Source organism: Meriones unguiculatus, chromosome 6 (genome assembly GCF_030254825.1).
Source record: "Meriones unguiculatus strain TT.TT164.6M chromosome 6, Bangor_MerUng_6.1, whole genome shotgun sequence".
NCBI lineage: Eukaryota > Metazoa > Chordata > Mammalia > Rodentia > Muridae > Meriones > Meriones unguiculatus.
The window spans coordinates 96908353-96969379 of record NC_083354.1 but is presented as its reverse complement, the minus strand read 5'-3'; the positions used below and the strand labels follow the sequence as shown (position 1 = coordinate 96969379).

General features: G+C 40.0%; 1 protein-coding gene and 2 pseudogenes across 1 annotated transcript in view; all 3 read right to left on the bottom strand.

Annotated features, from left to right (window-relative positions):
- Nucleotides 1-353: 353 nt before the first annotated feature.
- Nucleotides 354-3269, bottom strand: LOC132654885 (kinesin-like protein KIF18B; annotated as a pseudogene).
- Nucleotides 3270-15128: 11859 nt separating this feature from the next.
- On the bottom strand, nt 15129-15469 carry LOC110563234 (large ribosomal subunit protein eL33-like; annotated as a pseudogene).
- A 32728-nt stretch (nt 15470-48197) lies between these two features.
- Nucleotides 48198-61027, bottom strand: part of LOC110563240 (carbonic anhydrase 1) — a 44254-nt gene continuing 31424 nt past the window's right edge. Inside the window, exons 2-8 of the mRNA XM_060384604.1 lie at nt 58034-58086; nt 57405-57602; nt 55692-55810; nt 52977-53072; nt 52334-52396; nt 49577-49732; nt 48198-48629 (exon numbers count right to left, since the gene is read on the bottom strand). Coding sequence (XP_060240587.1) covers nt 48513-48629; nt 49577-49732; nt 52334-52396; nt 52977-53072; nt 55692-55810; nt 57405-57602; nt 58034-58070 — 786 coding nt within the window. The 5' untranslated portion in view covers nt 58071-58086 and the 3' untranslated portion in view covers nt 48198-48512. The remainder of the gene's footprint in view (nt 48630-49576; nt 49733-52333; nt 52397-52976; nt 53073-55691; nt 55811-57404; nt 57603-58033; nt 58087-61027) is intronic.

The window sequence follows — 61027 nt, the reverse complement described above, 5'->3', positions numbered from 1 at the left end:
TGAGCTAATGAACAGGTTCCTACATTTGCCCCTGTTGTAGCAAAGCAGGGAGCGACTCTATGTCTTCTTTCTGTCACTAGTGAGAAAGGTGAACCAGGTCTCACATGAATGCCTACGCCAACCAATACATCTTCCTGGCAGAGCTCATTTTCCACTTGTACATGTTACATGATTTTTTATAAGATACTGTTCGGTACTAATTTTCGGGGCTCTTGGGACCAGAGAAGCTCTAGGGACCAGAGAAGGCTGTTAGCCTAGAGGTGTTGGTGGGAAGGAGTCCCTCCTGGTCAGAACACTCAGTTAACGGCACTCTGTCACCTCAATCAGTCAGCCCCTTATGAATCCTCTGGTCACTAAGCAGTGGCACTCAAGGGTGGTTCTGGGACTGTGAAGGGTCTGTCTGGCTTCTTCAAGGTGCTGCTGGGGAGGTGGGTAATGCAGCCATGGGCTTGGCCTTGGGAGACTAACACCTCACAGTGCGCCTCTTCTTGTTGGCAGCGCTTGCAAGAGGAGAAGGCTTAAGGCCCTTTATGGTGAATAGGACAGGTACACTGGGAACAAAAGGGCTGGTCTGTGCTGCTCATCTCTGGGAGAACATTCTAGCAGGCAACAAGTTCATGGATGCTGGGTTTGGAGGGGGACTCCTCAGAGACATTGAAGGTGGTGCTGAAATCACAGGTGAGGAGGGCCAGACCAATAGAGCAGTTCTGTAAGGCAGAAGTGCCCAGGGGTACCTGGCTTTCAATGACTGTGGCTGGGCAGACTCGGGATGGGACAGGAAAGAGGAAGAGGCCCTTTCTCCTTTGGAGTTCTGGGCTCAGAGGAAGGCTGGGCCTTAGAGAGCTCAGGCATGGAAGGAAGGACTGGGGCTGCTAGGCTGCCTGACTCTGTGGGGTTCAGTTCCCTTTTCTTCTCCTTGATGTGATCTTGGCACATCTTGTCTGAGGCATAGTCAGGTGTGAGTGGGATCCCCAGAATGTGTGTGAGGCCGTTCAGTTGCTTTGCCGTGGTCCGGATAATCGGACCACAGTACCCTGAAGTCTTAGCCTCTGAACACAGCTCTTGAGCTAGAGAGTTTCCCCTGGCCAGACCAGGAGACCCAGGACTCTCCATCCCATGTTCAGTGTTTTCTGCATGCACCAAGTACTGCAGGGTTTCAAATTTGGGGATCATGTCAGGGGGTCAGGAGGTTGGCCACCAGCAGCAGGACGAATTGTCGCTGGGCCAGACACAGCACCAGGAGGGCTAGCTGCTTAGAATGGTCCCTGTGCAGTTTCTGTGGCGAGTGTTGGCTCATGTAGAACTGGACTAAGGGAACCTGGCAAGTTCCTGCTCTGGGGTCTGGGTTGGAAACTGCTTGTCTTGTAGGGACAGCTCCTGCTCTGAAGCATTTTCTTTACAACCCCCTGTCACTGGACATCTGCAACACCTTTCCTTGTTTGCTGGCCCTGATGTCCTTGGTTGCTCACATGCCTCCCCCCACCCCCAACACACACACCAACAGGGATCCCTCGGACCCAGGAGAGAGCTTCCCAACACCCTCTTCCACCGAATCAACCTCCCCCTCCCCCACCTCGGTGCTGTGCTTTCAAATTCCATTTGGAGTAAATTGTAGGATAATGCCTACTATTACATAAGATGAGAGCCCAAAGATTAGAACGGACACCTCAGCCATTATTTTCCCATGAAATGTCCCACTTAAGGCTTTGAGGAAGACTTGCATACCATAAATATTTAACGAATTGGGTATTTAAAGGGTTTATTTTATAAATTTGTTAACTGTCATTCTGAGGTGAAATGCAGCAAAGCTAATATAACAATTAAAAGAGGATATCTCTTGAGAGTTAAAAAAAAAGGCAGTATTAACCCACATTTTTATAACCAGAGGTCATTAAAATCATTTTTTAAGGTATCAGTGTTGGGTAGGGAGGCACTTCTTTAGTTTGGAGCAACGTGCTGGGAAGCATTATAGTCAGAGAAGGAGTCTGAATGTGTGAAGGTAGGGACTTGGATGACATGAGTGTCAACACAGTTAGTGACTCTTCTTCACTGCAGCATGCTGTCTGCTCTGTAACGTACATCACACTACAGTGGGCTAAAATAATTCACCTAGCACTGGTTTCCTTGGTGATCATCTGCTTATGTATATATATATATATCTTAGAGGCAGAAGGTCAGTGCTTTAATATTGCCACAGTGTTCTCTTTAAATAGAAGTTACTCATGGTGCCTCTCTTATTTCCCACAGTACCCACTGAATTTGTTAAGCATTTTGTATTATAGTTTGCGTTGGATTCAACCAAAATAAAGAAAATGAGAAAAACACTTGCCAGTAGCAAGGATTTGTATATGCAACAAGTAGAACTGATTATATATTTTACACTGCTTAAGAGGAAATAGTACCAATTTACAAAACATTTCAAATCCAATGCAAAGCAAAAACAAAACAAAAACAAACCAAAACATTTCCTCTGAATTGTTTTAAATCCATCCTGAGTACTCACAGTTTTGGTATATATATATCAGTATCCTCATGTTTTGCAAACTGAATAAAGAGTACAAAATTCTCAATGTTGGTAAATGAAAAATACTTTTCATTGCACTGGATTAAAAGGATGTTTCTCTGGGGTGGCTGAAAACTCATCTTTGACTCTCTGAAGATGACTGTACCAGCAATGGATCCTCCACTCCTGTCATTCGTTGAGAGAAGTCTTCTGACAGAGCCTCAGATTTCCTTCCTTTGCTCCTGTTAGAGCAAATCACCCAGTGGAAGTCTGTGGGTTCAATAAATATCCCTGTCAATGAGTTCGTTTTCAGTACAAGTTATTCTGGTGGGAACAGCAGTTGTTTCCTCTTAGCTGTGCTAACTGCACGAAAGTTGGAAAAAATCTTGGAGAGTGTATGTCTCCTGAAATCAGAAGGATTCAGCCCTAAGTTTCTGATGCAAAGTGTGACTTATTAAAAAAAAAAAAAAGCCAAGGTCTGTATTTCAATGAAAACTTCTGGAAATTGTTATAATAAATAAAAAATAAGTGTTGGGCTATATAATGAATGTTATTAGCTCTAAGATTATCCCGGTGTTATTATCTAACCCGCTATCACAAATAATAAGACATAGACATCTGTTGTTAGATTTTATAATTGCCTTATTGACTTTGATCCAGGAAGATATTTAACCCATGCTGTCTCAACAACCTAACCCCCCATCTCCCAGCCCTTATCCAGTGCTATCCACCTTAGTCATCTCTATCTGGTATACCTTCCATCCATAATTCCAATATACTTGCTTATAATTTTTATCTTGGTGTTTTCTTCATCCATGCCATCCTTGGAGTCCATCAACTCAGACCATATAGTTACTTCTCCAAATTAACCCATCTTGGCATCCTCCTTCCTCCTCTCTTCCCATCCATCTCTGTCCAGTGATTCTCTTGTATGCCAAAGTCTAGGAACTTTAGCCACACCTACCCTATTCAGCCCTGCCCAGGTATAGGCCTTTAATCAATGAATGCAGGTTTACAAAACAAGAATAGGTGTAACCAGATCTTGAGGGCAATAATTAGCATCAAAATAAAGCTTCAGAGCAATCCCCATAAAGAAATAACTACCTTTATGCAAGCAATTCTAGTCATTTATGGTAGACTGGTGATGGAATGAATTGGAGGTATAGGGAGCCTCTTGGGTCCTCTGCTACACACACACACACACACACACACACACACACACACACACACATACTAATTGCTAGCACTAAAATATGACATGGTGTCAATTTCCTCACAGGAATGCACAATTTACTCAATATTTCAAATAGAGTGTTTAAATGCTTGGAATTAATCCACAAGTAAAGGAAAGTACAAAACCCAACCCAAATCAACCAAATAATCAAAACTACAGGACAGGGAGACAATGATGGGATTAATAAGATCAGTAAGCTTTCACATTCCTTATGGAGAGTCAGTGTTCCCTATGGTAGTCTAGAGGCCATGGCCATGCAGCTGAAGTTAAGTAGGTTTGAAGATCATCATCATCACCATCATCACTATGCTCACCATCATTACAACCTTCATCATTATCTATCGAGAGTCCCAGCTCCTTTCTGGAACCTTTCTTGAGGCAGAGAAATATGGAGAACACTCTAGAACTTCCCAGTGGTGGTACCCATTATCCCCCTTTATGTGGGCCTCTCTTAGGCTGGGCTGGAAATCTCCAGACGTGGAAGTCTTTTGTCACCATCTGTCACCTCCTGGAAACTTATCAACCACTCAAAGGATATCTTATGTACCAATAACTATTAGATATAAAGATGAGAGAGACTATCCCTGATCTCAGGCAGCTCAAATCTCCCTAACTAGAAGAATAGATTTGATCAATATAAGATACTAAGTTTCTTTTTTTAATTTAATTTAATTTTTTATTATTAGTTACATTTTATTAACTCTGTATCCCAGCAGTAGCCCTCTCCCTCATTCCCTCCCAATCCCACCCTCCCTCCCTCATCTCCTCCCTGCCTCTTTTGAAGTCCACTGATTGGGGAGGACCTCCTCCCCTTTCATCTGACCCTGTTTTATCAGGTATCTTCAGGACTAGCTGCAAAGTCCTCCTCTGTGGCCTAGCAGGACTGCTCTTCCCTTGGGGGGTGGGGAGGTCAGATACTAAGTTTCTTAATTTGGTGTCTTTATGGAGTACCATGGCAACATGGGGAAGATGGATAAGTCAAAAGTCAGGAAGTTGTTTTTTTTTTTTTTTTTTTTTTCTTCAGGTGTGATGCATTTCAAATAATTTTTTTTCCTTTCTAGAGGGTTTTGCAACTGGTACACAGCAAGAGGAACAAATATCAAGACTATTTTGAGAATGACTGAAATTTCAAAGTAGCTGAGGAAAAATACAGAAGTTGGGGCTGGAGAGATGGCTCAGTGTTTAAGGGCACTTGTTGGTCTTGCAGATTAATGACCCGGATTCCATTCTAGCACCTTCAGGGTGGCTCACAACCATCTGCTATTCCAGTTCCAGGTCAGATGTTTTCTTTTAGACTCCAAGGGCGCAAGGTACACATGTACTACGCAGACTCGTGTAAGCAAAATATTTATACACATAAGATAAAAATAAATATGTTTTAAAATAAAAAAAAAACCCAGAAGTTAATCTGGCTTCTGTAATGGCAAAACAGAAGGCCAAGATCAATACTCACTGTATCCACACACTTGGGAGTTCTGATAACCATGAGATGTGTGCTTCTTTTCTGTGAGCCAAACTAGTGCCAAAGGACAGGTCTACACCCACAAATATTAAAAAAATATCTGGCCTGTAATTTCCTTGGCCAAGAACAAATCACCTTCCCAATGCTTAACCAAGTCATCCTACCCAAGGGAAGACATACAAAGGGAAGAATCTGTCTCTATTTAATCTTGTTTCACTCTTTCTTAGCTGCAAACAGCATGGATTATTATTCACAATAGTCTTTTCTTATATGTCACTCATAAAAACACCAGTGGAATCCCAGCAGACAATAAGCAGAGGCAGAGAATCATTGCACATTTTAAGGCAGTCTGGTCTACATGAGGAGTTCCCAGGCAGCCAACGTGATTCAGGGGGCAGGGGAGGAAGAAGGGGAAGAGGAAGAAAGAGGAGTAGGAGGAGAGGAACTGAAAGGAAAGGGAAGATGGAAAGCAGGAAGTCAGAAAGGAAGATAAGCAGGAAGGCAGGTAGGTTTGAAGATCATCATCATCACCATCATCACTATGCTCACCATCACTACAACCTTCATCATTATCTATCGAGAGTCCCAGCTCCTTTCTGGAACCTTTCTTGAGGCAGAGAAATATGGAGAACACTCTAGAACTTCCCAGTGGTGGTACCCATTATCCCCCTTTATGTGGGCCACTGTTAGGCTGGGCTAACAGTGGCAGGGAGGGGGGAAGGAGAGAGGAAGGGAAGGAGGGAGGGAGGGAGGGAGGAAGGAAGGAAGGAAGGAAGGAAGGAAGGAAGGAAGGAAGGAAGGAAAAAGGGAGGGAGGGAAGGTACAGAGAAACATATTTGTTGAATACTAGTGAATGAACACATGGATGAAAATAAATGCTGTTATTGCATTAAAGACTAGCACAGTTTGTAACGAAACTACCCCCCCCCGTGAAATAACAGATATTCTAAATTGTTCACTAAATTCAAGCAATTTGTTTGCTAAAGAAATGCATCCTTGGTGATTACGAAATTACTCCAAGACAAAGCAGAAAGGAGCTTTGCTCCAGCCAAGGCCGCCTATCTTGACGTCAAACCTACTGCCACCCTCCGGCCAAAGAAGAAAGTGCAATGGCCCAGTAGTTCTGAGTGGTTTTCTGACCTCAGGGAGAATTTCTGAGACACATTCAGTGAAGGCAACACTAAGTTATGACAACGCCAAAATGTTGTTTACTGTTTCGTTGTTTTGATGTGCATGCTTCTGGTTAAAAAACGTTGGCTAAGACTGATGATTTCTCAGTAGAAATCAATACTGAAGCAACAAACAGTTCTGTGTATTATTTTCTTCACCAGTATAAAGCCGGTCTCAAAACAATGGGTGTTCCTTTTTATGTTATAGTTATTATTTTTATACCAAAGTGAAATAATATTTACATTATGTTAAATGTATAACTGTAAATATTTTCAGAAAATAAAATACAATGGGAAATAGAAACATATGATTGCTTTTTCTAACTTATTCTAATTCTGTATTTAAGAAGACAAAGCCAAAAACCATGAAATGTTATTAAAATGAGAACTGAGTCACTTTAGCTCATGCATTCCAACGTTCCATCCCTAGGTGTTCTGATAGGTATAACAGGGCTGGGAAGAAGTTGGCTCACAGGGTTAGAACACTGATTGCTCTTCCAAAGGACCCAGGTTCAATTCCCAACACCCATATGGTGGATCATAATGATCTATAACTTCAGTGCCAGGGGATCAGACATCCTCTTCTGGTGTCTGTGCCCACAAAGTATGCATGTGCTATACAAATATACCAAGCACTCATCCACATAAATAAACCAGCAAGCACACAAAGAGACCAATATGATTGGTCACTGTTATGTAAGAGAACATAAAGAACACAAATCATTATTGTGACCTTTGCCCTGCAGAGTAAGTCAGAAAGAAGTAAAAATTTTCCAGGCTCTGAAGCACTTGTTCCCCAAACCAAATGTTGGAAGTGAATGTAACTCTCTGTAACAAAACTCCACACAAGCTTTAATAAACCACAGCCCAGGTTTCTGTATCTTTCTAGAGGAAAAAAGAAGTTACTTGATAAATACTAACATATCACTTGGAATCTACTTCATGAGTTTTTTTCCTAAATATTTTGTGCAAGAAAACAACTATACAAACTGTATCTATTTGTCTATAAATTCATCAACCATGTTAGAAATTTAAAATCTGCAGAAAGAGGAAACAGAGGTTCCAATCTCAACATGTTGTAATTCTTAAAATGGATAAATAAATGCATCCTTAGTAATTTTGCTCACAGATATCACAGGTTAAAAAGGAATACACTTTTTTTGTTACTTGATACAAAATGATAGGTGCTGCACTTCATATTTTGTGGGTACCATGATCACCAAGATGGTGGTAAGTGTGAACTCACTGTCCACTATTGTATCCAAACATTTTGAAGGAACCTTGAAAATTTAATTGTGTTACTATTTCATATATTTCTTAGCCATTAATTGAGGTGTATTTTTGAAAGGTCAAAATTGACTTACATGGGGCAATGTGACAGCAGTTATCCAATCACAATCAAAGGATGACTTCACAGAAGAGGCAATCTGCAAAGTCTTCTGTGTCAAAAATTTTCACAACTTCATGAAAACTAAAAAGTGTCCCTTCTTTTGATTTTCCAGTTTCTTCATACAGGCCAATAGTTTGTCTTGTTGACCTATTGTGACTTTATATACTCATCTCCACACTTTCTCTGAGGGTGGAATACCTGTTAGCACTCCTTTCCTCTCAAGACACCATTCCGTATAGGGCTCCTTATTACAGAAACTAACAAACAGAATAAGAGATACACCTGCTGTCAACCCATGGTCTTCTTCCAACCCTGAAGCTTGTCTTAATTTCTTGGGAACACTGCCAGTGAGAATTTAGTTATTTTGAACCTTAGCAGTCATTATTTGATCTATTTCTCCTTTTAGTAAACTGATGGTCATCTCCACCTTTCCTAATGAACTTTTCAATAAATTCGTTTATCTCTTTTTCTGGAGTAAAAACTGAATTTTGTTCGCTATCAACCTGTTACCACTTCTTTTTTAATCTTCTGTGTAAAAAATATGGCATCTATGTGAAGGACTGCTACACCCTGAAATACAGCAACTGAGAAAGCCTCGGCATACTGAGATGGAGGCTGAACTAATGAACTCCCCATCCTGCCCCGTGAAGCATTATTGATGACAGCAGGTGTCAAACTCGAATAGCCAGATTTGGATAACTGGAAAACATTGTCTTAGCAATGAACAGATTATGATTACTTCTTTAAGATAAACAACAAAGTGTTGCTTAGTTGATAAAGTCAGAGCCCTCCAGGGAAAAGGGCACTTTTAGCCAGCTTGTTTCCACCTCTGTAAGTTTCTTAATCATTTATGATATTTTTCCAAATGAATTTTCCCTCAGTTAACAATTCCTTAACTGAATGCATAAACATTTCTAAGCTTTCAAATTGGAAGGTTATTTTGATTTCATGGGGAGTTTTCTTAGCTCCACTCTTATCTATGTTATATGTATTAATGTTAATCCTTAATGCTATTTTGCTCTTATGTAGGATTGTAACACTCATGTGTAATGGGGCATGAAGTTTCATTATGGTACTCAAGGACTGAAAGCAGTATTGTTTAATCTGTTTATTGAATGAGTGAAAAAAAAAACAGTGTTGTAATCCAAAAGTGCATTAGTCAGGGCTCTCTAGAGAAACAGAACTCATAGAATGAACTTATATAAGAGAGAGAGAGAGAAGGGAGGATTTATTATTTCAGTGGTCTCAACCTGTGGGTCACTACCTCATTGAGGTCCAGTGATCCTTTCATAGGAGTCATCTAAGACCATGGGGGAAACACAGATACTTACATTATAATCCATAACAGTAACAAAATTACAGTTATGAAGTAGCAACAAAAATAAATATATGGTAGAGGTTCACCACAACATAAGTAACTATATTAAAGGAAAACAACATTAGAAAGGTTGAGAACTGTATTACAGTGTCTTAGAGGCTATGATTCATCTAATACAGCAATGGCTGTCTATGAATGGAAAGCTTAAGAAGTTAGAAGTTGCTCAGTCAACGAGTCTGAATGTCTCAGGTGTTTTTCAGCAGACACTGGAATTCTGAACACGTAGACTCTAATCAATTTGCTAGCAAAGTAAGACCAAGCAGATGAAGAACAAAAGCCTCCATTTTCCTTATATAGCTTCTAGCAGAAACTGTGTCCCAGATTAAAGGAGCGTCTTCCTGCTTCAAGATCCCGACCAAAGGCAGGTGTCTTGCTACCTTAAAGGTCTGGACTAGAAGCAGATCCACCCACTTCAAACCAAGTGTTCCCCATCACCAAATCTCACAGGTGTGCCCTTCATTTATGGATTCCAGTTAATTTTAGATGTAGTCAAGTTGACAACCAAGAGCAGACATCACAGAGAGAATGAACTAGTTGACAGTTCCAACGAGAGTTTTCTTCTAAGAAAACGTAGCTTCTGATTCAGGTGGGTTCTCTTCTCAGTCAGGTGAGGGGCACCCACTGTAATCATCAACCAGAGTCATCACATTCTATGATGAAGTAGAGATTTTATAGGTATAAAGGGTTTTGTGAACAGATTTCATAACTGTTCCTTAATAAAAACTTTAAGATCCATGAAAATCCCGAAGCCTTGGTCCCAAGGAGGCTCTCCATATGTACCTTACAGTGTTCCTTTATCAGGCACAGTGTGTAGGTTTGTCCACCTGTCACTCAAGGAGGCTCTCCATATGTACCTTACAGTGTTCCTTTATCAGGCACAGTGTGTAGGTTTGTCCACCTGTCACTCAAGCACTTAGCTTTCTCTCCACTCTACCCTGAGCAGTAGATTGCTCCTCTCTTTGCTATAAGGCTTTTTTGTATGTTCTGGGTAGAGATCACAAACTATGATGAAAGGTTCTGTCAATGGCATTCCACTATGCAGAAGTGTGTGGGTAGAACTGTTTGCTCATTAGCCACAAGAATTTGAGATGGGAGCCCTGGGTGATTCTTTTCCTTAAGTGATGAGGGAGATGAAGCACATCTTTTTTCTTCAATGTGAAGATCCACTTCATGTGTTAATCCTATTGGATGATAATACAGAACATTACCCCAAATTTTAGTCGAATTAAGCAAGCTTTACTTTCTGGAAGACAGGATTGTCTCTTTAAAGTGGGATTTTAAAGAACAGAATCAAATACAAGAGAAAGTGTTCTTGTTTTTAGCTTAAAAAACCTCAAGGCTAGGGGTTTCCAAGGATTGGGGGATTTCCAGAGGAATTTTTGTTATGTAGGAACTTGGCAGAACATCTCAAAATTATTTGGCAGAACACTTTATCTTATCAGGATGGATGTAGGTCAGGTTCTCAGGTACAGACCAAGCTGAATTCCAAGAAGGTTAAAGCTATGGGCTGCTAAGATATAAAAACTTAAATTGTATAGAAAATAAAACCAAACTTATTTTGATGTTGATGGATACTGATTTTAAGGTGGAGTCAGGATGGGTCCTCACATCTGAACAAAAAGCTCCTTGTCACATATGTTGCCAGAAGAGTTTCCTCTTTAAAGTTCAGAGACATTGAAAAGTTAAGAGAATATGTTTCATTTAATACTTCCTAACATAGAGGCTCTTGGAAATTGCTATTTCAATATGCTAAAACTGAATGTTATACTTATTGAATTAGTCCATGTAGCTAGGTATTGTTTATTACAAACATATTAATTTATACTGAAGTATTTTAAATGACTTGATAAAACTTATCTATATTTCCTTGTGTGTAGTATTTCTTTTTTTCAGGAGTGACACAGGATCAGAGATATAGTACATACCTCATAGATATACAAGTGTTTCTATTTCAGGTGGTTGTTCATTTGTCCCTTTCTAGTCTGCTATTCTCTCTCTTTGCTCATTCCTTAGGTTTTTTTCTTATATGCCACAAATTTATATATTATTTAAACAAGTAGAAAACACCTGCATGGTTTTTCAAATCTCTTTTCTTTGAAATTTGAATTCATATCGCTTATCTGTAGCTGGCTGCCAAGGGTCTGTGATATTATGTCCAAAAAGATTTCTCAGTGGTACTAACTGCCCATACCCTCTCCCTCCCTGATCTTCTCTGGAAATGCTGGTTCTCCTGGAAAATTCTCCTCATTAAGGTTGGCATTAGCTGCTCAGGTCTCACAGTCTTCTCCCCCCTTTGCTCTCAAAGCTATATAGACTGCCTTAGCAAGCTCTATAGATATTGCCTTAACATGTGGCGCACAGCTGGTGTTGTCCCAATGCTGCTGCATGGTTTTCATGTAGCAGCCAGTGTGGTTCCTACCCAGAAGTTCAAAGGTTTTCACTATGCGGAGTACCTCCCTGTGACTTCCTGCCCCTGTACCCATTTCCTTCCCCAAACCCCATCTGCCGGGATTCCTCATCAGTACTTCTCGCTTTCAGAACATTCTCTTTCATATTACCCTGGAGAATTTTTCTCCAGACAATTTAATCTCGAATACTTTCTCATTCTTTCTAATGCTTCTTCCTCAAACTGGCCTTATCAGACCCTGTTCTGGAAGACATGTTCCTGTCTATTTCTTTCATTTTTCTTACCCCAGTTTTTTATTTTTCATAGTACAATAAAATTAACAGCATAATTCAAGTATATCTCCCTCCCTCTTTCTGTATGTCTCTCTCTGTCTCTGTCTGTCATCTCTTGTTCTCACTCTCTCTCTTTTGTCCTCTCTTAAGGACAGTGGTTGTAGTTTGCTAACTAATATGCCAGCCCCACAGCACATGGCAAATGCCAACAGATGCTTATTTCATGAACAAAACACAGTCTTTTGAAACAGTATATGGATTGAAGTATAGTGAGATTTCTGTTAATTTTGTGCTTCTATAGAGGACTAGACATAGAATTAAAAATGTCAGCCCTTTTTTGTTTGTTTGAGGCTTGTTGAGTAGACCAAGTTGTCTTTGAACTCTCCAGTGATCCTCCTTGCCTCTTCCAGCTGAATGCTGGGTCCATAGGTATGTTAACAGGAAAAAAAAAAAAAAGGCATCTGATTTCTTAAAAAAAAAAAAGGAGGCTGGTTACCCGGACCTCCATCCTTCAGCATCATTGCAACCACCAGGGGGCAGTGTTGGCTTATAAAACCGATGCTCTTTGAGGCTGCAGGACAGGCAAGTGGGAAATAGGCTAGTAAAACCACCACTTCAGTCTGGTCAGTGCAGATTCCTAGCTCCTCCCAGACATCACTTCCTTCTTAATTGCTGAGATCCCCAGGGAGTGTCTCATTTAGACCCATTAATAACTCAATTTATCTCACACTTAGTGTCTTATAATTTCTTTGTTCTCATCTCTCTCCCTCCTCCTCCTGCCTGCAGGTGAGTCTCCTGGCCAGCTTCCTCCTCAGGGATCAGCCTGCTACCTGTTCTGGTACCTCTTGCTCCACTGGGTTTCATACAGATCCCATTGGACCTTGCTTCTGCAGCTGCCAGGGAGGCAAAAGTTGAGGAAAATTCATTAACATAAAGAGCTAGTGAGGTTTCACTGGGGCTGGGGTGGGAGATGGTGGACTGGGGGAAGTAAGAAATGGTGCAGTGGAGGAGTTTATTAAAAGGAGTGGCCTCAGGTGCAAACCAAATGGCTTTTAAAGTTCTGCTGTGTGAGAGGCGGGAGGAGCAGGGGAAAGGTTTCATCAACACCCTTTTTTTCTTTCTTTTCTTTTTAAAAATTTTATTACAATTTCTTCACTTTGTATCCAAGCTGTAACCCCCCTTCCTCCCTTCCCAGTCCTGCCCTTCCTCCCTCTTCTCTTCTCATGCCCTTTCCCCAGTCCACTGATAGGGGAGCTCCTCCTCAACTTCCATCTGACCCCAGTCAATCAGATATCATCAGGACTGTCTGCACTGTCATCCTCCGTGGCCTAGTAAGGCAACCCTCAACTCAGGGAGAGATGATCAAAGAGCCAGCCACTAAGTCCATGTCAGAGACAGCCTCTGTTCCCCTTCCCAGGGAGCCCATTTGGAGACTGAGCTACCATGGGCTACATCTGTGCAGGGATTCTAGGTTATCTCCATGCATGTTTCATGGTTGGCTTAACAGTCTCAGAAAAGACCTCCTTGCCCAGATTTTTTGATTTTTTGCTCTCCTTGTTGAGCTGTCCTTCTTTCATAAGATTCCCTGCACTCTGCCCAAAGTTTGGCTATGAGTCTCAGCATCTGCCTTTATACACTTCTGGATAGAGTCTTTCAGAGGCTCTCTGTGGTAGGCTCCTGTCTTGTTTCTCTCCATCCCTGATCTTAAGCTGTACTATAGAGCAACAGCAATAAAAACTTCATGGTACTGGCATAGAAACAGACTGGATTTGAATAGAAGATCCAGAAATAAACCCACACACTTATGGGCACCTGATTTTTTATAAAGATGCCAAAACCGTACAATGGAAAAAAGATAGCATCTTCAACAAATGGTGCTTGTCTAACTGGATGTCTACAAGTAGAAAAATGCAAATAGATCCATACTTATCACCCAGCACAAAACTAAAGTCCAAGTGGATCAAAGACCTCCACATAAAACCAGACACACTAAATCTACTAGAAGAAATAGTGGGGAAGAGCCTTGAACTCACTGGCACAGGAAACAACTTCCAAGAGCAACAATCAATAAATGGGACTTCATGAAACTGAAAATCATCTGAAAAGCAAAGGACACTGTCACCGGAATAAAACAACAGCTTACAGATTGGGAAAGGCTCTTCACCAACTCTATATCTGACAGAGGACTAATATCCAGAATATATAAAGAACTCAAAAAGTTAAACAGCAACAGATCAAGTAATCCAATTTAAAAATGGGGTACAGAGCTAAACAGAGAATTCACAATAGAAGATCATCCAATGGCAGAAAAACACTTAAAGAAATACTCACCTTACAACCATCAGAATGGTTGTAAAACTCAAGTGACAGCACATGCTGGAGAGGATGTGAAGAAAGGGGAACCCTCCTCCACTGCTGGTACAACCACTCTGGAAATCAATCTGGCGCTTTCTCAGACAATTAGGAATAGTGCTTCCTCAAGATCCAGCTATACCACCCCTAAAGGCATATATCCAAAATATGTTCAAGTATACAACAAAGACATTTGTACAACCATGTTTGTAGCAGCTTTATTCATAATACCCAGAATCTGGAAACAACCCCAATGTCCCTCAACAGAGGAATGGATACAGGAATTTTGGTACATTTACACAGTGGAATACTACTCAGCAATTAAAAACAAGGAAATCATGAAATTTGCAGGCAAGTGGTGGGAACTAGGAAAGATCATCCTGAGTGAGGTAACCCAGAAGCAGAAAGACACACATGGTATATACTCACTTAGAAGTGGATATTAGACATATAATACAGGATAATCATACTAAAATCTGTACATCTAAAGAAGCTAAGCAAGAAGGAGGACCCTGGGTAAGATGCTCAATCCTCATTCAGAAAGGCAAATGGGTAACTATGTAATCCTTTCCCAAGTTTTTGACAAATGGTAGTGAGATTTACCTTTGAACACTGCATTCAGTGAGGGTCTGGAAGCAGTTATGTCTGTGGATGTCTAAGGCTCGTTTCTCTCAGTCCACTGCCAAGGGCTCCTCTCACCATCCCTTTTACTGCCTGGCATAATGCACTCCTGTTGATTCATGGTGTCAGGCCCACCTAGTGCTCTTCACTTTCCTCAGTTCAGTCTTTCTGTTGCTAAGGACCTTGCCATCAGAGCTCAGAGATTTAATCCAAGTAGTCTGCTATCTTGCTCAGCCTGTTTCCCCAGGGTCCCATTTGCAACCCATCTACCCAGCCACACAGTTCTACTTCTTCTTCTTTTATGTGCAAATCCACTTTTATTTATTTATTTTTCATTAGGTTAAATCCGGGAAGGATATAGCATCGCATGGATTCTGTGTCCAATGGCCTTCACAGGAAGGTTGCTTTGGAATTTGGCACAAACCATGCCACTGTTTCCATGGGCCCGAGTTACTTTTCCCCAGATCACTCTGGTTTTGTTCGGTTTGCCTCCAGGAATGACTGCGTTTTTTTTTTTTTTTTGCTTTATACACAAAAGCACATCTCTTGACTAAGTAGACTTTAGTTTCATCTCGGGCAAAAACACCTTCAGTATTTAAGAAGGGCTTTGTGCTCTCTTTGGTTCCAGAGACCTCACTTCTAGCCAGCAAAAATTGCCTTGCACCACAGCCATCCAGACATCCAGACATATTTGCTGCTTAGAAGTCCTTTTCCCATGGCCATTGGAAGAGGGAGAAAACAGGGAACAGGACAGGAGCCTACCACAGAGGGCCTCTGAAAGACTCTACCCAGCAGGGTATTGAAGCAGATGCTGAGACTCAGCCAAACTTTGGACAGAGTGCAGGGAATCTTCTGAAAGAAGGGGATGATAGAAAGATCTGTGTGGGACTAGAGCTCTCTATCCTGTCCACAAGGAGAGCAACAGAACCAAAAAATCTTGGCCCAGAGATCTTTTCTGAGACTGATACTCCAACCAAGGACCATTCATGGAGCTAACTTATAACTCCTGCACAGATATAGTCCATGGCAGCTCAGTTTCCAACTAGGTTCCCTAGTAATGGGAGGCTGTCTTTGACATCAACTCAGTGGCTGGCTCTTTGGCCACCTCCCTGTGATGTTGGGAGCAGCCTTACCAGTCTACCGAGGAAGACAACACAGCCAGTCCTGATGAGACCTGATAGGCAAGGGTCAGATGGAAGGGGAGGAGGACCTCCGCTATCAGTGGACTGGAGAGGGGCATGGGAGGAGAAGATGGAAGGAAGGCAGGATTGGGAGGGGATGAAGGAATGTGCTACAGCTGGGATACAAAGTGAATAAATTGTAATAAATAAAAATAAATTAATTAAAAAAAAGAAGTACTGTTCTCAGCAGGCCTTCACAGGTGCCAAGATGGCGAAAAGAGAAAGGCCACTTCTATTTATTTTTTTATGTTAATATATATTTTTATTATTATCATTTATTACAATTTATTCAATTTGTACCCTGTCTGTGACCCCCTCCCTTGTGTCCTCGTAATTGCACCTTCAGGGCCTCATCTCCCCCTATGCTACTCCTGCTGAGACCTGATAGGCTAGGGTCAAATAGAAGGGGAGAAGGACCTCCCCTATCAGTTCTACTTCTTAAAAGACATTTCAGAAATTAGAGAAATCAGTCTTACTTATGTTCTGGGAACTTGGTTACAATTTTGAAGCAAGGATGACCAGAACTCAGGTTTTTCAAATAAGTGTCATTCTCATGATTTGAGAGGCCTTTTGGTTTGCCTAACTCACCCTCAACTGAGAGACATAGAGGCCAGATATGAGCAGTATTGATGGGATTTTTAAACATCCTTTTGTTTATTTATTTACCTTCTAATTATAATTATTACTTTTTTATGTAGGGGTATTTTGTCTGCATGTATGTCTGTGTATCACTTGCGTGCCTGAGGTGTCCGAGGAGAGCAGAAAAGGGTATATTGTAAGAGGAGTTGCAAATGGTTGTGAGCCATCATATGGAACCAAAGCCCTCTGGGAGAACAGTCAGTGCTCTTAACCACCAAGCTCCATCTCCAGTTCCCTGATTGAGTGTTTTTAAACTTGAGGTTAATAGTAGTGGTCATGGCTATGTCCAGGTTTTGGTTTGAAGGATGGTGGGTAAAAATACAATGGCTGGCAAATACCATCATATTTCTTACCATTTCCCACCTTCACTTTCTCATCATAAAAGGCGGATGATAATGGCATCAATGTAGATTTATACAGTTCATGTCATCTGACAGAAGACAAAGTTCTTTTTTTTTTTTTCAATGCAGTTTATTCAAGAACCTTGAACAATCCTCGGACCCTGGGGAAAGCCAGCACACAGCTTAAATAGCCTCTTGGTAGCCAACCCCAGCATGCCACGTGGGCAATGCAGATAGGTCCACATACATGGAAGCAAGCCAGATCCTCAGCCTTAGCCAAATGTGGAGTTGTTCGTGACAGAGAGCACTCACCATCGGGAAGGTGGAAGGCAGAAACCAGCTCCATCTTTAAGGCGCGGCATTACGCATCTCTCTACAGTTCCCCTTTTTTGTTTTAGATGCATCAGGCAAGAGTAGAGGTCTGATCTCTGATATTAGAAATAAATTGGGACTTTGTACTGATGTTCATTTAGGTGTCATCCACCCAAAGAACATCAGACCCGTCCGATACCATTTTCTCAGAGGCGGGACCTGGGGCATCAACCCACATGCAATCAGACATGCTCTTCTCTGGGTCCAAAGTGGCTGACCCTGAGTGCAGTGCTTAGCCTCGCATCCTGAGCGTAACATTTTAGCTTTTTATGGTATCCAACCATGCTTGGGGAGAATGTCCTGCTTCAATGGCTGTAAAGGCCTGAATGGTCATGGCTGCATTACGCTGTTGTGAGACTCTAATCTTGCATATATACCACAGGCAAACCAAGGTGACCAACACCAGAAGGCCTGCTAACGCTCCCATGCCCGCCCATTCCTTCAGATGATTCATGGCTGCAGCAATCCATGATGATAATCCTGTGGCTAGTCCTGCGTCCACTCTGGTAGAATTTACCGTGACAATGGCCACTCTCAGCTGCTCCATCGTACTATCAAATTCTCCAGTCCAATTACCTAAAAAATAGCTAGACAATTGTTTAGACAGATTTGCAGCACAGGGAAAATTCTCATGTTGTATGCTAGTGACTCAAAGTCCAGCATACTTTCATTGATAGCCAAGTTGAGCAATTTGCCATAGGGTATCAATTTGCTCCTGCACGAGGTCAATCCTCTGATTGAACACCATCAAGCCTCCTTTTAGTTGAGCATTAATTCGGCAAAGTTCTTAAAGGAGTTACCACTGTGCTTGAGATACCTCATTGACATGACCTGTTGTATTTACATATGCACCTGTTGCCAATTAAGAAGTCATAAGAGCAGTCTAGTGCCAGGTTCCTGTTAGATATTGACTTTAGGTGACACTGCTGACATTTGGTACATCTTCACAGATGATAAAGTTCCAAGAAGTTGGCTAGGTAGGAGATTAATCTCTTAAGAGTATGGCAGCATGTCTTCAATAAGAATTAAAGGCACATCAGTGTTAGGAAGTCCACAAGGATTTAATCAAGCTATTTAGACACCAGTTGAACCAGCCTGATTTGCTGATTTGACTCATTGAAGATGATACAGAAGGAGATACTGATACTGTATTTATGAAGCCACGGCTTCTGGTAGGGAAGAAAAACAAGGGACTCTGCCTCAGAAGCAAGCAGGAAAGGGAGAGGGTGGGTATCAACAAAATTAGAAACTGAAGAAGCAAAAACCAGGTCAAAATGAAATGTCCTACTGTCCATTCTTTCTATATATCAGGAAACATAAAAATATATGGATTACCCCCCTTTCATCAAATTTTAAGTCAATTTATACATATTTTAAGTAGCACATCCAATTTGAATGTGACTAGAGAACCTGGCTAGAGTAAACAGATACCCTATAATAGAAATGCAGTGTGCATTCGGGAAGAATGAGCTTTTCTGAATCACATTAGAGGGGACACACTGCTTTTAGCAAGTGTTAAAAGAGGGAAGGGGCCCTGGGAGCAGGCCTGGTTGCTGTGTTGTGGGACCATATATCTGACTGGGAGTGTTCTACTCAGGAGTAGCACTCAACATTTTCAGCACTTAGCTTTGTAGGGAACAAACTGTTGAGAAAAAACAAGGGGGTGAGCCGTTGGCTAAAACTCATCCTGTCTCTTTAATGTTTACACCATTAAAACTCATCCTGTCTCTTTAATGTTTACACCATTAAAACTCATCCTGTCTCTTTAATGTTTACACCATACCTCAAGAATTTTTACAACTGAGTATATGGATGGCAGGATTACAAATGCAAATGCAAGTCCAAGTGGCATTCTTTAAAGCATAGTAGCCTGAAGCACAGTAACCACTCTACATATGACAGTGCCAAAGAGGGTCAAAGCAGCCATTTTGCTTGAAAAACATCTCCATTAAATGGACGTGTGTATTCATAAGTTAGTATTGTAAGACTGGTGACGTTATTTTTATCTACTAGTGTTTTGGTCTTCTGAATTGAACACAATCCACTTGGTTGTGTGCCCTCATATCACGTGTGAGCTCTAACTTTCTCATTCAGTGTTACAAGACGAAATTGCCTCCCCCTGTGGCTGACTATTGATAGGCTCTCACAGCAGCTCTTATACTTCCTTCCCTGGGTCCTAAGGCTCTCTTGCACCATGGAAATGTGTGAGGATCATGCAGCCTGTTTCCTCACTACCTTACTCTTTCCTCTACAGCAGGTTCTCAGTAAAACTTGAACATTTTAGGCCAGTTTTCGCGTTTAGTGTATGCTTACCACTTCATTACAGAGAGGAGTTTATGGCAAAATATATCAAACCTCCCTAACTATATTGTTAGGTCTTCAACCTGGGATGAACATATAAAAGCAGACCTGGTCTCCAACTCACTGCAGAATCTACTGGGTAGAGGGTGTGGCTGGGAAACCCCACCCCCTACCCTAAATTTTCTAGCCCAGGGGCCAGGCTTCCCTTCTCCCAGCTGCTCTTCCCTATGTAATCCAACCATTATGGTTACCTGGCCCATTTGTTTATTCTTCATCCTCCTGGTCTCTTGTTTTGGCTCTGCCTTCTCCCTTCCCCCTCTCCTTACATGGCCTAGCTCAGTCTGGTCATGTTCACTTTGGACTCTTTCAGACATCCCTCCCTCTCTCTAAGCTCTCTCTCTCTCTTTTTTTTTATCTACAACATACTTTCTCCTCCAATATCTAGGAGCAGTGATGTCCTTCCTTTTTTATTTCTTTTTTTTTATTCATATGTGAAATTTAAAAATCTTCTATTTTTTCCTATGGTCATAAACAGTATTGCTATGAATGACTATCTGTGTTCATCTTTTTCCCATTTAATATTCTTTACCAGTAATCCCCAAACGTAGATTTAGGTGTAAAGAACATAACATTTGTGTGTCAATGGTAATCGTAAAAGCTGTCCCTTTTAGTGATGCCAATGGCCATACAAGTTTACTCAGATCCCTACAGTAAGGAATTTTAAAAAGTAAAAAAGGTAAAAAGCAATAAACTCTAATACATGTACAAAAAATCCAAAACATTTTAAAGCTAGAAATATATTAGTACATTTTGATCGGCCTGATAACGGAAGTATGAACCAAGTGTGGCAGTGTACACCTGTAATCCTCGCACTTGGGAGCAGAGAAAAGAAAATTAGAAGTCCAAGTGTTGGGGTCAGGGTGGAAGCCAAGAAAACTCACTTCAGAGACAGAAGCTTAAAATGCAAGCTTTATTTTCTGCATTTGAAAGGAGGTGTCCAGTTCAGGTTCTGAACTGAGTTCTTGAAGGGAGGTTGTATAACATTTTTAAAGAATGGGAGCACACAGTGAGGGAGTGCAGGATGGGCTGTTGGCTCTTTGACACAAGGGGTTGAGCAAGGAAGTAAATGTGGGTGAGCAGGCCTTTCCATCTCACCTCGTTTCAAGACCCTTGACTCAGCTTTTGCAGTGAGGTTCTCTCTTGGACTTAGCTTGAATTTTAGAGTGATAGGGTAAGAGAGGGGTGGGCAAGCTTTAAGTCAAGACAGGCAACATGTTTACAACTTGTGTGCCTTAGTTTAGATGAAGGGATAATGGCAACTTCTGTCTTTATTTTTTTACTGGTTAACAGACAGACATGAAATACATGAAGAAGCAGGATATGAGCTGGTTCTCTAACTTACGAACATGAATTCAGTTTTGACACTGCCAAGCAAGATGCAACTTGTTTCTGAGACGAATAGATTCAGGAAACTGTCTCCTAACACCAGGGTATCCTCAGCTACATAGTAAATTTAAGGCCAACCTGGGATACATGAGTCCCTGAATCAAAAAGCCTGAATAAATACATTAATTACACTAAATAATTAAATAAAATAATATAAAATAGAAGGAAGATTGAAAACCTGACTCCAAAGGGCAGCATTACTGTGGCTAAGCCCTTTGAACGACACCGAATTTTCAATCACCCAAGGGTTTGCAACGTGTGAGAAAAACCTACCTCTGAATAAGAAGTCTACTGAGGCAGAACAAGTGCCACTAATGGAGGATGTTTTGGTACCACATAGAAGATAAGAGAGCTCTAGCCTAGAATTTTAAGACTTTCAGCCTGGAATTTCAGGAACTGCTATGAACCTGGGAACTAGTCTTCCCATTTGGCATCTTGACTCTGAAATTTAAGTGAGAAAGAATTCAATTGGTCCTGCTCACTTATTGGAGAAATATTAGTGTCTTTGAACTCTTGCAGATAATAGTTTCCAAGTCATCAAAGACAAAGAAAAATGAAATAAGGAAGATTCTTTTGTATGTCCACTTCTACACCAGCAACAACCCTTACTGTTTTGTCAGTTAGGGATTTTTTTCCTTTTTTTGTTTATTATTTATTACAATTTATTCACTTTGTATCCCAGCTGTGGCCCTCTCCCTTCTCTCCTCCCAATCCCACCCTCCCTATTCTCCCTCTATGCCCTTTCCCTAGTCTTCTTATGGGGAGGACCTCCTCCCCTTCCCTCTAACCCTAGCCTATCAGATTTCATCAGGTCTGGCTGCATTGTCTTCCTTTGTGGCCTAGCAAGGCTGCACCTCCCAAGAGGGAGGTGATCAAAGAGCTGGCCACTGAGTTCATGTCAGAGACAGCCCTTGTTCCCCTTACTAGGAATTCCATCTTGGAGACTGAATCTATGGGCTACATTTGAGCAGGGGTTTTAGGTAGTCTTGTATGGTCCTTGGTTGGGGTATCATTCTCTGGAGGGTCCCCAGGGCCCAGTTTTTTTTTCTTTCTCTGTTGGTCTCCTTGTGAAGCTCCTGTCCCTCCAGGTCTTTATATCTCCCCCTTCTTTCCTAAGATTCCCTGCGTTCTGCCCAAGTTTGGCTATGTGTCTTAGCATCTGCTTTGATACCCCGATCAGTAGAGTCTTTCAGAGGCCCTCTGTGGTAGGCCTGTTCTGGTCTCTGTCTTCTCCCACTTCCAATGTCTATTGCATTTGCCCTTCTGAATGAGGACTGAGCATTGTCGATAGGGTTTCTTTAGGAGTATAGATTGTAGTATGTTTATCCTATATTATATGTCTAATAACCACTTATGAGTGAGTATATACCATGTTGTTTTGGGATTTTAAAATGATGAAACTCTGGTATAGCTTGCTCTTACAAAGTTTCTTATAAGTTGGACAAGACAAGGGGAGATCCAGGAGAGGACAAGCTGGGTTCCAGCAGGAGTAACTTACACATACTTTGCACTGTGAAGGGGAAAGTGGCCTTCCTCAACTGTCATTTCTGCCTTCAAGCTCAGCACAGAGGACAAGGAGCAATTGTTCTATTTCCTCACCTTCAAGTGACATCACCCAGGCAGGGTGGTGGCAAATGGTTGAGGAATGTCACACAGTGTCCGAAGGTGCTAATCTGTCTTCTCACAGAGCAGAGACATTCAGTCTGTGGTGACACATAAATGTCAACCTTCAGGGTAGAGCAAGCAAGAATAGATTAAGTAGATCTAGAAGACACTGGGATTTTACTCAAAGTAGCCCATTTACCTTTTTATAGAGGAAAGTTGGCTTAAGTTTGAGTCTGTCTGGGACACAGAAGGGATTGTACTATGGAGTTACTCCTGTTTAACCAGAAAATAACTCCACAGACTGTGTCTGCAGTCAGCCCCCATTGTGACAACCCCCAGAACAGAGTGCAAATGGGGCTCCTCCGCAGGCATACACATTTGCTTAGAGTTCTACCAACAGAGGAGTCTGACCACCTGCCTCCAGCACTGAAAGGTCAGTGCACGTAGGCTGAAAGCCCTCATGGCCACAGTTCTTCACTTTCCTTGGACACCTAGCTCTGATGTACGGCTCTGTAATCAGCCAGTTAAACTTTCTGCCACCTTTTCTGGCTTACCCATCTTTGTCTGTTCTTCCTTCCTGTCTATTCCTTTCACTTCCTTCTCTTTTGTGTTTTGCAGAGCTGAGGATTGCACCAGGGCTTTTGAGCTATATCCCCAGTCCTTTTTATCTGTATACTGAGAGGTCTTGCTATGTTGTCCAGGTTGTAGCTTAGGTGGACCTTTACCTTGCTAGGTAGACCAGGCTGCCTTCACCTTGCTATATAGTCTAGGTAGGCTTTGAACTTGTAGCCCATCTTTCTTAGCCTCCTGAGGAGCTGGAGTTCCAGATGTGTGATTATGACGAGTTTCTTTTTTCTTTATTTTCTAAGTACCCTCTTTTTAATGCTTTGACCACACTCAGCTTTTTTTTTTTTTTCTCTTTTAAATCTCTGCTCTCATGGTTTGGCTTATAATCATTCTTGCTGTTCTTGTTCTTACAGCTCCCGCTCACAGTGAGTTCAGGTCTTTGAAGGCAGAGGTCTGTGTACTTTGTCTGTAGCTTCACAACTAACACAGTACCCAGAGGTTATTATATCACTGGATGGATATTTGAGAATGAATGCATTAGCATAAATAGGTTATTGGTTAATGAAAAGCAATCAATGGTTGTTTCACAATATTTGTTATCTATTACTCAACTGCCCCTTCTTTAGTCCTGGTTGTGTGCCTGGTGCTGTGATGGACACTGGGATAAAAAACAGTATGACAGTGTTTCTTTTCTTTTCTTTTTTTTTCTTTTCTTCTCTTCTCTTCTTTCTCTTTCTCACTCTCTCTCTTTCTTTCTTCTTTCCTTTGACAAGGTTTCTCTGTATAGTCTTGGCTGTGCTGGACTCACTTTGTAGACCCAGCTAGTCTCGAATTCACAGAGGTACACCTGCCTCTGACTCCCTGAATGCTGAGATTACAGGTATTCACTACTCTGCCCAGCTATTATAGTATTTCTGACTAGACAGGATTTGAAAACTTTCTTGAGGGAGAAGGACAAGTAGTGAAAACCACATTATGTATTAATTTTTTAAAATAGAAATTTATTATTTTAAAATTTAATATTTTGTGGGCAATTTCAGTGTCTGGTTACATTTTTAAAGTTTAAGTAGTAAAAATAAAGAAAGTAGACCTAATTTACTCTTTGTAATATTCCAAGATTGTTAACAGCAAATCTTTGCTTTATCAGCAGGGGCACAAATCCTGGGTGTTCTTTCAGGGTGTGGGGCCTTCAGATTCTCCCTGTCCTGCCATGAGCAGCTGCCCCACAGTGCAAGACACTGCCATGGACAGGAACACACATACACATCATATACATTCCTAAGTAAATACACACGAAAACATACACAGGTACAAATACACACAGATTTGTAGACATACACACACGAATACATGCAAATTCATGTATGTATGCACATATACACAGATACATACATAAGCTCACACATGTGCATACACATACATGTACACATTTACACATGTATACTCTTATGTTTACAAGCATATAGTCACACAAACACACATACATACATGTGCAAACATACACACGTATGTACATATACATATGGAGTAGTGGCCTTCATCACTGTCAGCACTGCTCTCTAGAATCCCAGAGTAGCAGAGAGCTATGGTGTCTCTGCAGCCACCTCAGCTATTTTCTCATAAAGTGAGCCTCTGCAGAGCTCCACAGGAGAAGCAGAAGAATGGTGTGTGGCAAGCTTCAATTTCAGTGTTTGTCTATCTCTTGGGCTTAGGGTCAGTGTTTGCTAGAATTTCCTCAGGTTTCTCCATGTGATGCAAGCTATTAATGACCCAAAATAGTCAACTGGCATTTTATAAAGGTCAGAGGTCAGCATTTTGTAAAGGTTACAGTTCACCACAAAAGGATTTTGCAGAGAAAGGATTTTTGCACTCCATAAGGAGGAAAGTGAGAGGCACGTGGCCAAAGACCACAGAGACTTCCAGAGTTTCTCAGTGTATGCTACTAGTCAGGAGGACACTAGTCATCCAGAAGCAGAGGAAGCAGAGTGAACCCAAGAAACTCAATACAATTGTGGAAACAGGATACTTTTCCTGCACCGAGTAGAAGTTAATATTCTTGAATTGGTTGGAACCCTTACTTTAAGCTTTTTTTCTTCATCTTTAGAATAAGACTATTAAGATGTTTAAAGTCTGTCCATGGTCCCGTTGTTCCATGATGTGCCCAGTAAGGGTGTTGACCTTGAAGATTTCACAGAAATGAAAGTCACCCCTGTTGTAGATGATGTTCTGTATCTTCCCTTTTGGGACATGGGAGCAATTATTTCTCCACTTATAAGGTACATAGCCAGCAGATACCAGATGCAGGGGAGAGTCAGAAGCTGGAGGTGAGAAACCTAAGCATGAGCTTAAAGAGTGCATGCAATAGCACAGGTCAGTGCCCAGTCCTTCAGTGGCATTGCCTTCACTTATTATAATGTATAATATTATACATTTTATATATATATATATATATATTATAAAAATATAATATATTCTTCCCTTTAGTACAAGTCTAAATCATCTGATGCTTCTGTGTCCCATTTTCCAAAGATGTGGAATAAGCACACTGGAAACTGGTCTGCTAATCTGGGATATAAAAGTCTATAAAAACTGGCTCTTGAAATGACATTAAAGATCACTTGGGGCTTGATAATTAGAGATCATGCATTGACTAGCAGTTATGCAGATCAGGTGTTCTGTTTGAGAAGAAAAGAACTCTTTTTGAAACACATGTTCAGAGATGGCCTCAGAATGGGCACAGCATAGGGCTACACCTTCATTTTAATAGTAGCTCTTGAAACTGTGGCATTCTTCTGTGAAGAATACATGGTCCAGAAAGATGCCTTTAGTCCAGTCCTCAGCAACTGGGAACGTACCCAACAGGCAATGGGAGGCTTTACAGAAGATGTGATGGTTATTCCTTATGAAGAATATAATGGGGTAGAATCAATACAGAAGCAATCCTCTGGAATATCTGTGAGGGAGTTTCTATACTAGGTTAACTGAGGTAGAAGATGCACCTACCATAAATGTGAGCAACACCATTTTATGTATTGGGGAGCTGATCTAAATACAAAGAAAAAAGTGAGGTGAGCACCAGCATTTATTGCTGCTTTCTGACTGTGGATGGGTGTGAGCAGCTGCCTCATGCTTCTCCCATCACAACAAACTGTATCCTGTCAAACTATGAGCAAAATTAACATTTTTACTTAACTTTTTAAAAAATTATTTATTTATTCACTTTACATCCCTATCACACTCTCTCTATTCTCCTCCCAGTTCTACCCTTCCACCCTCTTTCCCCTCTCCCCTTATCCTCCACCATCACACTCTGACAAATCAAGTCACATCAGGACTAAACACATCCTCCTCTTCCACTGAGGCCTGACATAGCAGCCCAGCTAGGGGAAAGGGATCCAAAAGCAGGCAACAGAGTCTATGTCAGAGACAGCCACTGCTGAACTTTCTGGGGGACTCACAATGAAGATAAAGCTGCCCATCAGCTGCATATGGTCCAAGGTCTAGTCCATGCATGCTCTTTGGTTGGTGGTTCTGTCTCTGTGAGTCCCCATGGTCCTTGGTTGGTTGACTCTGTTGGTATTCTTGTGAAGTTCTTGTCTCCTCCAGGATCCTCTATCCTTCCCCCAACTCTTCCACAAGACTCCTCAAGCTCTGCCTAATGCTTTGCTGTTGGTCTCTGCATCTGTTTCAAGCTGCTGCTGGTGGGAGCCTCTCAGAGAACAGTTATGCTAGGCTTCTGTTTGCAAGCATAGAACAATATCACTAACAGTGTCAGGGGTTGACTCTCCCCATGGGGTGGGGCAATCATTGTTTGGCCCTTCCCTTATTTTCTGCTCCATCTTTATCCATTCATATCTTTTAGACAGGGTTAAAGGTTTTGTGGGTTGGTTGGTGTCCCCCTCCCTCCACTGGAAATCTTGCCTGGCTATAGGAGGTGACCACTCCAGTCTCCATATTCCCTGATGCTAGGAATCTCGGCTAGAGACACCCCCATATCCTCCCAGGAAGCTGCCCTATCACGGGTCTCCAATTCATCCCAGAGATAGCTTCACATTGGTTTCCCTCCTCCCTACAAGCTCTCTCACTTCCCACCGTCATTCCCTTTCCTACCACCTCTCCCACCCAGTTTCTTTTCTTTTTTATTATTATTATTAATTACACTTTATTCATTTTGTATCCCCCCATAAGCCCCTACCTCCTCCCCTCCCGATCCCACCCTTCCTCCCCTTTCTGCATGCATGCCCCTCCCCAAGTCCACTGATAGGGGAGGTCTTCTTCTCCTTCTTTCTGATCTTAGACTATCAGTTCTCATCAGAAGTGGCTGCATTGTCATTTTCTGTGGCCTGGTAAGGCTGCTCCCCCCTCAGGGGGAGGTGATCAAAGAGCAGGCCAATCAGATTGTGTCAGAGGCAGTCCCTCTTCCCATTACTATGTAACCCACTTGGACACTGAACTGCCATGGGCTACATCTGTGCAGGGTTTCTAGGTTATCTCCATGAACAGTTTTCTTTTTTCATCCACTTTCAATGTCTATTTTATTTCCCCTTCTGAGGGAGATGCAAGCTTCCTTTTGGTTCTCCTCGTTACCTATTTTCTTTGGGTCTGTGGACTGTAGCATGCTATCCTGTAATTTATTACTAATATAGATTTCTATGTAAGTACATATTATAGGTGTTTTTTTGGGGCGTCTAGGTTACCACACTAAAGATGACCTTTTCTAGTTCCATTATTTTGCCTGCAAATTTTACAATTTCCTTGTTTTTAATAGCTGAGTAGTATTCTATCATGTAAATGTACCACATTTTTAAAAATCTATTTTTTGGTTGAGGGACATCTAGGTTGTTCTCAATTTCTTGTTCTTTTGAATAAAGCTGCTATGAACATAGCTGAGAATTCTCAACAAAAGAATCTCTAATGGATGAGAAGCACTTAAAGAAATGCTCAGCATCCTTAGTCAGCAGGAAAATGCAAATCAAAATGACTCTGAGATTCCATCTTACACTAGTCAGAATGGCTAAGATAAAAATCTCAAGTGACAGTACACACTGGCAAAGATATGGAGAAAGGGAAACACTCCTCTATTGCTGGTGGGAGTGTAAATGCATACAACAACTTTGGAAATCAATCTGCAGGTTTCTCAGATAATTTGGAATAGTTCTTCTTCAAGACCCAGCTATAACACTTCTGAGTATATACCCAAAATATTCTTCACTATACCACAAGGATACTTGCTAAACTAAGTTCATAGCAGCTTTATTTGTAATAGCCTTATCAGATGTAAATGCTTTTACAGATGTAAATAAAGTACATACTTTGAGACTCTAGAACACCTCAGTTTACACAGATAGGTTAGTCAATATAGCCACGAAATTTTAAAAGCTGGCAGGCTTTCCTGGCTTTGGTTAGAGAAAGGGTGGTGAAGTCAGAAGAAGCCTCAGAAAGAGGTTGTATCATGTGCCTTGAAGAAGGAAAAAAACCAACCACACCAAAGAATGCTAGTGGCTTCTGGATCTGGAGAAGCTATAGAGACGAACACAGAAATTTACCCTGCTGATGACTGACTTCAGCACAAGAGGGTCTTGCATGACTTCTGACCTACAGAACTATAAGTCAATAAAACAAGTGTGCACTTTTTTAAGGTATGAACTTTGTTGTAAGTTGTTATGGAAGCAATAGGAAATTTATAGAGGAATGCATTATAAACCTCTAAATGACTTGAGTCTGGTTTATAGGACCAAAGTGGTTCTCATTCAAAGGTATAGCTCAGTTAAAGGGAACTAACCCTTGCCAAGTTAGAACCTACTGTTTGCCTCTCTTCTCTTTTTGTATTTGTTTTGCTGGTTTGGCATGGTGACTTCAAGTCCATTTGTGTTGTAACATATATGAGGACTCCGTTCTTTTTTATGGCTGAATAATATTCTGCCAGGTATGTATATACATTTTCTGTGCCCATTCTTTTGCTGACAGATACTTAAGTTGTTTATACCTTTCAACTATTGTGGATAATGCTGACTTCAACACTTAGAGTAGGTATCTAGAAAAAGAATTTGTATATCATTTGGAAGTAACCTGTTCAGCTTTTTGAGGGCCCATTAAACCATGAACTCTAGTGGCTGAACAATTTTATTCTTCCATCAGCAATGTATGAGGGCATTGAGATTTTTCATGTCTTTGTCAATGCCGCTTAAGTAGTTGCTGACTCTTTAGGTATTTCTTGTTACATTTCCACATAGGTGAACTTTGAATTTAATAACAGTTTGAAAACATTGACTGCAGCAAGTGGGAACCACTCACCTTGTCTTTCTCTTATCCTATGAATTCTTGCTGTCCTTTAACTTCCTTTGCTCCTGTGCATATTAAGCTGCTGTTGATACTGCTCCCAATTACACCTTGATCACCGGTGTTCACATTCTTGTTCTCTTTGGAAGAGTCAAGTCATCAAGGAGTTACTTGACAGGGAAGACAGGCTAAATGGAGAAAAGGTATGGTTTACAACAGAGAACAAGGAAGGAGTGTTCAAGGAGTTATAGGCTTATAAAGAGTGACAAAGGTCATCACAAGGAAGACAATATGGGAACATAGGAAATGAATCCTCTATGAAAATCAGCTGACCCAGAAGAGCCATGGTTCAAAATTATCATGCCCATGACCTGAGGCTGCATGATAGGAGAGAGTACATATATTTGGAAGAGAAATGATCTTAGGGAGCTACCTCCTAAAATCTTGCTGAGGCAGGAAGCCCAACTCCCACCACCCTCACCTGCACAGTTGGTCAGATGTCAGTACTCAGTACATAGGTCCATGGACTCGCTTGGTTTTGAGATTCAGGAAAGCTAAAGAAAGCTATTCTACCAGTGTTACTTTTTCCTAAGCAGATGCTGTTCATCAAAATGTTAAACTTCGTATTTGGTTGACTGTCCCTAAGCAACAGAAAAGATGATTACATTATGGAAGAGCATTCCCCACCATTCCTAGGCTTGGATTTCAAAAGAAAGTCTCTCTCTCTCTCTTTCTCGGCAGGTGAAATATGAGGATAACCTTGGATGCTACTCCTCAGGAGCCACCTGCTGACAAATATTAACTATTAATAAAGATTAGTTACTCTTACATCAGCAGTTTTCCCCAAATAAGCACATATGGAGACTATGATTCATTCAAAATCTAAACACAGAGCTGAGCACAATATTTAATCTATTAAACTACTCTCAGCTTATCTTCCACCCACCCAAAGTCCCCGATGGTTGCAGCTATTTTCCCAAATTCATCCTTTCTCCTCCCTCCTCCATCTCTCTCATGGTCTCTCTCTTTCTTGACTCCCCCAAAACTGTGCACCTTAGCTCTGCTTCTCTCTTTCTGCTCAGCCCAGTGTCAGAAATCCTGTTATCCAGTCATGGATAACTTGGGAGGCAAAAGTTACAAAAGGTCATTTTGGGTACAGCGAGTGTCTGCTCCTAAAAGATAGCAAGCAGACCTGGGGGTGGGGGACAAAATAATTAACATTTGAATACACAGCACCAGACCAACCCCCATCAGCCACCCACCTTACTTTTTTTTGATGGGGTCTCCCATCCATCTGAGACTTGCTTGTATCATAGTCTACTTGGTCACCAAACCTCAAAAACATAGTGCTGGGAGGGCAAGCATAAGCCACAACTGTCTTTTTTTTTTTTTCTTTTAAAGCATGGATTTTGGAGAATTGAACTCAAGTCCTCATCCTTGCAAGGTAAGCACTTAATCAACAGTTCTATACCCTTAGCCACAAATGTGCATATTCCTACATCACTCTGTATATTCAAAAAACAAAGTCAAGCAACCATCCCATTCTTAAAAAGTGTTTTTGTACAACACGATCATTATGAAGTTGCCCACTCAAAAGGAAAGCATTTGTAACAGTGAAAATGTCTAAATGTTCCAAGGGGAGTTTTCTGATTAAAGTACAGACCACCTACTCAAAGACTATTAGTTTCTCTCTCTTTCTCTCTACCTCTCTCTCTCTCTTCTCCTTCTTCCTCCCTCCCCAACTCCCCCTTTTCTCTCTCTCTCTCTGTGTACACCAAACTTCCATGCTGAATGTCTTCCTCAATCATTTTCCATTTTGTTTTTTGAGACAGGGTTTGGCATTGAACCTGGAGCTCACCAATAAGGCCATTATAGCTGGCTGTGAGCTCCAGAGATCTGCCTGTTTCCATCCTACAGAACTGGAGTTGTAGATTCATGCTAAGCGCAGGTATTGAGTATCTTACCTCTGCTCCTCATGGTTGCATTGGGAGCACTCCACCCACTGAACCATCTTTCTAGTCCCCCGAAAATAGCTTTGGTATTAAAAATTAACTTGTAGATGTGTATTAACTGACGGAGAAGACTGTTTCAATCTTATGACAATTCTGATAAATTACTGACAAATAAAACAAGTGAATTACCAAAGAATAATTTATCACTTTAGTCTTATTGGTTTATACTATATCACCACATATTTGGCTCTCTGCATCTCTCTTTATTCAAATGTTAGTCTATAATCTTTTCTATTGTTTATTTTATGTGTGAGTCCCCGCATGTTTGTCTGTGCACTACATGCATGCAATTCTCAGAAAAGAGTGTTGGATCTGAAGTTAGAGATGATGTGAGCTACTATGTGGGTTCTGGAATTGAACCTGGGTCCTCTGGTAGAGCAGCCAGTGCTCTTTCATAACTTCAGAGCCATCTCTCCAGCTTTCTCTGTCTGTATTTTTAAAATCCCTGTACATCTATGTGTGCATACTTTTGCAGTACAATAAAGAAAAAAAACCTTAAAATGATGTTTGGTCAGGAGTATTTGAGCAATATTTTTAAATTAAAATATACTTTTAAAAGTGGGAGATAGTAAGATCTGGAGAGGACAGGAGCTCCACAAGGACAGTGAGAGATCCTAAAAGTCTGCGCACAAGGGTTTTTTCTGAAACTGATACTCCAGCCAAGGGCCACTCATGGAGATGGCCTGGAACCCCTGCACAGAGGTAGCCGATAGCTGTTCAGTATCCAAGTGGGTTACAGGGACTGTCTCTGACATGAACTGATTGGCCTGCTCTTTGGTCGCCTTCCCCTGAACTGGGGGGGAGCAGCCTTACCAGGCCACAGAGGAAGACAGTGCAGCCACTCTTGATAAGAACTGATAGATTAGGATCAGAAGGAAGGGGAGGAAGACCTCTCTTTTCAGTGGACTGGAAGAGAGACAAGGATGGGGAAGAGGGAGGTTGGGATCGGGAGGGGAAGTGTGAGGGAGGTACAGGGGATACAAGTGAACAAACTGTAATTAATAAAAAATAAAAATAATTATAAATATATATATACTTTTAATAATAAAAATTTTAAGTTAAAATATGTACAGTTTAACTGATAAGGATTTTTGTATTTATGGGGTACTTTGAGGTATTTCGAAGTATTCATGCACTGTGAAATAGGATTTGGTTGTTTTTTTTTAAGTCAATTTTTAGGTTTATTTGCATTTTGTAATTTTTACATGATGAACCTGCATTACAAACCTCATTTGCCACCACACATTTTGGAAACTTCCTCATGGCAGCATCTTTATCAGTCTGATGACAAAAACCAAACCAAACCAAAACAAAACAAAAACCTTTCTTGCACATACTTTGCATTGAACCCACGTTCTCAGAATAGTATCTGTAAAATCTATTCTAAATTCTTTGAGACCAGCAATGCGTAACTCCACAATGGCTAGCATTGACAACTCTTACTAATTTGGCCATAAAAATGGAGTGTTGCTGGTTCCCGCACCAGATGCTTTTTGGTTTCCCATCTCCTTTTTAGCCCAGAAAATGAGCCGGGTAAGGTTTCCATGCTGCAGCCTTCAGAGAGGTATCACCAGCCACATTCAGAGCCCAGGGTGATGACTGTCAGTTTTAAAAAATGTTGCTAAGAGCTAAGAGCATAGCTCCTGCCAAATGGAATCTGTTTTTACAGATGTCAGTCACTCAGAAAGTCCTCAGGAAAGCTGCGGCTGCTGACCTTAGTGCTGACCTTAGGAGCCACTGGCTCGCCAGAAGGCCTGTTCTGCCCCTTTTCCTTGCTTTGCCTTTCCAATATTAGACTTTTTTTTTGTCCACGTTGTAACATCATGGTACTCACAGATGACATGATCTAATACGTCTATTATATGCTCATTATAAAGTTCTAAGTAAAAAGACAAAGACCAAATCGATGTATCTGTCAAAGAAAATGTAAAATCCGAAAAATTCCTGACACAGACCGTCCAAGAAATGCAAGACAATATGAAAAGACAAAACCTAAGAATAATAGGTATAGAGGAAAAAGAAGACTCCCTTCTCCAAGGCCCAGAAAATATTTTCAACAAAATCATTGAAGAAAATTTCCCCAAGCTAAAGAAGAGGCCAATTAGAATACATGAGGCCTACAGAACACCCAACAAATTTGACCAGAAAAGAAAATCCTCCCGCCACATAATAATCAAAACAGTAAGTATACAGAACAAAGAAAACATACTAAAAGCTGCAAGGGAAAAAGGCCAAGTAACATATAATGGCAAACCCATTAGAATCACACCTGACTTTTCAACAGAGACTATGAAAGCCAGAAGGGCCTGGACAGATATCATGCAGACCCTAAGAGAACACAGATGTCAGCCCAGGCTACTATACCCCGCAAAACTCTCAGTCCTCATAGATGGAGAAAACAAGATATTCAATGACAAAAACAAATTTCAACAATACCTACAAACAAATCCAGCATTACGGAAGACACTGGAAGGGAAAATACAACCCAAGAAAGCTAGCTACATTCAAGAAAACACAGGAAATAAATAACCTCACTTCAGTAAAACAAAAAGCAACCAAGCACACAACCTGATGACCACAGCCAACATCAAAATCAAGAGATCTAACAGCCACTGGTCATTAATCTCTCTCAACATCAATGGACTCAACTCTCCAATAAAAAAGACACAGATTAACAGAATGGATACGTAAACAAAACCCAGAAATCTGTTGCATACAAGAAACACACCTAAGACACAAAGATAGACATTACCTGAGGGTAAAGGGTTGGAAGACAACTTTCCAAGCAAACGGACCCAAGAAGCAAGCAGGAGTAGCCATTCTAATATCTGATAAAATAGACTTTCAACCAAAATTAATCAAAAGAGATGGGGAAGGACACTTCATACTCATCAAGGGAAAATTCCACCAGGAAGACATCACAATCCTGAACATCTATGCCCCAAATACAAGGGCACCCACATTTGTGAAAGAAACATTGATAAAATTTAAAGCACATATAGATCCCCACACATTAATAGTGGGAGACTTCAACACCCCACTCTCAACAAAGGACAGGTCAACAAAACAGAAATTAAACAAAGAAACAATGTCTCTGACAGAGGTCATGAATCAAATGGACCTAACAGACATTTACAGAACTTTACACCCAAACACAAAAGAATTTACCTTCTTCTCAGCACCGCATGGAACCTTCTCCAAAATAGACCATATAGTGGGTCACAAAGCAAGTCTCAACAGATACAAGAAGATTGAAATAATCCCATGTATCTTGTCTGATCACCATGGAATAAAGCTGGACCTCAACAATAACAGAAATAACAAAAAGCCTACACACACATGGAAACTGAACAACTTGTTACTAAATGACAGCTGGGTCAGGGAAGAAATAAAGAAAGAAATTAAAGTCTTTCTAGAAATCAATGAAAATGAAGACACAACATACCCGAACCTGTGGGACACAATGAAAGCAGTGCTAAGAGGAAAGGTCATAGCACTAAGTGCCTTCAAGAAGAAATTCGAGACAGCTCATTCAAGCACCCTAATGGCTCACTTAAAAACCCTAGAAAAAGAAGAAGCAGACACACCAAGAAGGAGTAGACGGCTGGAAATAATCAAACTCAGGGATGAAATCAATCAATTGGAAACAAATAATACAATTCAAAGAATCAATGAAACCAAGAGCTGGTTCTTTGAGAAAATCAACAAGATCGACAAACCCTTAGCCAGGCTAACTAAAAGGCAGAGAGACACCACCCAAATCAACAAAACCGGAAATGAAAAGGGGGATATAACTACAGACACTGAGGAAATCCAAACGATCATTAGGACTTACTTCAAAAGTCTATATGCCACAAAATTTGAAAATCTAAATGAAATGGACAATTTTCTTGATCGATTTGACTTACCAAAGCTGAATCAGGACCAGGTAAATCAACTAAATAGTCCTATATCCCCCAAAGAAATAGAAGCGGTCATCAAAAGTCTCCCATCCAAAAAAAGCCCAGGACCAGATGGCTTCAGCGCAGAATTCTACCAGACCTTCAAAGAAGAGCTAACACCAATTCTCTTCAAACTATTCCACAAAATAGAAACAGAAGGAATATTACCAAATTCATTCTATGAAGCCACAGTCACCTTGGTACCTAAACCTCACAAAGACTCAACAAAGAAAGAGAATTTCATGCCAATCTCCCTTATGAACATTGATGCAAAAATACTTAATAAAATACTTGCAAACCGAATCCAAGAACACATCAAAGATATTATCCACTATGACCAAATAGGCTTCATCCCAGGTATGCAGGGGTGGTTCAATATATGGAAATCCATCAATGTGATCCACCATATTAACAAACTGAAAGAAAAAAACCACATGATAATCTCCCTAGATGCTGAAAAAGCCTTTGACAAAATCCAACATCCATTCATGTTCAAAGTATTGGAGAGATCAGGGATACAAGGCACATATCTAAACATAGTAAAGGCGATATACAGCAAGCCTATAGCCAACATCAAACTGAACGGAGAGAAACTTAAAACAATCCCACTGAAATCAGGGACAAGACAAGGCTGCCCACTCTCTCCTTATCTCTTCAACATAGTGCTGGAAGTCCTTGCTAGAGCAATAAGACAGTTGAAGGAGATCAAGGGGATACAAATTGGAAAGGAAGAAGTCAAATTATCACTATTTGCAGATGATATGATAGTATACCTGAGTGACCCCAAAAACTCTACCAGGGAACTCCTACAGCTGATAAACACCTTCAGCAAAGTGGCCAGATACAAAATTAACTCAAAAAAATCAGTAGCCCTCCTGTATACAAAAGACAAAAGAGCTGAGAAAGAAATTAGGGAAACAACACCCTTCACAATAGCCACAAATGACATAAGGTACCTCGGAGTAACCCTAACCAAGGAAGTCAAAGACTTGTATGAAAAAATTTTCAAATCTCTGAAGAAAGAATTAGAAGAAGATATGAGAAGATGGAAAGATCTCCCATGCTCATGACTTGGCAGGATTAACATAGTAAAAATGGCCATCTTACCAAAAGCAATCTACAGATTCAATGCAATGCCCATCAAATTACCAACACAATTCTTTACAGACCTGGAAAGAAAAATTCTCAACTTCATATGGAATAACAAGAAACCCAGAATTGCTAAAACAATCCTCTACAATAAAAGATCTTCCGGAGGTATCTCCATCCCTGATCTTAATTTGTACTATAGAGCAACAGTTGTAAAAACTGCATGGTACTGGCATAGAAACAGACTGGTGGATCAATGGAACCGAACAGAGGACCCAGAAATAAACCCACACACTTATGGACACCTGATCTTTGACAAAGATGCCAAAACCATACAGTGGAAAAAAGACAGCATCTTCAACAAATGGTGCTGGTCTAACTGGATGTCTACATGTAGAAAAATGCAAATAGATACATACTTGTCACCCTGCACAAAACTGAAGTCCAAGTGGATCAAAGACCTCAACATAAAACCAGACACATTAAATCGGCTTGAAAAAAAAGTGGGAAATACCCTACAACTCATTGGTACAGGGGAAAACTTCCTGAACAGAACACCAACAGCACAGGCTCTAAGAGCAACAGTCAATAAATGGGACCTCATGAAACTGAAAATCTTCTGTAAAGCAAAGGACACCGTCATCAAAACAAAGCGACCACCTACAGATTGGGAAAGAATCTTCACCAACCCTTTATCTGACAGAGGACTCATATCCAGTATATATAAAGAACTAAAGAAGCTGAAAAGCAGCAAACCAAGTAATCCACTTAAAAAATGGGGAACAGAGCTAAACAGAGAATTCTCTGTAGAGGAATATCGAATGGCAGAGAAGTACTTAAAGAAATGCTCAACCTCACTAGCCATTAGGGAAATGCAAATCAAAACAACCCTGAGATTTCACCTTACACCCATGAGAATGGCCAAGATCAAAAACTCAAGTGACAACACATGCTGGAGAGGTTGTGGAGAAAGGGGAACCCTTCTCCACTGCTGGTGGGAATGTAAACTTGTACAACCACTCTGGAAATCAATCTGGCGCTTTCTCAGACAACTACGAATAGCGCTTCTTCAAGATCTAGCCATACCACTACTGGGCATATATCCAAAAGAGGCTCAAGTACACAAAAAGGACATTTGCTCAACCATGTTTGTAGCAGCTTTATTTGTAATAGCCAGAAACTGGAAACAACCCAGATGCCCCTCAACTGAAGAATGGATGCAGAAATTGTGGTACATCTACACAATGGAATATTACTCAGCAATGAAAAATAAGGAAATCATGAAATTTGCAGGTAAATGGTGGGATCTGGAAAGGATCATCCTGAGTGAGCTGTCCCAGAAGCAAAAAGACACACATGGTATATACTCACTCATATAGACATACAACATAGGACAAACCCACTAAAACCTGTGCATCTAAAGAAACTAAGCAAGAGAGAGGACCCTAACTAAAATGTCCAATCTCCATCCGGAAAGGCAAAGAGGATGGACATCAGAAGAAGAAGAAAACAGGAAACAACCTAGGAACCTACCACAGAGGGCCTCTGAAAGCCTCTGCCCTTCAGACTATCAAAGCAGATGCTGAGCCTGATGGGCAACTGTTGGGCAGGTGAACAGAATTTTAGGTAAGAACTGGGAAATAGTAAGAGCTGGAGAGGACAGGGTCTCCACAAGGAGAACAACAGAACAGGAAAATTTGAACACAGGGAACTTCCCAGAGACTCATACTCCAACCAAGGACTATTCATGGAGATAACCCAGAACCCCTGCACAGATGTAGCCCAGGGCAGTTCAGAGTCCAATTGGGTTACATAGTAATGTGAAGAGGGACTGCCTCTGACATAATCTGATTGGCCTGCTCTTTGATCACCTCCCTCTGGGGGGGAGCAGCCTTACCAGGCCATAGTAGAGGACAGTGCAGCCACTTTTGATGTGAACTGACAGACTAAGATCAGAAAGGAGAGGAGAACCTCCCCTATTAGTGGACTTGGGGAGTGGCATGCAAGCAGAGGGAGGAGGGAGGGTGGGACTGGGAGGGGAGGAGGGAAGGGCTTATGGGGGGATGCAGAATGAATAAAGTGTAATTGATGAAAAATTTAAAAAAAATTAAAAAAAGACAAAGACCGCATTTTCATAATGTTTATGGCAGAGAGTAAAATGGGAACATTTGTAAAGTTAAGATTTTGTTTGACCTAAGGTCTCACTGTGCAGATAGACTTCACACTCATTATCTTCCTGCCTCGGCCTCCTGAGCGTTAGGATTGTAGGCGATTATCACCACTCCTAGCTTTTTTTTTTTATTTAATCTTTTTAAATTAATTACACTTTATTCACTTTGTGTCCTCCCATAAGCCCCTTCCTCCTCCCCTCCCGATCCCACCCTCCTACCTTCTTCACGCATGCCCCTCCCCAAGTCCACTGATAGGGGAGGTCCTCCTCTCCTTCCTTCTGATCTTAGTCTATCAGATCTCATCAGAAGTGGCTGCATTGTCATCTCTGTGGCCTGGTAAGGCTGCTCCCCCCTCCGGGGGAGGTGATCAAAGAGCAGGCCAACCAGATTATGTCAGAGGCAGTCTCTTTTCCCATTTCTATGTAACCCACTTGGACACTAAACTGCCATGGGCTACATCTGTGCAGGGGTTCTAGGTTATCTCCATGCCTGGTACTTGGTTGGAAAATGAGTCTCTGGGAAGACCCCTGTTTTCAAATTTCTAGTTCTGTTGCTCTCCTTGTGGGGTTCCTGTCCTCTCCAGATCTTAGTATTTCCCACTTCTTACATAAGATTCCATGCACACTGCCCAACAGTTGGCCATAAATCTCAGCATCTGCTTTGATAGTCTGCAGGGCAGAGGCCTTTCAGAGGCCCTCTGTGGTGGGTTTCTAGCTTGTTTCCTGTTTTCTTCTTCTGTTGTCCATCCTCTTTGCCTTTCGGGATGGATATTGAGCATTTTAGTCAGGGTCCTCTCTCTTGATTAGTTTCTTTAGATGTACAGATTTTAGTAGGTTTATCCTATATTACATGTCTATATGAGTGACAATATGCCATGTGTGTCTTTCTGCTTCTGGGACAGCTCACTCAGGATGATCCTTTCCAGGTCCCACCATTTATCTGCAAATTTCATGATTTCCTTATTTTTCATTGCTGAGTAATATTCCATTGTGTAGATGTACCACAATTTCTGCATCCATTCTTCAGTTGAGGGGCATCTGGGTTGTTTACAGTTTCTGGCTATTACAAATAAAGCTGCTACAAACATGGTTGAGCAAATGTCCTTTTTGTGTACTTGAGCCTCTTTTGGATATATGCCTAGGAGTGGTATGGCTGGATCTTGAGGAAGCGCTATTCCTAGTTGTCTGAAAAAGCGCCAGATTGATTTCCAGAGTGGTTGTACAAGTTTACATTCCCACCAGCAGTGGAGGAGGGTTCCCCTTTCTCCACAGTCTTGCCAGCATGTGTTGTCACTCAAGTTTTTCATCTTGGCCATTCTGATGGGTGTAAGGTGAAATCTCAGGGTTGTTTTGATTTGCATTTCCCTGATGGCAAATGAGGTTGAACATTTCTTTAAGTGTTTCTCTGCCATTTGAAATTCCTCTACATAGAATTCTGTTTATCTCTGTTCCCCATTTTTTAATTGGATTACTTGGTTTGCTGCTTTTCAGCTTCTTTAGTTCTTTATACATACTGGATATTAACCCTCTGCCAGAAAAAGGGTTGGTGAAGATTCTTTCCCAATCTGTAGGCAGTCGTTTTGTTTTGATGACGGTGTCCTTTGCTTTACAGAAGATTTTCAGTTTCATGAGGTCCCATTTATTGATTGTTGCTCTTAGAGCCTGTGCTGTTGGTGTTCTGTTCAGGAAGTTGTCTCCTGTGCCAATGAGTTCAAGGGTATTCCCCACTTTTTCTTCTAACCGATTTAATGTGTCTGGTTTTATGTTGAGGTCTTTGATCCACTTGGACTTTAGTTTTGTCCAGGGTGATAAGTATGTATCTATTTGCATTTTTCTACATGTAGACATCCACTTAGACCAGCACCATGTGTTGAAGATGCTATATTTTTTTCCATTGTATGATTTAGGCATCTTTGTCAAAGATCAGGTATACATAAGTGTGTGGGTTTATTTCTGGGTCTTCTGTTCAGTTCCATTGATCCACCATTCTGTTTCTATGCCAGTACCATGCAGTTTTTACAACTGTTGCTCTATAGTACAGCTTAAGAATAGGGATGGGGATACCTCCAGAAGATCTTTTATTGTAGAGGATTGTTTTAGCAATTCTGGGTTTCTTGTTGTTCCATATGAAGTTGAGAATTTTTCTTTCCAGGTCTGTAAAGAATTGTGTTGGTAATTTGATGGGCATTGCATTGAATCTGTAGATTGCTTTTGGTAAGATGGCCATTTTTACTATGTTAATCCTGCCAAGCCATGAACATGGGCGATCTTTCCATCTTCTCATATCTTCTTCTAATTCTTTCTTCAGAGACTTGAAATGTTTTTCATATAAGTCTTTGACTTGCTTGGTTAGGGTTTCACCAAGGTACTTTATGTACTTTGTGGCTATAGTGAAGGGTGTTGTTTCCCTAATTTCTTTCTCAGCCTTTTTGTGTTCTGTATACAGGAGGGCTACTGATTTTTTTGAGTTAATTTTGTATCTGGCCACTTTGCTGAAGGTATTTATCAGTTGTAGGAGTTCCCTGGTAGAATTTTTGGGGACACTCAGGTATACTATCATATCATCTGCAAATAGTGATAATCTGACTTCTTCCTTTCCAATTTGTGTCCCCTCGATCTCCTTCAACTGTCTTATTGCTCTAGCATGGCCTTCCAGAACTATGTTGAAGAGATATGGAGAGAGTGGGCAGCCTTGTCTTGTCCCTGATTTCAGTGGGATTTCTTTAAGCTTCTCTCTGTTGATGTTGGCTATAGGCTTCTTGTATATTGCCTTTACTATGTTTAGATATGTGCCTTGTATCCCTGATCTCTCCAAGACTTTAAACAATAATGAATTTTAGACTTTGTCAAATGCTTTTTCAGCATCTAAGGAGATTATCATGTGGTTTTTTTTCTTTCAGTTTGTTAATATGGTGGATCTCATTGATGGATTTCTGGATATTGAACCACCCCTGCATACCTGGGATGAAGCCTATTTGGTCATAGTGGATGATATCTTTGATGCACCACTCCTAGCTTTAAAAGTAGTTTTGAAGTTAGTTTTGAAATATCCCGGAAGAGGCTGAGTTAAGCAGGTAGTCTGTCTGTTTGTCTGGATGCTCCCACTGAAAAGGGATAAAGAAGAATCAACATGGATCTGATATCAGGCTATAAGACTGAAAACATATTTTGAAATTGGAAGTACACAGAAATGAGTTTGGTCAGATATTACACATTTTATTATGTCACATTAGAAGAGCGTAAGTAAAGAATATTTTCAACACAATGTGTTGAAAAAGTAGATCTCAGGAGTTTGATAGTTAGGGAAATATTTTGCAAGGTCTTTCAATCTCTGCAGGACCCCCTGGGCTCAGGGTTTTTGGCTTTGTTGGTCTCCTTGTGGAACCCCTGTCCCCTCCATGTCTTTCTACCTTCCCCTTCTTCCATAAGGATGTGGGATAGAAGGACATGAAGGGGACAGGAGCCTCACAAGGAGAGCAATAGAACCAAAAACTCTGGGCGCAGGGGTGGCCTGCAAAGACTGGTACTCCAAGGACCATGCATGGAGAGGATCTAGACCCGCCTGCTCAGAGGAAGCCCATAGGTATCTCAGTCTCCATGTGGATTCCCTAGGAAGGGGGTCACAGGGGCTATATCTGACATGAATTCAGTTGTCCACTCTTTGATCACCTCCCCCTGGAGGGTGCAGCCTTGCTAGGCCACAGGGGGGGATGATGCAGCCAGGCCTGATGAAACCTGATAGGCTAGGGTCAGATAGAAGGGGAGGCTAGGTGGGACTGGGAGGAGATGAGGGAGGCTACAACCAGGATATAAAGCGAATAAATTGCGATAGATAGATAGATACATAGATACATAGATAGATAGATAGACTCCCTATGCACTTCCAAAAGTTTGGCATGAGTATCAGCATCTTCTTCTATCTCTTGTTGGATGGAGCCTTTCAGAGGACCCTCTATAATAGACTCCCAACCTGTTTCCTCTTTTCCATTGCTTCTGGTGTCTATCCTGTTTGCTATTCTGAGTGAGATTTAAGCACTTGTAAGCAGATATTAGCCATATGATATAGGATAGTCATGTTAAAATCTACAGATCTAAAAAAGCTAACCATGAAGCGGGGGGGACCCTAGAGAGGATGCTTAAGTCTCATCTTTCTTTAAATCCTAGCAGCAGCCTGTCTCAATTTTCTCTTGGTAAATGATCACTTGATGGATTTGGCAGAGGTTTGTGACATTTCTAATGTGACATTGCCCTCCTGACCAAATCAACCTACACAAATTATCTGCTGTTCATGCTTCCCTGGTAAGATCTGATCAACCTGTCTCCTGTCAGGGTTCTGTGTTCCTATATCTGTTTCCTTGTGTGTTTTTTTCTGACCACACCATGTAGTGTAGTTTAGTACATTCAAGATCTCATATCTTAAAGTGTAGAGCCCTCATATTTCAATGTGAATAGGCACATATGGCAACCAGTTTTATTTTCCTATTTGAGTACAAAGTCCAGGGAGTCGAGGATTCTTCAAGAGAAGTTTCTAAACTTGACAACATAAAAATACAACATCAGCACCCTCAAGGCCCATGAAAATATTTAGTAACATTTTCTAAAGGGGTAAGATACTTTTTACTTGTCCTAGGAACAAAGGGATATTAACTTCATTTTTTTCTATTCTAATAATGACTCAGAAATAATTTATTATTTTTTTCCACCAGTGTCTGCAATTCTCATGTACTTTTTGTGTCACAGTGAAAACTATATTCTTATAAAATATTTTAGTAGCCATGGCCACTCAGGAGCTACAATTTGAAGGTCAAGGGCATTTATAGTTATGCTCAACAATTTAATTTGTATTAAATAATAAATATTACCTTTTGTGATACTCTGCATTCTAAATATGTGTTGCTATGCTGTTTTGCTTTAAAATATACTTTTTATCTTGAAAATTTTTAGAACATTATGTGAATTTAAGAAAAATTAAATAAGATTAGAATAAAGAAGTGCAACTACATTTCATTTTATATCCATATATGCATCTATGTATTGAAATAATTACTATCTCAAAGTTCACTTGGGAGTTAAGGATTCAGATTTAGCTGTAAAAATTGACATTCTTGTTTTGTTTTAGTGCCCTCCTCTCCTCAGACAGGCTCAAGAGCACTGCAGAGCCCCAACTTGTTATGGTAAAATCAAGATAGTAACAACATATAATTTGTAGGACAGCTGTGATGATCAAAGGAGTCATGTTTGGTGTAAAACCCACTGGAGAGTTATCTGACTTTACTCGGGTATTCATGCCTCAAACAGTTAGCACTTGAAGTGCAGCCACAGTTGAGTCTGTGGAAATATTAGGCTGTCCACTCCTTTTTTCAATGTCTTAATGTTAGCAACTTTGTGGGGTGTGTGATTTCATAAGCTCTAGCTGAAAAATGCAGAGGTCATGGAGCCGGGAAGCTAACTACTCAATGTTAAGAGACACCATCGCAAGAGGGTGTGGTGCTCATACAACCACAATGCTCTCGAGTCCGAGGCAGGAGTGTGAATTGGCCTGTGAATGATGAGATTCATTCTCAGAAACAAATCAAAATGAAACCAAGAGACACAATCAGAGTTTAGATGCCAAAGGGGACCTTTACACTCAAGAATTCATGTTCTCAAACAAGGCTTCTCTGTGTATATATCAATTAAAGCAATTTATTTCACTCCTCCCATATGCCTGGCATTGTCATAGACATTTGGGTGACAGAGATAAAGAAGTCTCTGCTCTTGAGAAGATGCTACTTTTTCATGGTGAAAAATATTTGCAAACAAACAATCCCAATGCATTGCTGTACATTAGCCGTTGTCTTCTACTGGGGTCTCAGAGGCAGTTTACAGCAAGCTGAATGTCTTCCTCCCAGCTCTGAACATCCCAAAGGCTGTATAGCAGGTATGAAGGGAGAACTACATCCTATATGTAAAAAGCCTCAAATATTTTAAGTCAGTGTTCATAAAGTTATTCTTGTAGCAACTAAGTGGAAACTATGGATTTTATACCATTAAAAACTAGGCTATATAAAAATAGCTGATTTAAAAATTAGTGGCTATTTCTATATGTTGTTTTACAGGTCTGGAAATATTTTGATAAAGGATAAGAGGAAAACTAAACACAGTTCATAAATAAAATCAATTAACTACTTAAATATTTTTGCGCTTGATTTTAATAAAACAGCTACTTATGAAAATTTTCACATAATTTGGTAACTATTGACAGGGATATCTTGAATGCCCAAAAATATACTTGTTTCCAAAATGTTGTAAAATGTTGATGGGCTTGATGGCTCACACAATACCCATGCTCAGGACGGACAGTCTAGAGGATTAGGAATGTATGTCCTCCTTGGATACATAGTTCAAGGGCAGCTTCTATATTAGGCCCTATCTCAAAATAGGCAAACACCAAAGTATATACAAGTGTAACAAATTTTGACAGAAACTGGTACAAAAAATTTTAAATTCTAATTCCATTTTTAAAAAAAATTTTTGTGGCAAGTTCTCCTGTGTTCCAGATTGGCTTTAAACTTTGTATAGCCAAGAATCACTTTAAACTGCTAATCTGCTTGCTTATACCTTCCTAGTATTTTGTGTATATGGTGCTGAAGATTAAACCCAGGGCTTCATGCATGTCGGACACATCTGCTCATGGAGTTACTCCTCAACACTCATATGTAATTTTCATACACAGTAGTGTATTTTTTAAAGTATAATTTAAGTTAAACAATTAAAATTTAAAAGCATTACATAAAACTGAATCATTACATATTTTCATTAAAGAAAACAATTCCCAGCTGTAGCAAGCATATTCATTTAGGGACCAAATGAATTAGAAAGTAACGTAGTGCTTCCAGTCCACCTAGTGTTCAGGTATAAGAGTTGAGGTGAGCTGTTTAAAATGGCACAGTATTCCTTAGTGTAGTTGCTGTGAATATTCGCCAAACTGTAAGAAGGCCTGGAACCATAAATTTGAGCACATAAGCAAATAAGAAAGTGCATACTTGGCTCTTTACTGGAAACAGAACTTTGTTTTGTAAGAATCTATTTGGAAATTTCAGCTTGCATGTATGCCAGCAGACAAGAGTGACAACTGTGGCCTTGCTCTTGCTCAAGCACTCCTACTGCAAACCCTCCCCCATTCCCAAGCCTTGTTTAGTCTCAGCATTCATGCTGGTGTGACCCAGTAGCCTTTGTGTCACAGTTGCCTTTTGCTCCTAGAACACAGGTGGTCTAGAGAAGTGGAGGGGTATTTTATTAGGATCTGATCATGTTAGTCACTGCAGCTGATATTCAGTTGTGCTGTGCTGGTCTGAGGGTCTGATGATGAGAGACAGAGGCAGTATGTGCTTCAGTAAATTTAGTTTTGCTTTCTTTTGCCGTTTTAGGGGATCAAAATGTAGGGTATAGCCCGGAGCTCTCCTTGCTTAGTGGGAGAGTTTATGTAACTACTACCTGCAGTGATAAGGGCTTCTCTTAGTTGAGGTAGGTCTGTGTGTAGTCTTGAAGGAGATAGGCACCGTGATGTCTGTTACTGGGAGTGTGAAAGGCACCCTGGTATGTGGTGGCGGAGCTTGTTCGGGGACTACAGATGTGTCTCTGTGGCTGAAACATGGTCCCTTGAGCTCAGCAGTGGCATGTGAGTCTGGGAGTCTTAGGTTGGAACATACGAAGTGCCTTAAGGGAAAATTTTAAGGACCTTTGCATTTGTTTCCCTGCAATAAGGAAATGAAAGGTTTTATACAAAGCAGGTATTGAAAATGCACTTTGGGTTCATGACATAGTTAAGAGTCAAATCATAATAGAAGCAGATGCGTAAGTTGGTATGGATATGGACTTGGGCAAGCAGTGATTCTTTTCACAATGAAGGTGTAGATGCCAGAAAAATAGAGACATCGAGAGGGATATGGGCTGAGGGAGGAGTCTGGACTTATAGGTGAACAGGGGTATTGTAATTGTTTAAATGTGTTGTATAGTAGATGTGTTTCTTGTTTTTTGTTTGTTTGTTTGATATCTCTAGCTTACCATAACACATCTTCTTCCCCGGAAGCCTGCTGAGTCAGCCCCACCAGAGGGAACTATCAAAAAGCTGGAAAAAGAGTCCATATCAGAGATAGCCCCCACTCCCCTTACTAAGAAACCTACATGAAGCCCAAGCTGCCCATTGGCTATATCTGTGTAGGGGTCTTAGATACAGTCCATGCACTGTCCTTGGTTGGTGCTTCAGACTCCCCAAGTCCCTCTGGGCCCTGGTTGGTTGGCTCTGTTGGTCTTCTTATGGAACTCCTTTCCCCTCCGGGTCCTTCTGTCCTTCCCCTAGTTTTCAGCAAGACTCCCTACACTTTGCAAGTGTTTGACTGTGAATCTCAGCATCTGTTTCAATTTGTTGCTGGGTGGAGCCTCTCAGAGGCTAGGCTACTGTGTATGAGCATAGCAGAGTATTGTTAATAGTGTCAGGGGTTGACTCTTTTCTGTGGGGTGGGTCTCAGGTTGAAATCCTGGCCTCTATTTTAACCTTAAACAAACAAACAAACAAACAAACAAACAAACAAAACACAGCTCATAAAATATAGATATTAAGAGTCCTTTAAATAAGTGTTTCTTAAATTCCTTTTTGTTTGGCCCTCAGGATGATGGCTTTAGAATCAAAATGGAATTATTAGGTTTGGAGAGACGGCTGTGAAGTGCTTGCCACACAGGCATTAGGACGTGAATCCAGATCCCCAGCACCCACATGAGAACTGGTTGTGCAGCTTTTGTCTGTGAACCCCACTTTGGGGAGACAGAGACAGGGCTACCCTGGAGCTCATTGGTCAGCCAATCTAGCCAAATCACCGAGCCTCATATTCAGTAAAGACCTAGTCTCAAGAAAATAGAGAGAAATTGAGGAACACATCTGAAATTGTCCTCTGACCTCCACATGCACACACACACACTCACACACACACACACACACACACACACATACACACACACACACACACCCATACATACACAAAACCCTTAACCGCAATAGCCAGAAAGCCCCCAAAACATGCCTTTCCCTACCCAGCACTGGAGTATACTCGTGCTTGTATTTTTTATGATATGGCGTTGTTTTTCTTAGGGGTTTTTGGGATTGAACTCAGGTCTCTGTACCTGGGTGAGAAGCGCTTTATTGACTGACCTGTCTTCCCAGACTCTTTCAGTTTTTAAAACACAGAAATCCTTACACGCCTCAGTTATAATAGTGACAGAAAAGCAGTGGTCTTGCTAAAGTGTGGGGGAAAGTGGAATCAATGTCCAGAAGCACCAACGTCCTGTATAAAAAGGCACTTCTATGTATGTATGTATGTATGTATGTATGTATGTATGTGTGTGTGTGTGTATGTGTGTTTGTATGTGTGTATGTTATTTCCTTCTATAATCAGGGAGCAACAGATGGAGGCAGTGTCGTACCAGTACGTAAGATATTTTATTGATTCACTTAAAATGGAGAGAGTAGAAAGAGAACGAATTACTTAATTGTAATCATATGAAACATTTCGCAAAAGGAAGATGGATTTAGGCACAAGTGCATGTTTAAGGATTACAATAGGCAAGCTTATGGATTATTTGCATTAAGTATTATGGAATTAAAGTGAATGTTATTTTAGTTCTATGGGTTATATTTGCAGGCATACTATCTTAGCGCTGAAATAACTGCATTTCTTAAACTTGATCACTTTACTGGGAGATTTCTGCAGAAGAGCTTGATCGATGACTCGCTTCTTGATGGGCCTTAGAATGATGCTGTTACTTTTCTGCCCTTCAGGGGCTGGGGTGGCCGATGGTTACTCAGAATTGGAACAGCTGGTTCTCCTTCTGCACTTGACAGGAGGCTACGGAGCTGGGCCAGCTGTGAGGGTGAGATATTGCAAGGATGAGAAGCTGTCAAAGCCCGAGAAAGCATTTTGTTTACACTGAAGTCAATGTACTGTTGGTTAGAAAACAATCGAGGATGGTGATGGTTTTCTTAGTGGGAAGGGAGGAGACTGCACTCCTTTTCCTGCCTCTGCACAAGATATTTTGCCTAAATGAGGGGTAGTTGGCTCTGGTAGAATATAAGCTTTCAGGCAGGAGAGATGGCTCTAGAACAGTGGCTGTTCTAAAGGTCCTGAGTTCAATTCCCAGCAACCACATGGTGGCTCATAACCATCTGTAGTGAGATATGGTGCCCTTTTCTGGTGTGCAGGCATACATGCAGGCAGAATGCTATATAATAAATAAAGAGCATAAGGTTTTTTTTTGTTAGCTGGCAGCTTGTTTAAGTGATACGTCAGCTCAGCAGTGCTTAACTCCACATATTATCCCCCTCTTGGGACAGTTGTTAGCATTAAATGTGTTAACCACGGAATGGGACTATCTATTGCTCTGTGCACCATGGCTTTTCTCATCAAACATCAGTTAACACCAATGTACAGTGCTGTGAGAAACACAAAGCAGCTCAGGAAAGCAGCTCTTTCATCTGTCAGCAGCAGCATCTTTAGAAACAGAAAGTGAGAAGGTACTTTGTTGGGTATTTAGAAACTTCAACTAGGAAAAAACCAAGCCATTTCCCATTGTTAGATTAGGCCCCCCCTGAGAGACATGGTGGAAGTTAAAAGGAGAGTTCACTGTCCATTTCTGACATTCTCTGCCACCTAATAAGTTTCTTTATAAAGAAGGAGGAAATGGGAAGCTCATGTGTTTATTTTCTGCATAAAGTAAAAACAGTTATTGCATGGGCTTTCATTATTAAAAACAACAACAACAACAAAAACCTCAGGGATCCTTCACTAGAAGCAAATACACTTTAGCTGATACCTGTTCTGGGCTGACACTGATGCTGTCCTTGCAGATGAACCAGGTCACACTTTCATGAAGAGGAGGGTGAGTCAGGGAGCCAAAGTAGGTCCAGTAGTCCAGGGATGAAGGCAGGAGACAGGATGGGTCAAAATTTGTGAATGGGGCTCGTTTTCCCTGGAAAAAAAAAAAGCAAGGTATAGAATTGATCATACATGTGACAAAGATTTTATCTAAAGATTTTAGCTGCAGTAATTGATTTTTCTACTATACTTGTTTAATGGCAGGCATGTTTGTGAATATGAACAATATAAATGACAGAAAATTCTATCTGAAAGTTTTAAACATTAAACTTCCTCTTTCTTTGATGGATGAAGAGTAAAAGCTAAAACTTTTCTATAATTCATATTTATCAAAAGACACTTTGTTTTCATTAGGAAACATTTTAATTTGTTTAAACAATGCTACACTTGTTGTAGAGGCAAAGGGATTCACCAGCATGCCCATCAGTGTGTTTTACTCTTTCTTATTTCTATGAGTGTTCCCGATTGCTTGTTTTCTCTACACAGAAATTGAACTGATATTTGTATATTAATTTTTTTATATATGATTAGTTTTACCAGATTTTTTTCAATTTCAGTTTTTAGTTGGTTCTCTTGAATTTCCCAGGTATACACAGCTAACATATCATCTGCACATAATAGTTTTGTCTTTGCTTTCCCTGTACTTAATATTTGTTCTTTGTTTGTTGAATGGTTAAAGTTTTAATTATAATGTTAATTGTGACTGTGGTAGAAACTGCACTGTTATTTTTCTTGATTGCAGCAAACAGTGTCAGTTGGAGAAGCAGATAAAATGAGTTTTCATTTTTAACCTGATAGTATAATGCATCTACTCATGTAAGCATGCCATCTACATGCTTACAGAATGAACCCTACTTGTTCAAAAATATGAATTTATCAATATGTTGTTGCAATTGTTTTGTTATAATTTTCAGAGTTATTTCAGCCATGTTACTAAGAAAGATTGTAATGCAAATTTCTTTTTGCAGTCTCTTCACCCAGTTTGTGCACTAGATATCATTAAGCTGATGAGGAGTTTTGTGTCTGTTCCCTCACATGGGCAAATGTTTAGTTGACACTACATGAGTGCTCCTTTCTCTTTTTTTTTTGTAATTTGTTAATTTTTGCATGTTTACCTGTGTGTGGTTTGTGTGCATCTGAGTATGTGTATTCATTCACATGTGCAGGCATGTGTGCAGGTGTGTGAGTATGTATGTAAAGGCCTGAGGCTGCTGTTATTTTAACAAAGGACTCAGTTGACTCCAGAGCTCTCAGATAAGACTAGTCTAGTTAGGCGGCTGGCTCCAGCAATTCCCCATCTCTTTTTTTCAAACTCTAGAATTATATAGCTAATACACCATGCACACCTGGCATTTTAGTGGGTCCTGAATTATGAATTTGGGTCATTATACTTACAGGGCAAATGTTTTATCTGTAGAGCCATATGCTTCCCCAGACTCACTTGGTTGTTTCCTAAAGGCTGAGTAAACTTTTTTATAATTTGGGCTGCGCATAGAATTTTGTTTACTAGATACGTTTTTTTTTTTTCTTTTTTTTTTTACTGTGATTTCAATTTATTCTTACAGTTTTGGACTGCTTGGTTTTTCTTTTGGGACATTTTTATTATCTTATGTTTTTATGGTTATCACTCATTTTGTCTAACTTTCCAGACTTACTGGTGTACTGTTATAAGTAGTTCTTGCTTCAGAATTTTATTTTCACATATACACCATATTTTCTAAGCCTCTAGTAGAATTTCTTCCACTTGCTAATTAATTTATTTACATGTCTCTCTGGGCATATGCATTTGCACTCGTATGTGGAGGACAGAGGACAACCTATAGGAATTGGTTTGTATCCTTCTACTCTGCAGGTTCTAGGAGCTCAAGCAATCACTATCACCTGCTGAATCATCTTACCAATCCCTCTAATAGCATTTGACCTTGGGCCAGTTTCCTTTGTCAGAGCTCCTTAAATTATTTTTTGTTGCTGTTTATTCCATAAAAATCTATTTTTCATATATTCATAGAGTAATATTTTGTATTTGTAATCTTGTTTCTTATCTTACTATTTTAGACTTTTATCCTCACTATTTCCTTTTATTTTTATTTTATATATTTTTGATATTCTTGAGTAGAGTGTGAAAAATATCCCTTCTCTCACTTTATAACATGCTCACTCAAAGTTTATTCTTTCATAAACTCAGTGCAAAATAAACTTATTTTACATAAAAATACAATAGCCTTCTACACTGTAGAAGAACATGATAAATCACCTTGACCTTTGGTCTAAGGAGATGATGTTAAAACAGTGATGCTAAGGATGGGCATCTCAGAAAGTCCGCTAAGGGTTTTGAGTTTAGTTCTGAATCACAGTTCTCAAATAGGTCTCTTCCTCCCCATATTTTTTTGCATAACTAAAGAAATTAATATGTTTTTCTTCATGAAAGAGAAAGCTATCGCTAGAGTATGATCAGTATTCAACAGATCTAAGAATGACTGAGGAATATGCTTTACTGAAAGGTACAAGCACCATGAAAACAAGGCAGAGCCAACTCCTGTATCAGGTTCTCCAGTGCAAGCGAAGTCTCCATGGCACCTTGTGACCAATGGCTTCTACAACTGCCTTCATGTTTCCTCTTTCAAACAGGCAACTGTTTCTGCACTTCTGTGTGTTCTTGTTTTCAGAGTTAAATTAGCTTATTTAGCTTATTTACCTTAGTTTTAACTGAGTTTATGGCATCAAGAACTTTCTGCAGGTTTGGATTGGCTGGACCAACCTGGAGGATCAAAGGAAAAAGAAAGAGAGTATGAGATGGAGCTGATTTATGAAATTTAGTCAAAATTTGATCTTTCAGTTGACATCAATAATTGAAGAAGGAAAAATGAGATTTCTTTCTACCCCAAGAGAGGAAATTTTCTGAGGTATGTACCTTTTTGAGATCTTCTACTGTGCAAATTTCTCATCATGTATAATCACAGACAAAATAGTAAACAGAAAACATGGCTTAATTTAATTTAGCACGGTAAATTTAATTCTGAACAAAATGGTCAAACCTACGCAAGACAAATTCTATATGTTTATCAAAACTATGTCACAAAACTAAGCCTTCATTTTCTCTGCTTTGTTAGTTATTTAATGCATTTTTGCCATATTCTGAATAAGCATTTGATAATAGTCACCTCCAAATACGTAATCTCAAAAGTCACTTAGTCACTCAGTCTAACCCAATGTAATGATGATTTTCCTCAGAGCATCTCTACAATGGCAGTATAAATTTAAATGATAATAAGTTCCATAACATCCACTCTTTTAAAAATCAACTGATATTTAGAGTGATATAACTACCCCTGACTTACCTTCATCAAAACACCAAGGATTGCCAGCCCATCAGCCTTTGAGATGGCTTCAGCAGCGCTCGAGTACTTGGCAGGATTCCAGTGAACTAGGTGAAGCTAGAAGTGATGACATAAGTAATTCACTATTACTATTGATTCATAGGAAAAGCCGGGAGATGAATTAGGTGTTAATTTGTTACATTTGAAGACATATCTTGGTGTAGGCAAATAAAATTAATGTGAACTCTAATCCGGTGGGTAGCTAACTTTAGGATAAAAGGTGAAATCATTTTCTCTCACTGTGAGGTAACTTTGTAAGAAACCCCATGGCCAGTTGGAAGCTTGGGCATATTGGTGTCCTTCCCAGAATCCTCTCAGTCAAATTCTGTAGCCTAAACTCGTGGTGGAGTTTTAGGCTCGTACATCCACGTGTGCCTGGATGTGTTCCCGATACTGTCTGTAGATCTCCATAAGAGTGTCTAACAGGTGTCTTAAGAGTCCATGGCAAAAGGAAAGCTCAACTTGTCATGTCACATCTGTTATTCTCTCTGCTTTGACAAGGTAACACTACATTCATAGCTGTTCAATCAAAAGCATCTGCATTTACTACGGATCTCATACTTTAGACATTTGTTGGCCTCCATGCCCAGCAGAGTATATCTCCTCATCTGTTCATAGCTTGGATTTTTATATTAGCTGCTGAATTCCTAGAATTCCCTTCCTTTGGCACTACAGTTAGGTCTGAATTCAAATGCCATACCTCAAATAAATTAATTACCCAACTACCTTAACTCACATCTATTTTTTTTCATAACATTTGTCTGATCTCTTTTTTCCTCTTCTCCCTCTTTTTCCTTCTTCTCTTTCCTTCCTCTCCTTTTTTAAAACCTTTTCTTTCCCTTATGAAATAAAGATTATGACTCAGTTACTTTGAAAATAAAAACTTAGTATATTATAAAGAGTCAATAAATAGTTGATCAATAAAAGAGAGCAACTAGAACACTTATTTTAAGTGAGATCACTCTGCAGTCCTAATTTAAGTGTGGTTTCATTGTCATTTATTCTTCCCATTCACTGACAACTCTTTTAGGCACTCACACTGCCACTGAGTACTATTTACTTAATCCCTGCCATTGGTTCTTGTGCTTTCCCCTCTGCACAGCTAATGTAATGTAATGTAATTGAGCACTTGCCACGTGAAAGCTGGCCTACATGTGCCTTGTATGTATTTTCTCAGTAAGTGCATGGGAGATTAATGCTTTCGAATCTAATTTTATAGATGAGAAGAACCAGTAAACAGCTCAGCTTTGACTCCACGAAGGTCAAGAGAGGAGCACGCATTTGTATAACATTACTTGCACTATTTCTTGAACCTGGTGTATTCTACACGGGTTTTTGAGCTAAATAGTAAGTAATATTGAACTTTCACATAATTCATTTAGATTATTTTTTTTATCAACTTAGTTGAGTGAATATAATTCCTAATTACAACTATCCTTGATTACAACTATCCTTCCTAAAACATAATACTTAGGCTTCCATTCCACTTTAGTCCAACTTTTGTTTTGTAGAAGGGAAACTAGGAATGAGTTTTTATAGACTTCCACAGCACTGTAAGGTATTATCTAAACTTTAGAAGTAAAACAAAATAAGTTGTATCTGTATTTAATCCCCTAACATCTAATTCTATGACAATAAACTGTATATATTTTAAAACTTCTCTAAAAAATCTCTCTTACGTATTTATTTCCATTGTTGCGATAGATGTAGCACAATGTATTAATCGAAGCATTTTTGATAAAAACAAAACAACAATTAAACTCACAATGGAATATAATAAGCCAATATAAATATCCATCAAAAGACTAGTTAAATAAATTCTGATATTCAAATTTAAACAAATAGAAATATTAAGCAGTAATTCTTAAAAGATGTAGAATTAAGTCTTCTTACTTGGAGAATGATAACACATTGGTAAGTGGAAAAAAACAAGTTTCAAATCATATCCATTATAAAGTTTAGTTTACCAAAGTAAAACAGAAAAGACCATCTCATCTATATGTAGTCATACTTATGAACACATATTATATATATATATATTTACTATATTTATATATATTTCCTATAAATAGTAAGTAGTTCATCTTTTTAATATCTGCCTCAAAGGTGAAACTTTTTAATTTGTTTTATGTGTGTTCAGTTTTTCAAAGAAAATATAAATATAATGTCTGGAAATAGACCACAAATTCTCTTGGGAGGGAAGATTAACAAGAGGTGGCAGATAACGACCTATAGCCAGGGACTCTTCGAAACTGGCCCAGGTGTGGGCTCTTCCTTGCAACCATTAAATTCCTGCTCTGATTAAAGCCCAGGGCCTTCTACTGTTACTTCAGGGATCTTGTCTGGACATATATATCTTACTGGTGTGCCCAAATCTGAAAAATTAAGTAAAAAGAGACACAATGGGATGTCCAGTTCAGACAGTATTAAAAAAATGTCTTAAAGAACAATCTTTAAGCTGGAAAAATGTCAAAGTTTTCCTCAACTCTCATCTACAAGTTAAGGTATTTCTTTCCATAGAAAAATATTCCTCTATTGCAAAATATGGTGTTTGATTTTAATGGATTTAAGAATCCATACAAAGACCAGTGTGTTCTTCCCTTTGCGGCTTCTTCGGTACCAGAGATGCTGCTCAGGTACTCTCATGAGCTATCTCTCATGAATATATCGCATTACCTCTCCCGAATATTTGATTCCATCCACAGTATGCTCGGAGCCATGGTCATTGGAGTTGCCCCAGTGAAAATGGAACTGGGTGAGACGATAGCTCTCAGAGAGATGGCCACCTTTCAGAACTGGAGGGATAAAGAAGTACTGTCAGCCAGATGATCTCTAGTTCATCTTTAAAATAAACCAGTGCAACACTGTTTTGTGTGAAGTGGAAACACCAGCGTGTGGCAAAATTATGTTTTCATTGTGTTTCCCCACTCCACATCCCTGATAATGACACTCATATATAGTGCCTTCCTGATGGCATCAGTAGCTCATGATATATACACACATTCCAGAGAAGGTACCACAAATTTACCTATTTATGTTACGAAGATGGCACTTAAAAGTGAATAAGTTATATGATCACAGGACTTTCCTTGAGGCTGCATTAACTTGCAAGTTTATTCATTCAATAAACCATACTGCATGGATAGTATGTATCAGAGTTGAGGGTAATTTCTATTAACTAAAAGTTTCCCATCACACAGCTTTATATAATTAATAAAGATATAACAATGTAGTTTGACAGATTTGTTGAGACCTTCTTGGCCAGGGGCCAAGAGCTACTGCCTGTGGGGCAAAGTCACTTTAAAATTTTTGGTCTGAATGACAGCCCAGGTGGGGAGTTTGTCCAGTCATATGATTTTTTAAGTAACCACAACACCAGACCTAACCTATTGCTAACAACAGGCACTCCCCTAAAGTGCCTAACATTTAAAATTAGAAAGTTGTAGGGAAGTACAGCAAGCATTGAATTTTATACCACCAGAACACTCACAGAGTCATTGCTTAACAGCTTATTCAATAAATACTGATGAAAGGCTGACCACGTGGCAAGCAGAATGCCAGATTCTAGGGTATGCAGAGTACTTGTACACCCCTGTCTCCTCATTGAGTGAATTCTCATTCTGTTTAGAATATTTACCTTTTTGTTTTTATGTTCACAATGATTTGCTCATTAGGCTCTTTTGAAGAAATGTTGCTTATTTAAATAAATGAGCCCAAAGATCCCAGAATGGCTATGCTAGTGGTAAAATGGCTCATTAAGAAGGAGAAGGATTGAGAGAAAGCAGAGAAGGGAGCTCTGTAAGCTGTCTTCCAAGTGGCCACGATGCCTCCCATGTTTTTCGGTTTTGAGTCCCACAAATACAAGTGTACAATACACAGGAGGCTGTGGTGTTTCAGAAGCCACTCTGACTCCTTTGCCTGCTCCTGGGACTCTTTTTCTCCTATTTTGTTGCCCTTTTCAGCCTCAATATGAAAACTTTTGCCTTGTATTACTGTATCCCATTTGTTTTTTTGTCTTTTAGAGGCCTGCTCTTTTCTGAAGGGAAGTGGACAGGGAGTAGATTTGGAGGAGGGGATGGTAGAGAGGTTCTGGGAGGAACTAATGGTTTGTTTGTTGTATTTGGCAATATCAATAGTACAGGCCTATTTATGCTGTTTATATAAGTCTAGAAATAGTATGTACATATCAGATATACCCCCAAACTAACTATTAAAAATATATACAAGAATATTATACTAATTCAAAGATGACCCAAACCAATAACCTGTTCTGGGAGGAGAAAGTGTGGTCAGAATGTATTGTATAAGAGAAAAATCTATGTTCAATAAAAAATAAATTCACTTAGCAGATTCTAAAGAAACAAGTAGCATATATGTCTTTGGGCTCACCAGATTGGTTACTGCTGTCATCAAAAACTACATGGAAGGAATGTCCCACGTTAATAATTTCTTTGGCAGTTGCAGGATTATAGGAGATGCTGATAGGTTTCAGAGAGGTGTCATGTTTGGCTTCACTGGTTTTGATATCAATAGGAGACTGGTTGTTTCCATTGGCAATGGGATACAGCTTGCTCCATTGATCAGGACCTATAAGAACAAACATGTTTATGTAACCACAGTTTTACAGAGTGCTTCATTCCAAGTATCAGAACTTCAACTAATTGTTTCTTATTAGATTATGGTTTATTTAGATATCTTAAATGGCATTTGGTGCCTGAAAATGTATCTTTTGTTACTATATCAGTAAACAGTATAATTGGCAATATCAATAATACAGGCCTAATTATGTTCTCTATATGATTATCGTATAGAAATAGTATGTACATACAAGATACACTTTCTAGACCTTCATGCCCAAAAATCAATTACTAAAAATGAATACAAGAATAGTACACTTATTCAAACGTGACTCAAACCATTAACCTGTGACTATATAGTAAAGTTAAATGATAAATACATCCTCTGATAGGAAAGGGAAAAAGCTATTATTTTGATATATGCAAAAGAAGTACTCTTACCATTTTTGCCATCATATCCCCAGTCTGCACCTGCCATGATTTAGTTTTCGTTTCTGAAAAGAGAAATGATACGTGGAATAACTAACTGCACCTCTGGGTGAAGCAGAGATCTTAAGTGACACCATAGGTTTTTATAGAAGCTCTCTGCCTATAATAGTCCACTGTTCCATCATCTTTGCTTATCAGGAAGTACACACAAAATGGTATTGTGAAATAAAATGGTATTGTAAAAAAATTTCTATCAGGGTTAGGTCAGCTTATAATGATTTTATTTTATTGTAGTATAAAAATGAAATATCAGAATCATAGATGTTATTAAACTAGTATTGTTCTTTTGTGCTTGTGAAAGACATGAATGAATATTGACCAAAGCTTATCAAATATCGTAGAATAAAAGCTCTCTGTGCACTTAGGACTTGTAGTGATACTGTAACTGGGTAAATAAGCAATGTTACAATAGTAATATAATGAGGAAATGAATTTGCATGGTTATGGGCTGTACTGAATGAGTATCATGATGTTAATTTAGAATCATGTAATAGAACCAGTAATTAATTATCTGTAACACAGTGTTATTATTCATAATAATACCTTTTATAGAAGCACAAATACACTTTATAGATGACTTCCAAACAACTTGTCAATGTGAGATTTTCTTCCAGTGTAAACTCTTAGAACAATAATAACCAGTTAGAAGACATTGAAATTCAATATTGGAAACATTGAAATTCATAAATGGGGAGATTGTGTTAATATCAAAGTTGAATATATCAGAATGTTTTTGAACCTAGAGTAAAATATGCCCTGTTTATAGTTTTCTGCAGTTTAGGTAGCACTTTCCTGTTGTTTTATTTTACTATCACACATAAAAACCCTACACAGTAAGAATTATCATTTTGTAGCTGAAGGAAGTTGAAGGATTCATCACGACTAACAAGGCAGCAAAAATTGAAATCATTTAATACACAGAACTCTTTTCTAGCCTGCACTGCTACCTTGTAGCATGAATATACTGTGAACTGGTTCTTATTAATGGGAAAAGGCTAGCACCCTTGAAAGTTCTTGATATTACAAAGCAGACAGTTCTCTAGGAAAATTTACTTACGTGATTCTGTGTTGCTATTCTAAAAAGTGCAGATCCCAGGGTCGCAGCCTCTGTTTCACCTGCTGCTTTCACTAGGCCACTGCAAGAGTTACCCTTAGTGCAGCATGGGCTCATGGTCTCTAATTTTCTTCTGGGACCACAATGCTCAGTAAGCTCAGTCTGAGCACTCACCAAGGTGAGAACTCACCTCGTTCACTCACTCATGCATCTCATGCTGAGATGCTGCAAGACGCTTTCCAGGGAGGCAAAGGAGGCTGACTGGGATGTATCAAAATTTGGCTAAGCCTTTTGTTTCGAGTCTTTTAATAACATTCTTTAGAAATAAGTGAACATTTGTACAAAGTCCCAATTTATTCCTAATATCAGAGATCAGACCTCTACTCTTGCCTGATGCGTCTAAAACAAAAAGGGGGAACTGTAGAGAGCTGCGGAATGCTATGCCTTAAAGATGGAGCTGGTTTCCGCCTTCCACCTTCCCGATGGTGAGTGCTCTCTGTCACGAACAACTCCACATTTGGCTAAGGCCGAGGATCTGGCTTGCTTCCATGTATGTGGACCTATCTGCATTGCCCCCGTGGCACGCCTGGGTTGGCTACCCAGAGGCTATTTAAGCTGTGGGCTGGCTTTCCCCGGGGTCCGAGGATTGTTCAATGTTCCTGAATAAACTGCATTGAAAAAAAAAAAAAAAAGAAATAACACCAGAACCAGAAGCTTCCGAAATAATGAGCGCATTTCTTCCACTCACTGCAGAACTTGTCTGCTGCAATCCATGAAGGAAGATGGGACAGGAGACATGTTTCGCAGGCCCACAAGTTATGCTGTTGCTCCGAAATACTGATGACTGTGTCCTGCCTCATGAGCAAATTGGCCAGCAACTCATGAATACCCAGGACATGAGGAGGCCACAGTTCCTGTCCTATGGCATTAGTGAGCATCAAGAGGCACTGCTTGAAAAAGAACTTATTTGTCTTTAAATTTTATTTTATTTTTTAGTCTTATGGACAACACTATGTATTTTTCACATACAACATGATGTTTCTAAGTAGACATGCTTTATAAAATAAGTTAAGCTAGTGATCACATTACCTACAGTCGTTTTGAAAATCAATGTCCACTCTCTTGTCATTTTTAAGAATACAATCCATCACCAAAACTATAGTCACCTTGCTCTACAACCAAGGACCAAGTATGGGGAGGACTTAGATTCCCTGCTCAGCGTATCCTATGGGCATCTCAGTCTCCATGTGAGTTTCCTAGGAAGGGAACAGGAACTGTCTCTGACATGGACTCAGTGGCTGGCTCTTTGGTCACCTCCCCCTGGTGAGGTGGCCTAAGTAGGCCACAGAGAAAAAAGGATCCAGACAGTCCTGATGAGACCTGATAGGCTAGGGTCAGACAGTAGGGGCAGCTCCTATCAGTGGATTAGGAGAGAGACACAGAGGGGAATAGGGAGGGAGGGTGTGACTGGGAAGAAATGAGGGAGGGGGCTACAGCTGGAACAAAAAGTTGAATAAATTGTAATAAATAATAATAATAAAGAAAAAAGGAACATTTGAGAGCCTGATTTATAAAAAATACAATTCCTATCTAATTGTAATTAACCATCTTTTGGTCATCTCTTTGAAGCTTAAATTAAGCTACTATATTAGTCAACATATTTGTAAAGAAACAACATTCTTGCGTCATTACATGATGATTCTATATAGGAATGACTTAACATTTATATGGCATGGTAATTCATTTAAAGTTTTAGGGGCAAAACTGCTTTGACTCTACCTCGTGACCCTTTATTTTATTATGTACTTAGGTCATGTTAAAGTGTTCCTACAAGGAAAGAATTAAAGGCAAAGTTGTAAAATTTAATAAGGGTTCAACCCTAACACTATTTC